Source organism: Balaenoptera borealis (assembly GCF_965194805.1).
Source record: "Balaenoptera borealis genome assembly, chromosome: 4".
In the NCBI taxonomy this organism is placed as follows: Eukaryota; Metazoa; Chordata; class Mammalia; order Artiodactyla; family Balaenopteridae; genus Balaenoptera; species Balaenoptera borealis.
This window is the reverse complement of record NC_138861.1, coordinates 98,160,660-98,221,607: the sequence shown is the minus strand read 5'-3', so window position 1 is coordinate 98,221,607 and position 60,948 is coordinate 98,160,660. Positions and strand designations below refer to the sequence as shown.

General features: G+C 45.5%; 1 pseudogene across 1 annotated transcript; it reads right to left on the bottom strand.

The window, feature by feature from the left end:
- Positions 1-912: 912 nt before the first annotated feature.
- On the bottom strand, positions 913-12,678 carry LOC309627765 (large ribosomal subunit protein eL21 pseudogene; annotated as a pseudogene). Its single transcript has one exon. The product of its transcript is annotated as a large ribosomal subunit protein eL21 pseudogene (transcript).
- Positions 12,679-60,948: the final 48,270 nt, after the last annotated feature.

Sequence of the window (60,948 nt, the reverse complement as noted above, 5' to 3'; positions counted from 1 at the left end):
TCACCAGTGTCGACCTTCTTCTGCATCTCGCCCCCAGCTCCCTCTCTGTCCACGGAAGCTCAGACTGGAGATTCTCCCCGCAATCTCCCAGCCCATCCCCGCGGGGCACTCCGGCTTCCCAGCCCCGCGGTGGGCCATTTTCCACCCTCTGGGCGTGGGGCAAAGACCCTGGCCCAGCTTTGGGTCCTCTCACGGACATCGAGTCTGCACTTCTCATCTTCCTAAGGCTCCTTCCTGCATCTTACTTCCCTTCTGTTTTCTTCTCCTTATTAGCGCCCACTACTGCATAGCTCCCTCCTCCCCTCCCGCGGGGCCAGCCCCAGTCCTGGTTCCCACCTTATGAAGCAGAGACCCCACCTCTTGCTTGGGCCACTCTCCACCAGGCCCTGCTGTTCTGTGTGCTGTGAGCCAGGTGGCCTGCAGCTGTGCCAGGAAGGCCCATGCAGAGCCCACCATGTAAGAGGGGCCTGGGCTGGTCCTCAAGGCTCGCTGGCTACTCGCCAGGCCTGGGAGCCCAGACTAGCCCTGACGTCCTGAGACTCAGAGTAGCCAGTTGCACAAATATAACTCACCACATATCGGATGTGAAGGGAAAACAGAGTAGCATTATTTTGCTTAGAACTAATCTGGTCTTTTTCCTCTGAGCCACACCCACTAGTTAGTGGGATGGGGAGGAAAAACTAAATGTCAATCCAGTTAAACTTTGAGCTGATATTTTAAACCCTTCGGATAATGTTTGGCCTTTAGGAAAAACACTCTGTGTCTTTGATAGCCCCTGCTCCCTCTGTCTCCCCACACTAGAGGCCCCAGAGTATGGAGGGAGGGGGGCTTTCTCCCCTCATGGCACCAGGGGCAGTGAGTTCTTTGTTCTCATGAAGGCCCCTGGATGTGTGCTGTCCATTGGTCTTTGCGGAGACTTTTTTTTTTTTTGGGGGGGGGTTGGGTCCTATTTGACCTCCTGGCCCCCAGTACTCAAGGTGTGACCCGTTCTTCCAGCCCAGGTAGCGCTCCCAATGATGATTTGGTGTCTCGGTCTCAGTTGGGCTGCAGGCCCAGCTCTTTCCATGGGCTCTCCACTCTGTTAGCTGAGAGGTCACCTTGTCTCCAAACAGAAGGCCCCCTCGGTGGGCCCATTGGCTTCCAGCTCTGCATCTGCCCCCCATGAGACTGAGGGTGGTCCAGGGAAGCTGAACTTCAGGCCTCACTCATGCTGACCATGCAGAGCTCCTTTTCAGTGACTGTTCCCTGGGTTCTAATGGGGGGGCATATGCAGTGGCTTCCTCCCAAAGTCCCAAGGGTGACACTCACTTCTCTAACACCCTCCCTCTGCAGGCCCAGAGGTGGGGACGGGCAGGATGGCCTGGCTCTTCTCGGTCTGTTTACCTCTTCCTCTTTTTTTAAGATTTTCAGGTAGAGAAAAAGGGTGGGCTCTTCTAATACTTCTGTCTCCTCCTTTCTGACTCCCACGAGGCCTAAATGACTGGCGTTGGCATCTCACTGTGTATATGGGAGAACGCCAAGCTTCAGGCTTTCTTTTTTCTTTTTTTTTTTTTCTTTCAGCTATACATATACATATATTCATTCTTTTTTAGATCATTTTCTCATGTAGGTTATCACAGAATACTGAATAGAATCCCCTGTGCTATACAGTAGGTCCTTGGTGGTTATCTATCTTATATATAATAGGCTTTCTCCTGATGTACTAAGAGAGGAGGAAGAAGAATCTAGAAAATCCCTTCTTGAGATAATGGTCTGGTTCCTAAGGCTGGAACTTTCTGCATAATCCTATTCTAAATGACCAAAGACCCAGTACCTGGGTATCTCTCTGGAATCCCTTCTGTAATCAGTAAGAGTCTGCACACAGATTTCCCTCCCCACCCCTATGTCCTCTCCCCCCCTCCTCCTCCCCCCTCCTTACTGCACACACAGTCCTCCCTCCTCCTATAAGCAAATGGATATCTAGGGTGAACCCGGGAGAGTGGGAAACAGAAGAGAAACGCCGTGTTAGTGCCTTAAAATGGTATCCCTCTTCCCCTCTCTTGTAGCCTAAAGAACTCTGCTCTCATTGGGTCCCAGTTACTTAGCTTTTTTCTTGCTCTTACTGTCCTGTTAAACCCCCAGGTCTCTGTCCCTTCTGCTCACTTCCCCCAAGGGGCTTGTCAGCAGCAGCTCTCCTCCCAGATACCAGCTGGAGATGCTTTAGTTTCCTATCTGCCCTCATCACCCAGAAGCATGCCCCAGTTCCCCCCGCAGCCTCACCTACCATCCTGCACCTGTAGGTAAAGCCCAGAGCTTGGCAGACTTACCATTTGCATGTTACCATTCCTCGGATACACAGGATGCACTTTCCCACCTCCGTGCTATTGCACGTGCTGGGCCCCCGGCCCTAGCTGTCCATCATCTAGCCTTTTGCCAAGGCTCATCTCAATATCATTTCCTGTGTGAAGTCTTTCCTGACTCTGCGAAGTCAGCGCGAGAGTTCTGCCTCCTTTGAGGGCCTGAACTGCTTCGAACCCCTCGCGTCCTGCCCTGTATTTATAGCTAAGTTTATATTTCTCTCCCAACTACACTGAAATCTCTCTGAAGGCAGGAACTGTCTGTCACTCAGTCATGTATCTTCCTCGGGGCTCTGGGTTAAATTAAAAGAAGCATGATTATTGATAAGAATAGCCCTAGACCAAATTTTAAAGTAGGTCCAAAGCACATCAACTCACACAAATAATTTAATTTCTTTAATCTCAGTTTCCTCGTTTGTTAAATAATTGAGTTGGTTTCCATGATGTCTTAAATCATTTTCATCTCCGACAAGCTGTAATTCTGCCCATGCTCTCCTGTGACCTCTGTGTGCGTGTAAGGGTGCTCGTGTGTGTGTGTGTGTGTGTGTGTGTGTGTGTGTGTGTGTGTGTGTGTGTGTGGTGGTGGGCGGGCATCACTACCTGGGGAGGCCAGGTGGAGCACTGGAAGAGCACAGGTTTTAGATTAGGACAAACCTGGGTCTAAATCCAGGCTCAGGCGCTCGGCTGCTGGGTGACCTCGGGTGGGCCGGCTTCTCCGAGTTCAATGGAAAATGAGAAGGATCACTCATCCCCTCAGTGCTGAGCGCTGCGTTGGGTTGGCAGCTGGGAATATGGAGTAAATACAGCATATCCCCTCTCTGCAGGAGGCATGAGTCCATTAGAAGGAGCAAATCCTGAAAACAAGTAAACATAATCAAGTGTGGAAGTTCTCTACAGGAAAATGTCCAGGACACAGCAGGGGCACAAAGGAGGGAGAGATAGATAAGCAGATTCCAGGGATGATCGGGCTGGGAGTGGGACAAGGAAGGCTTCCCTGAGGACGTGAGACAGAAGGGAACGCTCCTGGAACTTTTGGGTGGAGAGAGAGAGAAGCAAGGGGTGCCAGATCCATTACTGTCATCGTGAGCCTTCTCTGACCCAGATTGGTGAGGCCTAGGAAGCTTGGATCCCGAGTGCATTTCCCGAGAGGTGGTCACAGCTGACATTTAAACCACTAGGCTGGGCCCGGATCCTACTGGTCTCACTCCAAGCCCCAGTCCCTTTCTCTGTGGTCGATGAGTCATTCCCAGTACCTGAGGTGGCCTCTGAGCCACGACTTCTCCTCAGTGACCTTTGCCCAGCTAATCTCTTTCAGGGAAGAGCAGTGCCTGAGAAAAGGCAACTAGTTCCATAAGAAGTGACCCCTCCTTAAACTGCCCCCTTTACTGGGTCCAGGGCAGATGCTTTCTGCACAGAACCCACAGGAGTTTCTACCAAGGGACAGTCTGATAAACAGCATTAGCCTGAAGAAGCTGTTCAAACGCCATGCATTTTGACACTTGGCAGGATTAGCAAAGCACCTCTGCCCTCGGAGGGTGGGAAAGTTTCCAGAATTAGTCTGCCTGCAGAAAGGGAGGTCGAGCAAACAGGCATATTGTTTTCTCATAGCTGTCTCTCTTGGTAATGTTGGGTTCGGCCAGCCGTGCATTTTTGGAGTGTTACACAGGCTTACGTTTAGCCTTCATCAGAGAACAATTAGGATGAGTGTGGGGAGAAGCCAAAGGGTCAGGGACAGCAGATGGGCCTCCACTTAAGCAGTTTAGAAGTTCGGTTGCCCCAAGGGAAGAAGACCCATTTTGGCTGGAGGAGCTAGGAGTTGGGTAGAAAGAAGCAGAATGGAAAGAAGGCAGAGGGCCTCTCCTTTCTGAAATATCCCTTTGGGACAAGTCTCTGTATCTTAGGCAGTTGATTTAGTTTTCCACAAAGAAGCATCGGCAGCCCTGGCAGAATCAAGAAGCCAGAGGCCTGGTGCCATACTAAAATAGCAGCATTGCTGCGTTTTCCAGCTGAGGGATTACTCCTTGGTGAGCCAGAGACATTTGGAACATCATTTGGAAGCAAAACCACATTTTTTTTCCAAAAAGAAAAAATTTAAAGGAAACTTTGCATGCAGTGAAGTCAGAGCTTAACTCTTAAGGGGAAGCAGTACAGGGGCAGCCATTGGATCTTTGCTGATGGAACCCATGCTTCTGGGTGCAGGATGAGTTTCCCTTTGGTGAAAGGTCAGCTGAGGTGCCTGTGAGGGGCAGAGGGCACTGTCTTCCAGAAGGAGTGGTTGACAGAATGAAAGTGCTAGTAAGTTGGTAGAAAAGTAGAAAAGGTAGAAAGAAAATTGTGTGACTTAGCCTTTGCTGAGTAACATTCCATCCCCAAACTCAGTGGTTGAAAACAACCACCATTTTATTTGTGCATGGCTCTGGGGGTCAGCAGTTTGATTAGGCTCAGCAGCGTGGTTCTTCTAGTCATCTCACCTGGGGTCATCTCGCTGCTACCATTTGGCAGCTCATAATGGGGTTGGGTAGTCTAAGATGGCCTTCCTCACTTTTCTAGGCATGGATGCTGGCTCTTAGCTGGGCTGTGTGTCTCCAGAAACCAACCTTGGCTTCTTCGCACGGTGGCTAGGTTCCAAAAGCAGCAGGAGAGAAGGGAAGACTCAACTCACAATCATTTTCCAGTCTCCGCTTGTGTTACATTTGCTGTCCCATTAGCAAAAGCGAGTCACATGGCCAAGCCCTGAGTCCATGTGGGAGGAGACGACACCAGGGTGTGGATACAGGGCGGGAGCCCTGGCTCCACTGGGAGCCGTTAATGTGACTGTCTACCCGCAAGAAGGAAGTAGATCCGAAACGGAATCGAACACCCTAACCTCAGCGGGATGCAAACCACGCGAGTCAGAGTCCAGATGAGCTCAAGCTGAGGGAAGAAAGACCAGAGAATGGTCTTGTTGGGTTTTTGGAGCAAGACTGCTATTTCCTGGGGATGTTGGAGTAGGGAGACGCTTGTCTTAGTAAGAATCGAGTAACTCAAGTGAGGGTCATTTTTAGCATCTCATAACATTTTATAACATCCTCTTCCTCCATATTTACATATATATCCAAATAGATACAACTTGAGATTCCAGCCTATGGGAAAGATGACGGTGTAGCTATAGACTCTAAGCAGGAAAACAGACACTCCACTCTTGGTTTCCACAGCGAATGGAATTGGTTATACTCATGATGAAGGAGGAGAGAGCCAAACAAGGGTCAGTGAGGCACCCTGGGGATGATCAATAGCAGGGGGGCTTAGAATCTCATAAAAATAACTCAGCTGGTGTCTTCCGGAAGCCCCTCCTCAAACTCACATCTCTGGGACCAGGTCAGGCAACAATGTCCAAGGCTGACTCTCCCATCCCCACTTAGGAACACCTGACAAAACTGTCCCCTTATTCTCCTTCTACCCAAATATCTTCCCACAAGCCCACTCCTGGAAGTTCACCCACTTCTTTACCAGACACAGCCAGTCTTACATGGATGAATCCAGATAGGTTCAGGCCAGGACCACACCCGCACACACACACCTGCACACACAAGCACAAGTACTGCTCACTCTGTACTACCCCAGCCTCTGCAAGAGTGCTCAAGGAATAATAAAAGTATCTTTTATTAAGCACCCTTAATGTGTCATATACCCTATACTTCATTTCTTTACTCATGTGACAACCCTGCAAGCAGGCCCTGTTTTCATTTCCAAGTAAGAAAATTGCCGTATGCAGAGCTTTTGTCTCTGGCCGCAGCTTGCACAGAAAATAAGCAATAAGGTCAGGATGTCAATATTATGACATAGTATGAGTGTGTTTCATGTTTGGTAATTGCAATCATTGTTGCTTTTGTTGTGGTCATCCATGTACAATGCTTGGTGTCAGTCTATTTATCTCTTGTAAAAATAAAATACAGTGTGTGTGTGTGTAAAAAAAAAAAATAATAAGGTCAGGATGGTAAGTCAGGTCCATCTAACACCAAAGCCCATGCCCTTCTCCTACCATGTTGCCTCTCAACATATATAAATGACATTTTATTCTTGTCTTGGCACCATGTTTTATTTTCCCTAAGAGACTTGAACAAGTGGTTATTTACTTCCAAGGTTCCTAGTACCTTTGAGGACCAAAGAGTGCCACCTCATGTTGAGTGGTCCCAAGATTGAGTTTATCTAAAAATCATCACAACCAGTGTGCTATTTTATGCTCCTGTATGGTCTCCCAAGGACTGCTGTTGTTGTAAGATGAGTGTACTGGAGGATTGACCCTGGAGGTGATATAGCCCAGGATCTGGAGGCCATTTAGCATTGTGGTTGAGAACACAAACTTTGGCACTGGGCACAGCCTTGGGAAAGGAATTTTCCATGGGCACGCACAGCTGCGTCGTAGCTGGGAGTTTGGGTGATGTCAACACGAAACTCAGCCCAGGCAGGCCAACCCTGTAGAATCTTAGCAGCAATATGGATCTGAAGAGCGGGGGTGGGGGGCAGGCTGGGGTGGACACAAATGTTCAAACTATAGCACATACCATCACAACGCAGAATAAAAACCAAAGTCTTCACCATAACCCTCAGCCCTCCACATCTGGCCCCGCACCTGGACCTTGTCTCCTGCTTTCCTCCCAGCTTACTCTATGCTTACATTGGCCTTGCTGTCGACTAGCCCTAAAATGCTATGCTTCTACCCCAGGACCTTTGAACTTGCTAATTTCTCTGCTTGGAATGTTCTTTCCAGAGATATCTGCCCTTTCAACTCTTTCTGGTGTTTGTTCAAATACGAGGCCTTCCCTGACTACCCCGGTGAAAAGTGCAGCCCGGTCGCCTGCACTGCCTGTTTCTCTTGCTTGCCTTATGTTTCTCTGCAAAATCTACTCTATCATTTACCTAATTACTTTTGTACTGTGGGCCTCACCCCATGAGACTCCTGAGGACAGAGATTTTTTTTATCCTTTTTTGTCCACTGCTATCTACCCAGTGCCAAGAACAGTGTCCGACACATAATATTTGTTGAATGAATTCATCTGGGATCTAGCATCTGAGAAACAGTCTCGCCCACGCGCCATGAGAAAGCAGAGCATGATGGTGAAGTGCACAGGCCACCTCTGTGCTTCCATTGTTTGTTCATCACACAGTAATCCAGCTGTTCCCAGCTGTCACAGGGCACAACGGTGAGCTACTTGAGGGTGAAGGCTGTGTTTTATCATTCTCACACTGTTTTTTCCAGCTTTACCCAGATATGATTGACAAATAAAATTGTAATAGATTTAAAGTGTACAATGTGATGACTTTCAACATATACCGCTTCTTACCTCACAGCACAGGGCCTGGAGCCTAGGAGTTGCTCATTAAATATTTGTTCAATTTATTAAAAAGCAAAAAAAAAGAGCTGAACATAGAATCTGGAAGCACCCATGATCAGCTTTATCTGTTTCCCAGTTTCGCCTTGGGACAGCTGTATACGAAATTTGTTCACTTATTTACTTACTCAGTCAACAAATGCAGCTTTGCAAAATCATGGGATTGCTATTATTATAAACAGTGTTCTTGAGAAATGCAAAGGCCGATTCCACTCATGCTTTCCCTAGAAGTGTTTTTCTTCCAAATAGAAACCTCAGTGCCCCCATCCAATCAGCACAGATCTCAAAGGCTCTATGTCTGGCCAAGCACAGGGCATTTTTTTGCTCCCCAGTCCCTGCTCCAGAATTTTGGAGAGCATTTCCCTGCCGAAAGCCCTTCCCGCCCCTTAAGTGCATTGACGGCCGCTCACCACCATAGCAGATGTGTGGTCACAGGCAATTAAGCGGGTACAGGCTGTTAGCGGACAGACAGCATAAAGTATGCACGAGCGAGCCAACAAGCAAACAGTGGAAACCAGAGTGGTGAGATGGCTGTGCCCGCCCAGCCACTCGGAGAAGAGGGAACTTGCTTGCTTTCTTCACTTCCCAGCACTTCCTCATTGCAGCACTAACCGTCCTACTGGCCATAATCCTTGTTTGATACGTGACATTCCAAGAGATGGAGAGATTTGCTCATCCTGCCCGTGGGTCAGGGCACCGCCCCTCACAGTCACTCCTGCCTTCTTTTCAGTTGTCGACTCCTGAGTGTGGCTACGTTCTGGGAAGTTCAGTAACCGTAGATATTTTCGGTGAAACCTCCCATTTGGATTGAGAGCAGTTGACTACCATATTTCAAGTCTCTGTCTGGAAGAAAAAAATGCTTTCAGAGGAAAATGAAACTTCTATCTCCATGCCAGCTCATTCCTCAACCCAGAGAGGCCTATTCCAACTGTGGTTTGGGTCTGTGTTCGGTTCTTTCCAGTTCCTTCTGCATGGTCCTATTTTGCACAGACAGTATGTGGTAGTAGTTACGATTATCTAAGTAAAAAGGATGGAAACTTACATACAACAGCACACATGATCTCAAATGCATTATTCTAGGTCAGAGGTCCTCAACCAGGGGTGATTTTGACCCCCAGGGGACATCTGGCAATATCTGAAGACATTTTTGATGGTGACAGTCTAGGAGGGAGATGCTGTTGGCATCTAGTGGGTGGAGGCCAGGGATACTACTAAACATCCTACAGTGCGCAGGACAGCCCCACAGCAAAGTGTGATCTGCCCCCAGTGTCAACAGTGCTGAGGTGGAGAAAGCCTGTGCAAAGTGACAGAAGTAGACTCCAAGGGCTCCATACTGTATAATTCCATTTATATGACATTTTGGAAAAGGCAAAACTGTAGGGAAAAAGAATACATCAGAGGCTGCCAGGAGCTGGGGCTGAGGAAAGGGGATTGACTTCTAAGGGGCACAAGGGAACCTGGGGGAGGATGGAAATGCTTTCTATCTTTTTTTTTTTTAACAGTCCAGGTCTTTTAATTTTCTTTACACCCATCATGCCATGAATTCATAGGGAATCGGCTCCAACAGTTCAGGCTCCTTTCCATTGGTTCTCAAGAGGTGTGCTTCTCTGGGTGGAGCAGGCTGGAGCTTCAGGTGAACCCAAGTACCTTTATCTTTGGCTTCCTTCTTTTTCTGATCATTTTCCTTCACCCGTTTCAGGAAGCTATCTCAGCTGTCAGAGTGCTTAATATGCTCGATACGCACATTAATTCTCTTGGCAAGAATCTTGCCCTTACCTTGTTTGTTTACAATGATGCCAACAGCATGCTGGGTAACATTGTAGACTCTCCCAGTTTTGCCATGGTAACATTTGTGGGGCATTCCTTTATGAACAGTGCCCATTCTCTTGATATCTACAATATCACCTTTCTTGTAGATTCACATGTATGTGGCCAAAGGAACAACTCCACGTTTTCTAAAAGGGCTAGAGAACGTGTAGCGGGTGCCCCTCCTCTTTCCCTTTGTGTTGGTCATTTTGGTGAATTACGGGAAGATGGTGGTTACCGCCGAAAGGCTGCTTTCTATCTTGATTGTGGTGGTGGTTACACACATGTATGTGTTTGTCAAAACACACAGGACTGTACACTAAAAAGGGTAAATTTGACCTCTGTAAATTACACCTGAAACAAACAAACAAAAAACTCAGCTTTATTTGAACCAAAGCCATTCTGGAGAAGAAAGTACAGGGGGAAAAGTGGCCACCAAAAAAATGAGAAACAGAGGTCTAAGGGGTAGAAACACAGAGGGACAGGTTTTTTGTTTGTCATATATAACTAAATTATTGACTTCTCAGCAAATGACACCTTATCAAAAGTTACTTTGTAGTTATTGACCAAAAATTCTATAAAACAGCTTTATTGTGGTATAATTATCATGCAATGAGCTTTACAAATTTAAAGTGTATAATTTGGTGTTTTGACTTGTATATATATCTATATACCAGTTAAACAATTATTACAATCACAATGAAAATATCCATCATCCCCCATATCTCCTGTTGTCCCTTTATAATTTTTCCCTCCCTGAAAAATCATAACAGTACTTATCTCATAGGGTTATTGGGAAAATTTAAATGAGATCTGATCATAGAGAGGGCCTGTTGTACACCTTGCTTGCTTGCTTTAGTAAGAGGAAGCTATTGTACAGTGGAAACAACCTAATAGCAGAATAACTGTATTCCATGCCCGGATTTACTGCTTATTCTTGGTATTGGGCTGGAACAGAGGTGAAGGTTGAATAAATGAATAATCAATGCAAATGTGCTCAATAAATGCTTCTTGAATGAATGAATGAGCAAATGAATGAATGAATGAATGCACCAGATCTGTGTGCTTAAAAATCTAGCTTTAGAGACGAGAACAGCACAGTGAAAGAAATGGAGACCAAAGACATTACATAATCACATGGCACTAAATACAAGTGTATTTTAAACTTATACAGGTCTTAAATCAAATGTGTATTCTTCCCCACAAAACACACTCTTCTTCCTGAAATCCTTAAGTTAGTGGCTCTTCCCACTGTCCACTCGGTCCCCCAAGCCAGAAGGCTCGGATGCATCCTCAGCTTCCCATGATCCCTCAGCTTCACGCTTAATTCTATGGACATATGTTCCTGTCGATTCAGCTTCATCTCGTGATGCTCCCACCTCCTCTTCATCTCCATGGCAAATTCCAGCTCTCATCAAACCTGATACAGAGGCTACTGTAGGAGCCTCTTCCTTAGCCTTTCACCTCTTCAGAGCCTTTTCAGCTTCTGAAAGCTAAAACTTTCCTAAAATACCTTGGTTCTTGCCTGCTTCAAACCTCTGCTAACTTTCCATTACACCTGATGTAAAGTCCCACCTCCTTAGGTACAAAACTTCATTAACTGGATTAAATTTAGCCGGTCAGTCTCTAACCCACACCTAAAGTTTTGGTCATACCTATGCGTTCACCATTCTCCAAAAGCATCTCAATTATCTCTCTCCCCACATCCTTCTTCTTGTTAATTTTTTTAAATTGTGGTAAAATAGACATATCATGACATTTACCATTTTAGCCTTTTTTAGGTGTACAGTTTAGTAACATTACGTACATTCATATTGTTGTGCAACCATCACCACCATCCATCTCCAGAACTTTTCCATCATCACAAACTGAAACTCTGAACCTCTTAAACATTCTCCCTTCCTGCAGCCCCTGGCAACCACCATTCTACGTTCTGACTCTATGAATTTGACTACTCTAGGTACTTTATATAAATAGAATTCTACAGTATTTGTCTGTTTATGTCTGGCTTTTTTCACTTAGCATAGTGGCTTCAAGTTTCATCCATGCTGTAACATGTGTCAGAATTTCGTTCCTTCTTAAGGCTGAAAAATATTCCGTTGTATGTATATACCACATTCTGTTTATTCATTCATCGTCAGTGGACATTGGGTTGTGTCCATCTTTTAGCAATTTTGAGTAATGCTGCTCTGAGTATTGGTGTACAAGTATCTGTTCAAGTCCCTGCTTTCAGTCCTTGTTCTCCCCATGTCTTTTAATATTACATGTTCCTTTGGTCTAGAGAGTCAGCCCAGAGGCATCTTCTGCACCTCTTTCTGGAGAACTCATATTCATCCATCAACAGCCATTTCAAAAGTTCCTTTCCTGGTTTAATCAAGAAGAGGTGGCCATGCACTCCTCGGCACTCCTTCAGCCACAGAGACTATGCTCTCTTATAGTTCTTCCTTCATTGAATCACAATATTTTTGTGTCATTGTCTTCCTTGCCTTACTAAACTATACTTCAGTAAAAAGGGAGCTTACCTTGCTCAACTTTCTCCTCCATATATCATGCTTAGCCCACTGTCAGAGATACATAAATATTAAGAACAAATATTTTAAGGACTGCCTCTGGGTTCTTCAGGCCCAGCTTCTGTGGATACTCAAGAAATATTAGTCACTGTTGACTTTTATTGTCCATTTGCTCCAGGAAAAGATCCAACATAAAGATCTGACCTTAGAAGGACTTTCTGGCTGCCACAGGGTCCTTACATCCTTGGGGTCTCTGAGGAGGTGACACACCATGCTTAAACACTCTGAAATGCAACCTCCTTTGACCCTATAACTCATCTACCTACGTAGCCCTGATGGGAAGGCTCAAATCAGCTGAACTTTCCTCTACACCTTCAACATTGCAACTCATACCATTTCACTTGTGCTCAAGGCTGAGGACCTGGGAAGAGTTGAAGGGAGCTCTCAACTTCAGAATTAAAAAACATTTTCTCGGCTCTTTGAAGAACTACTCTTCTCCCATAAGCAAAGAATATAGTAGTCATAGGAGAGCCATGGGAAACCTAAACGACAGCTCTTAGCTCCCTAGCCACCCTCCACTTCCCCTTTTCCTGGCTCTACCCCCTCCCCGTCAGCTCTACCTTTCCTTCCCAAATATCCTAGTGTGCACTCTTGGCCTTTTCCTTGCCTATGATCTTGACTCTCAGAAAGGAGACAGCATCACACCTGTGTTGAGTGATGATGTGTCCAACACATCACAGTGCATGGCATTCACTTCTTCATCCATTCGTTCATTTCCTTAGCCTTTTGCCTCCATGCTGGAGGAATCCACACATCCGCTCACCTGTGAGAAGGGGAGCGTAAGGACACGCTGCCTCCCTAACCAGGGAAGCACATGCAAACATGTGTGTATCCACCTTTGAAGAAAGTTCATTCACTTCCGAATAAAGTTCAAGGGCTATAGTCCAGCCCACTTCTGGTCCAGAGTGTGTTGAGGAGTTTTGAGTGGGCTCCTTGGATAACTTAACTCCTCTCCATGTCATATTAACGTTTAAAATATAGGGGCAACCCCACAGTCACACTCCAGCCCTCAAAGAGTACCTAAGAAGTTCTTCCTTGGGTCCTATCTCAACTCCTTTCGAGCCCCTTTGCTTTTAGTTTCCTCTTCCCGCCCTTCCCACTCCACTCCACTATGTGCCCCTCCTTAGGTGTCAGCCACTATCCACTTCACCAGCCCAACGTCTTGTCAGGGGACAGAAGGGACTTGAGGTCTCACAGGTGGAGGAGGAGGAATAAAATTTTAAGATGGAAGTCTGTTCTGACATTGGGATGCCTTAAAGAACATTCCAGGTGTGTCTCGTGGTATACAAGTAAATTGGCTAGCAGAGTCTCAGCACCTATGTGTGGCATAGAGGGTCTCCTTGAGTTGCATTACAGCAATGTTCAATTCCCTTAGCCGTGGATGCAGCAACTCCAGAAAGTAGGCAGGAAGAGGAGCAAGGGGTGAAGAAAAACCCATACCCTCCACCGTGAAGATAAAGTAGAGGGAGACAGGTCACCTAGGAGACCACTGCAGTAACTGTGAGACTCTGAATTAAGGCAGCGGCTCTTGGCTTCAAGCCTAGATAATGGGGTGGTTGGATAAGAAAAACTAGTGCAAGTCTTAAGAAAAGATAATGACCAGTTTGGGCTATGCTGAGCTTGGGATGGCACCATCAACCCTTACCTGTTCCCTACCTACATGTGCATGCCCATCTGCTTTTGTTCCCTCAGGCCTGTTTTCTGCATTGTAGTCAGAGTGACTGTCTTGAGGGCAAACTGAAGAGATCTGATCAGGGACTTCTCTGTCCTCTTAGCTATAGTCCAAAGTCCTCAATGTGACCTTCCGTACCTCGCATGCATTGCCCCTGCCTACTCTCCAGTCTATTTCTTTACAGTCTATATCTCCCCTCATAGATTGTGAGCTCCATGAGGGCAGGGAGTACATGTGCCTTGTTCTTAACTTCATCCGCAATGCCTGTCACACAGTTGGTTCTAGAGAGACAGCTTAGGAGAGAGAAAGAGAGTGGAAGAATGAATACCATCCAACTGGAGATCCTAACAGATAGTTTGAGCCATAAATTTGGGACCATTAGTATATAGAGAGTAGATGGAGAAATGTAAGTAAACGAATTTACACATAATGAGAATAATGGTGGCTGGGAACAAAACCTTGGGGAAACATTGACATTTCAGATGGCCATATGAATGAGGAAGGATAAGTAACTTGAAAGGAGGCTGGCTGAGAAGGAGCTGCCAATGACATAGGCAGGGAACCAGCAGAGAGCTCAAGGCAACAGGAAGGAATGTCAGATGCTATCAAGAGAAATAGCGCTAGAAGGACAGAAAAGAGGCCATGTTTCCAGGCAATACAGGGGATAGAAGAACAAGTTAAATGACATGAAGTGGAGATGGCCAGGCCCTTGCAGACCATGGGACACTCAATAAGATGGTCGAGATGGTTTCTTTAAAAAAATCAATATCATTATTTTTAATTGTTGAGGAAGTTCTAGATTAAAAGAGGCTAAAGAGACTCAACAACAACCATGCATTTGATTGGATCGTGGTTCAGAAAAACATTTTTTAAAACTCTAAAGTTAGCTGTGTGAATATCTGGAATTAGAGTCTTCCAAAGAGAGGAAACAGTCAATGCAACGGCCCCAGAGCGGAGCCCTGCCTGGCTTTTTTTTTTTTTTTTTTTTTTTTTAACAGTTGTACACTTTATTGAATACTTGTTATGTACTAACTACTTTCATGCCTTTTCTTTTTTTGGCTGCGTTGGGTCTTAGTAGCGGCACGCAGGGTCTTCGTTGAGGCCTGAGGGATCTTTCGTTGTGGCGCGGCTGTTCGTTGTGGTGCACGGGCTTCTCTCTAGTTGTGGCGCGCGGGCTCCAGGGCACGTGGGCTCTGTAGTTTGCGGCACACAGGCTCCCTCGCTGAGGCGTGCAAGCTCAGTAGTTGTGGCACGCGGGCTTAGTTGCCCCGTGGCCTGTGGGATCTTAGTTCCCCGAGCAGGGATCAAACCCACGTCCCCTGCATTGGAAGGCAGAGTCTTTACCAATGGACTGCCAGAGAAGTCCCCTGCTTGGCCTTTTCGAGGAACAGCAAGGAGCCCAGTGTTGCTAGAGGAAGGTGAAAAAGTCGTAAGAGTGGTAGAATGTGTAGGCTCGTTGTAAAGATTTTGGACTTGAATCGATTTTCTGCATATTAAGTTTAAAATGTCTATTTGATATCCAAGTGGAGATGTTGAGTAGCCAGTTGGGTACACAAGTCTGAAATTCAGGAGGGAAGCTGGGAAAAGGAGATTAAAATGCAGGAGTCATCAGCATATTAGATAATTTCAAAACTAGGAGACTGAATGAGGTCACCAAGGGAATGAGCCTAAAGAGAAGGTGCAAAGAGTGTGCACCGGGGTGCCCGGATGTAAGAGGGCAGGGAAAAAGGAGGGGCCAGCCAAGGCGGCTCTGAAGCACTTGCCAGCGTGGAGGAAAACCCAGAGAAAGTAGTGGGGTGAAGCCAAGCGAGGACAGTGTCTTCTCCAGCAGGAGGTGCTGGACCCCTACGACTTGTGGGTCAAAGACGAGGGCTGAGACCTGGGTTTATCACATACAGACAGAGGGACCACTGACCTTGACCAGTTTGGGCAGAGTGACATAGGCAAACAGCAGACCTGCCGGGGGCTCAGGAGAGACTGGGAAGGGAGTGATTGGACACAGCGAGTACAGACAGCTGAACAGAAGATGGGGTCACAGCCAAAGGGGAAGGGGTCAAAGACATTTTTGGCTTTGGGGTTTTTTTTCTGTTTTTGCTTTAAGATTGGCGACAAAGCTGTATGCTGACGGGACTGAAGGAGTGAATGAGCAAGTAAGTGAGCTGGTGCAGATGCAGGGCCAAGCGAGGGTTCTTGCCATAGGGGAGAGGTCTGAGCAGGCTTAGAAACTGAGTCCCAGGTGATGGGTGACGCCCCCGGGAGAGGAGAACAGAGAGAGGCTGGGCTGCTGGGGAACAGCCTCTCTGCCTCTACTGGTCGTGTCCTCCCCTCCTGCTGACACCAGAATCTGGCTTTTCTAACAGCCGCTTTGCCTGGAGCCCAATTAAGGCAAAGATACAAATTCGCTGGCCATGGCCCCATGAAGTCTGGCCTCAGGGCTGCAGCCCATTTGGAAAACGTTTTAATTTCATTTGTGTGTTTTTTCAATTTGATTATTAAGTGCTGTTTGCACATGGACGGGGGGGAAGGCCTGTTTTTATTCCCTGATTCCCCTTCCTCCCTGGCCTGCGTGCTTCCCTCGTGAGTAATGGGGAGGCTGCTTTTCTGGAACGCAAGGGAAAACTTCCAGCAAATTGCAAAAGCATGTTCCTTTCTTGAAAAATCCTTTCACACTTGTTTTTTACTCCGTTTGTAAAGTTCATGAAAAGCCTCCATAAATGTACTTTAAAAGGCCTTAACTTTCTTTGTTCTCCTTGTGGAACTTTCTCTCTCTCTCTTAAGGGGGTATGTAATTTAAAGGGATAATAAACAAGACATAAAGCCAGAGGGGTGAGTGGTGTGATGAAGGGAATGAAACAAACTTTAGAAATGTCAGGGGTTTGCAGGGAGGGGGAAATTCCATCTGCATATTCAGGAGGTAACAGCCTAGCGCTTCCCCACGACTCCTTAGATGTGTTTCTAAAGTTAATAACATTTAACACAGGACTAGGGCAGCAGGGTAGACAGAAAGAGCAAAGTAATAAAGGCTCAGGAAGAACGACAAATCCTTTTAGACACATTTCAGTGGGCTGAAATATAAGGGGAGAAGGAGGTGTAAAAATTAAAAAAACAGTGTTGTCAAGAATTTGCAAAGAAGGTTCTCGCCTGGACACTAGAGCAGTGTGGCGTCCAGACAGAGAAATACAGACGGTTCTTAAAGGGGATCGAGGCCATATAAGGAGTTCCCTCTGCAGAGAGAGACATCATTCTGGTTTGGGTCCTTGTCAGCCTGGGAAGCTTTCTGAATATGGGCAGGAGGAGGAAGCGGCAGAGAGGTGGGGCTTCGCAAGCCTCAGTGCCCGCCCTGGTGGCCACCCAGGGGCCGGGCAGCGGAAGTGCTGTGGACGGTTTGGTGGGCGGCTTGGCGGGCAGGACTCAGGGACCGGGGCCTGTGCCTTAGCCAGCTACTGTGCTGTTGGTCTGTTCCCAGTATCTGAGTTCATCTAGGGCGCCATGTCTGATGTATCTGCCATTAGCCTCTTGGCTCCAAAGTTGGCAAAGTGAAGATGGAGGCTCGCCCCTCCCCACTCCCATTTCTCTCTCTGTAGCACCTGCTTTCCTCCTGGATGCCCTTCACCTCATTTCCCTCTCTCACCCACCAGCTGGGCTCCTGAGAAGAGATCAAGAATAAGCAGGAAGCTGCCTCGTGACAAAGGCCTGAGATAGAAAAATTCCAGCTCCGGGACAGCGACCCAGCCTCAATTAGTGGTGTCTGCCTGGGGTTCTGGGAGGTTCCAGTGGGGCTGGTGGCCACGGCCATGTAAGTGACAGGCAGCAAGAGCCTTAAAGCTCCCCGAGCCTCGGGAGAACCAGCAGTGGCCCTCGTCGCCATCCCTTCCCTCGGTGGCTGGGTGGGACCCACAGGCCCGTAGCTCCTGCTCCTGGGGAAGCTTCGCAGACCCTGCTGCCCGCCTGGCCGCTGGCCTCCTCTTCTCCCCAGCTGGCCAGCTGCCTCCTCTCTGTTCCGCCTTGTGCTCGCCCCCTCTCTTTCTCTTCCTCTTTCTGCTCCTCTGACCTTCGAAGTCCCCCTCTCCTTCCCACTCCCTTTGGCAGAGAACCAGGGAGTAGTGGGGACTTGACGTCGGTGGCCTCAGGCTCAGAACTGGTTGCCTGCTAAGCCATGGTTTCCCCAAAGGCCCCTCACCACTCTACACTGGGGGCATTTTCCCCCTGAAACACCCTCATGGGCACTCGGGGGAGGGAGGAACAATGACTTTGTCTTTCTTTGTGCCGGCCCCATGTGTAACCCCAGCCTGGCACCCTGCTGTCTCCAAGACCTGCTTTTGTATCCCTATTTCCATTTTGCAAATGGGAAACTAAGGCTCAGAGAGAGCTCTAGAGCTTCTGAGGCCGTCGTTGTACCTAACTAAGGAAACACTTGCTAAATGTATCTAATTCCACCTTCTTCTTAGGAAAGGTCTGGTCCACAGGGTTGCATCGGGGCTATTAACCTTCAGTTCTCTGATGCGCTCGCCTTCTGCCTCCTTTCATGGAGACACCCAGCTTCCTCCTGCTTCCACTGTCCCTTCCTCCACCCCAATTTAGCATAAGCTTCATGCACGCTGTGGCTCTTTTCATAGTCCAGGCTCCACCAGAACCCAGAACCTATTGAGAGTGAACAAGATCGTGTTTTGACACAGCTCCCGGCTTCCCACGTTTTTCGCCTCCACCACTTGGACGTGCACAGAGCGTTTGTATGTGCCTGCAACAGAATCGGTTCAGCTTGACAAACCCAAGACCGTCAGCCCCTTTGCAGCGAATCTGCTCCCTTAATTAACCTGGGGGATGGGGAAACTCATAAAGAAGTTTTATTAAATGCAGAGAAAATCGTCCCTTTCAAACACCCCCATGGAGAAGTCTGAGCCAGATCCCTGTGATGATTCATCCGCACTAACTGGTCCTTTACCGGGAGATGAGTTAAGAGCAGAGTTTGTTCAAGCAGCCAGGAGAAGCCGCCCCCGCTTGGCCCCTAGAAGGCTCTCTTTAGGGCACGCTGGTCTGTACACACGCTGATAGCTGTTTCATATCTGCACTGATGGGCTTAACCGAGCAGTTGCCACACAGCCAGCACGCGCGCACAGCGTGGCCGGGAGGGGGTGTTTATGGGGCTTGCCGCTAATGACTCCCATTTACGGAGCATGTGTGGAGCAGCTGAGCGGGCCGGCTAAGACAGGACATCAGTAAGGCCTGGGTTTTGCAGGCCGGCTGCATGCACAGGCTTTCCTAAACAGCTGTGGGGATGGTTCTAGTACGAGCTTCTGGGGAAATCCAAGGCTCCTCGGAATTCAGGCTTTTCAGTGTGAACAATGCCCTGACGAAGATAGTTTTGCTAAGGAAGCTGCTGGCCAGACTGATTGGACAAGGCCAGTAGTAAAAATTATTGCAGTTAGAAGAATAAAAGCTAACATTTATTGTTCACTCGCCTCGTGCCAGACATAGTGGAAAGCACACGTGTATTTTTTTTTCTTTCATGTAATCCTCAAACAAACCTATGAGGTTGGTACTACTTTTTTGTTTGTTTGCTTAATTTTCGTGATACAGAGGAAGGAACGGGACTAGAGAGATGAAGCGTCTCGCCCAGAGCTGCAGAGCTGGGATTTTAACCCTGGTGTTCTAACTCCAGAGCCTGGTTACGTAAGTGCAGAAAAGTGAATTCTAGAAGTTGAATCATCATTTTCAATCACAGTTACGGCAGGATGGCATAGCAGTTAAAAATATGCATTTTGGTATTAGAAAGACCTAGATTTGAGCTTCAGCTTTTTCCAGTTACAAGTTACATAAACTATTTAAGCCTCGGTTTCCCCTATAAAAGTGGGAATAGTTGTAACACCTACCAGTAGGATATGGAAAGCCTCAGTGCCCCCGCATAGAATAAGCCTCCAGTGAATATGTAACAACACACACCCCTCAACGCTCACTAAGGTCAGTGGCACCATGAATCTGAGTGTGGACCCAGAGAGGCTAGAGCATGGCTTCTGTGACGTGCCAGCTGTGAGCCCTTAGGGAAGTCACAGCCACCTGAGCCTTCGTTCACTGCAGTGGAATGGGGCAGTGATAGGATTGCTAACAACAGACCTGATTCAATCAGGGTGTCGGGACCACACAGAGTGGGTGTGAGGAACCTATTCTGCATCTTCCAAGGCACTGGAAATGCTGCTTGTTGTCTTTGGAAACCCTGGTTGGATTTCTCCCTTTTGAGCACAGCGGCCCGCACATCGCACATGGTTATGAGCAGCGAAGGAAACAGAAACCCGACCTTCAAAGTTCTTATGTGCTCCAGGGGGAAGATGGGACCAACAAAAATAAAGCATTCATTAAAAACAAAATGACATGTCCATATACACACATACTTGTAGATAATGACTTGCAGCCGTGCGGAGACCCAGGCAGGGGCTGCGGGATTTTGCTGGAGTGCTTGGGAAGACATCTGGGAAGCTTTCTGGGAGGAGGGGGATTTGGGGAAGAGGAGGGAGGTCCACCCTAGATTGGGAGCTCAGGTTCATTTCCTTCTCATCTCGTGTTTCCTGCACCCAGCACGCAGTAGGTGCTCAATGCATGCTTGCTAAGTGAGAACAGGAAGTGGAGAGAGTGGGTTCCAAGCAGGGGAAGTGAGCAAACAGTGCAGTGGTGAGTCAGAGGGAGGGCAGGCGCTCCACTAACTGCTGAAGGCATGAGTTTATTTTTCTTTAGTGTTTTCTGCCAGGGCTTGGTCCATGATAAGCCTGGAATCAGAGAGAGGAGGAGAGAGAGAGAGAGAGAAAGGAGGCATCCTTCTATTTATGTGGTGTTGTTATAGCCCACATTCACGTGTACTTGACACTCACACCACTCCTGACATTGGATCCCAGCATGAAGCAGCTGAAAAATGCCCCTTGGAGCACAGACACTTTTGGTTGCCTCCCCCAGAGTTGTTCCCTCTTCTTCTCTGCTTATAACACCTCAATTTTGTTCAAGATCCATTCCTCGGTGGCAGTTACTCTGGTGATTTGTACTGTGTCAGCTGGGCTAGCCTGAAATTGGCTTCCCCCGAGTCCCGCTTCCAGGTGGGCCAGGAGAGAGATCTTTGCCTGAGATCTGGAGGCAGATGTCAAGCCCAAATGGTTGGCGGGTGGAAGTGGGGGTCATCAGACTCACTTCATTGTCAAAGAGTGGTGGCCAAGCCTGCAGCTGCTCCACCTTTGCCTCATTCCTTCTTTGGCTTCTCCGGTGCCTTGGCCAGATCTCAGCGACAAAGGGCACCAGCTTCTCCTGCAGGGCCTCCAGGTCGGGGGCCATGAGAACCCATGACATGGGTTCCAGTACATCCTTGCGGGGTCCCGCTTGTCCTTGCCCTCTCCCACAATACATCCGTCTTCCCTCCCCCACTTCCTGCCCTGTGGGCTTTGAAGCTGCACGTCAGATGCAGACTACAGCCCATAGAGATGGGCTGGAGCTCTCACAACTGCAGAAGTTCCAATCCCTGCAGCAAATTCAATTCCATGTTTACATGGAACCCCTGAAAGGTGGTTCTAGTGCTTCTAGATTGAACCCTGACTGATAAAGATACCGTATCCCCAGCTCCAGAGTGAACTCTAGTTGGTCTGAGCCAATCATAGTGTCCCTAGTCCCCTTGCTGGTAATAAGTTTAGGTGTGGGCAGGTGACCCAGTTCTAGCCTGTGGCAGGAACTCCAGTCAGAGGCTTCTGGCAAAGGCTCCCTTGATCTGAAAACGAGACACACAAAAAAGATGGTGCTCTTCTTCTGCTGGACGTTATCTGGATATCATGGTTGGAATTGAGGCAGCCGTTGTAACCATGTTGGGGCGTTATCCAAAGAACCAAGCTGAGGATCAAGATAGAAAAGATAAAAAGAACCTGTGTCCTTAATGATATAGTTGAGCTGATGAATTAACCTTCTTCGAAGCTGCCTACACCTGGAGTTCCAGATATGTGAGATGATATATTTTCTTATGGTTAAGTCACTTGAGGCAGGGTTTCTGTTTCTTGCAGGCAAAAACACCCTAGTCCAATTCCCACCCCCAAAAGAAGCCCCAGATTTTCTTCTTGCAATGGATCCCAAAGTTTCCATCCACCAGGAGCTTTTCCAAAAGGGAGGAGGGAAGCTTGGAGTGAACCTGGTATCTGACCTTCTCATGCTGGGTCTTCTCATCAGAGAAAATGAACAGGAACACGTCAGCAATCCACAGAGGATTTAAAAGTAAACAATAGAATTCAGGATTACCAAAATGATTTCCAGATTATAGGACAAGGAAGAATAGGTTAAGGTTAGAATTATGGTAATCATGATAATCAGGTCTACCAGTAGGATGCAAGTAACAGAAAGCCCAGTTCGAATTGGCTGTACCATCATGCCTGCTTTTTACCTTTCTTCTCTCATCCCTCAGCTCACCCTTTTGCTTTGTGATGCTGGAGTGGTACCCTGCAATCCACTTTTCACAGACTCTGGTGAGGTTCTGCCAATAGGATGCACTAGAGGAATATTGGGAGGTGAGAGAAAAGAAGGACTTTATTTCTGTCTTTCAGTTCCTGGTAGTGTCTCTCCAGCAAGAGTAGACAGTGGGCTCCACTTCCCAGCTCCTTTTGACACTCCCAGAGCTCCCTCACCATGTCCCTGTAGAGGGACCAGAGCCTACCATCAGCCATGGCCTGAGGAGGGGCTTCCTCATCCACGGGGCCATGTGCTCTGGGGCATCAGAGCAACCCCTCGTACCTCCTTGGGGATGTGAGCACCTATGCAATCTTTCCCTCTCCCCAGTGGTCTGAGAACTTCAAGGGACTGAGCGTGAGCAATGCAGCTTCCCCCCAGGAGCCCAGCACCAGTTTCATGAGACCCCCTTCCAAGGTCCTAAGCTCTGGTAACCAGCCTCCCCCCCTTTTTTCCACTGACCTCAGGCGTTATTAATCTCTGGGTTACCTCAGCATCCTCTCTTTAATGTCCCACTTGGGTAACAAATTCTTTTACTAAGTCCCTGTGTTTTGAAATATCTGGTGTGGTTTCTCTTTTCCTGATTAGACCCCAGCTGATAGAGTAAATTTATTGGCTCCTGTAACCCCAAAGTCCAGATTGAGGGCAGTCAGCAGGCACAATTTGTTCCAGAGGATCTGAATCTTATTAGGGCTCCTTTCTGTTTTCTAACATTTTCTCAGCGCTGATCTCTTCTGTGTGTGGAATGTTTTGAGGATGGCTACCTTCCAGGTAGCAAAAATGGCTGTAGCCCCTTCATTCCTCATAGAGATAAGCCATACTGCCTGTGAGGAAAAGAGAATGCCTTTGTCCCCAGTTTCTAAATTAGAGCCCTGAACTTCACTTTGCTTGCACTGGCTTTGGCCATCTGCCCAACACTGAACCAATCACTGTGGCCAAGGCCTGGGCCCACTGATTAGCTAGATCACATGTTCTCTTCCTAAAGCCAGGTAGTGTCAACTTCTGTGGAGATACAGGGCCCACCAATGGAAATCCGGGCTCCTGGGAAGTGATGGACTGATGCTGGTGACATCATCTGACGCCTGTCCCCGGCACCTCATCTCTGATCGTCCAGGACAGCCCCAATTTCATATTTCTCCTGCTGCTTTTGTAAATAAGATACCTTTTAAAATATTAAAACAAATATATAGATATAGATATGATACCAAAGGGATGCTCCATGAAAGAAATAATTGATAAGCTGAAATCCATTAAATTTAAAAACTACACTATGAAAGACACTGAATGAGAAGACGAGTCACAGGCTGCAAGAAAATACTTGCAAGGGCACATGTGAAAAATACTACTATGCAAAATTTATAAAGAACCCCTAAAACTCAACAATAAGAAAACAAACAACCCAATCAAAAAAATGGATTAAAGACCTTAACAGACACTTCACCAAAGAAGATATGCAGATGGCAAACAAGCATACGAAAAGATGCTCCGAATCATATCATGTCACTATCAGAGAAATGCAAATTAAAACAACAATGAATACCCCTACACACCAATGAGAATGATCAAAATCCAGAACACTGACACCAAATGCTGGTGAGGATGTGGAGTATCAGGAATTCGCATTCTTTGCAAGTGGGAATGCAAAATGGTACAGCCACTTTGGAAGATAATTTGGCAGTTTCTTACAAAACTAAACATACTCTTACCATAAAATCCAGCAGCTGTGCTCACTGATATTCACCCAAAGGAGTTGAAAACTTACGTTCACACAAAAACCTGCACACGAGTGTTTATAGCAGCTTTATTCATAATTGCCAAAACTTAGAAGACACCAAGATGCCCTTCAGTAGGTGAATGAATAAACTGTGGTACATCCAGGCAATGGAATATTATTTAGCACTAAAAAGAAATAAGCTATCAAGCCATGAAAAGTCATGGAGGAACCTTCAATGCATATTACTAAGTGAAGAAGCCAACCTAAAAAGACTCCACACTGTGTGATTCCAACTTTATGACATTCTGAAAAAGACAAAACTATGGGGACAGTAAAAAGATGAGTGGTTGCCAGGGATAGGAGGGGAGGGATGAAAGGATAGAGCACAGAGGATTTTCAGGGCACTGAAAATACTCCTATGATAGTATAATGGTGGGTACATGTCTTCAAACATTTGTCCAAACCCGTAGAATGTACAACAGCAAGAGTTAGCCCTAAGGTAAAGCATGGATTTTGGACTTTGGACTTTGGGTGATAATTCACCAGTGTAGGTTCGTCAGCTGTAACAAGTGTACCATTCTGGTGGGGCATGTTGATAATGGGGAGGCCATGCAGGTGTGGGAGCAGGGGGTATACAGAAAATCTCTACCTCCCTCTCAAATTTGCTGTGAACCTAAAACTGCTCTGAAAAATTAGTCTTTAATATAAATAAAATAAAATATGTATATCCACACATAACTGATCTCTATTCCTTTTTCAAATATCTTCACAAATGAGAAATAACCCTTTGGTTAGCCTGTGTCCCAGTTTAGGTTTCAAAAGTGAGGTTCCGAAGGGCCATGAGGCAAACATGGACCAAGGAGTTCTGAGCCCCAGATAAGTTGTCTCCACTCCTTTGTGGTCAGAGAAGTGATAAGAAAGATGATGATCAACCAGAGTTTCCAGGAAACACTTCTCTATTTTTAACTTACACGAATTCACGTTCATTGGAAACATAACCTGAAAGGGCTCATTTCTACCTCATCTACAACAAGCTTACCCCAGGCACTCAGGAGTTTTAAAGATAACAAATGAACCACCATCCTCCAGGGTCAGCTTAAAACATCCCCTAACATTGCTTAGACTCTCCGGTCCTCCTTAGGGACCAAGTTGTTCTGTGAAATAAGACTTTATTGTGTTCTTTTCTTTGTTTTCCTTCTCTCTCTCTCTTTTATTTCTGATAAAAGAATTAAGGCCCAGGGAGATCAATTGGTTTACCCAAGATCACACAGCAAGGTCACGACTCTGCCTAACTTCAAACATAACGTCATTGGCTCCTAATGTCCCAACACAAGGCCATCTTGTTTCCAGATGACCTTCATTCTCTCTGCAGATCCCCAGGAGCTTGGGTATCCTTTCAAGGACAGCATTTAATCATCACAAAACGCCCTACCAGGGAGTGACATTAACAAACACTTATACAACGCTTAACATGTGCAGTTTTCTGAGCCTTTTACAGTTGTTACTTCATTCAATCCTCAAACGGCCCTGTAAAGTGGATGCTATCAGTATCATTATCCAAAGTGTGATGGATGAGGACACCCCGGCGCAGAGAGGCTCAGTAACTGGCCCACGATTTCTCCGCCAACAAGAGTGACACCTCTGGGATGGGAACCCTGGCAGCAGGCTGTGCTCCTGCAAAGCTACATCGTCTCTGAGACATAAAGGGGAGAAAACCACAGTTGTCAGAGGAAAAACAAAGTAAGCTAAGGGAAGGATGGAGGCAGGCAGGGGAGAGGGGGAGAGGGGGGAGGGGGAGAGGAAACCCCCCATCATAGTATTCTTGTCCTTACTGCCTCAGAAGTACATTTTCCACCCAAAAGTTATGCTCCAATATTCTCATTCCCTCTTCAGTCCTAGACTACTCCTGGCCACTCCTAGGGTAGCCAGTCAGAAGGCCCAGGTCGCAGGGAAGGGCACAAAGGCAGCGTCCCTGTTTCTCAGGAGAAGATGACAACGTTAGGGAAAATCAGTCACTGAGAGTGGGCCCTCCAGACTCTCATGACCAGCTGGAGTTGTAGCACCTACGCCGAGCAAGACGAATCCTTCTGGGGTCACAGCCGCAGTGAATCTACTGCAGGTGCCGCTGTCACGTCCAGGTAACAATAAGAGCCCCAGAGCCACAACGTCTACCCCAGGGACACATTCACTGTGCGTCACCAGTAGGTCCAACTCATCTGTGATGACTGAAGTAAAGAACAACCTTTTCCCTTCCCCTGATCCAATCTCACTCTCAGGGAAGATGCTGGAACACAGAATGCTTCCTTCTACATTCTGTGCCACACCATCGATTGAGCTCCTGCTGTGTGCTGCACTGTGGTGAGTAGCAGACCTTCTAAAATGCGTGAAACATGGTCCCTGGCCTGCAGGAACCTGTGCCCTGGAGACAGCCCCCCACCAGTTATAACACAGGTGATACGAGCTGTGATAGAGCAGTGGCTTCCAAACTCCTGGATCTTGCGTTTCTATCATTTAACATTTTCCAGCACATGAGCCAGCCAGGAACACCGCACACCCACCTGGCCATCACTCCTGTTCTTGGATGGACCCCCTGACCTGGTGAAAGGGCCCCCATCTCACCAGGTTGCGTGTTCCCCGAGGAGGCTGGGTCCTGAACACAGCTTCCAGTGTCCTGCCATTGTCGACAGCCGCGGGCACTCCCCGTGACTTCCAGCTGCCCCAGGACAAAGCCCTGCTCAGCGTGGGTGCCGGGAAGGCCGGGCTTTGGGCCCCAGAAACCAGATGAGTGTGCCCATTCATTGCTTCTTTCTTCTCGCTTTACCGTGGCTGGGAGGGAGAGCGTGGGGTCACAAGCTTGATCACTGACGCACATTTATTCCACTCGGCTCAGCTGGGCCCGAGCCCTGCTCTCAGGGACATGTTCCTGGCCTCTGTGCACATGCACAGGCCGGTCCCTGAGCCCCAAAACCTTCCGCCTGCTGGACCCACGTCCTCATCCTGCAGGGTCCTGGCCCAAATATTAGCTTCCCCAAAAGCCTCGGCGGCAGCCGCCTTCAGCAGAGCACCCTTCAAGAGATGATCAGCTGGGACATCCCTGGCGGCACAGTGGTTAAGAATCCGCCTGACAATGCAGGGGACACGGGTTCGAGCCCTGGTCTGGGAAGATCCCACATGCCGCAGAGCAACTAAGCCCATGCGCCCCAACTACTGAGCCTTCGCTCTACAGCCCGGGAGCCACAACTACTGAGCCCACGTGCCACAACTACTGAAGCCCATGTGCCTAGAGCCCGCGCTCTGCAACAAGAGAAGGCACTGCAATCAGAAGCCCACACACTGCAACGAAGAGTAGACCCTGAGAAAGCCCGTGTGCAGCAATGAAGACCCAACGCAGCCATAAATAAATAAATAAATAAATAAAAGAGATGATCAGCTTTCGTAAGAACGTTATCAACAATTTTCAGTGACAATTTAATTCTTGGTAAGGTAAAAACAAGTCAAAGTAGCACATTTGTGGGATAGCCTTGATGAATATTTACAGTTATATTCCAAACATGAAATTTGTTTTTTTTAATCACAACAATTTTTTTAAAATTAATTAATTTATTTATTTATGGCTGTGTTGGGTCTTCGTTTCTGTGCGACGGCTTTCTCTAGTTGTGGCAAGCGGGGGACACTCTTCATCGCGGTGCGCAGGCCTCTCACTGTCGCGGACTCTCTTGTTGCTGAACGCAGGCTCAGTAGTTGTGGTGCACGGGCCCAGTTGCTCTGCGGCATGCGGGATCCTCCCAGACCAGCGCTCGAACCCGTGTTCCCTGCATCGGCAGGCAGATTCTCAACCACTGCACCACCAGGGAAGCCTCACAACAATGTTTTAAATGTTGTTCAGAAAGAACAGTTGTTTAAATGCTCATGCTCATGACCCGATACCAGGCTTCCCTTTGCTGTGAATCCTGGGACGTTCAGAGCGCTCTGTGCTTTTGGCTCCAGAGCTTTCTTCAGCCTGAGCTGGAAGACGAAGTGTGCCCTCTTGGTCTCAGCTTTTTTGGTGAGAGCTTCTGAGGGCAGCGGAGCAGAGGGGTGGAGAGAGCCAGCTCCGGGTCAGGCTCCCGCTCCTTCACTCACTAGGGATGTGACTTTGACTAGGGCTGGAAAGACCTTGAGACAAAGATGTGAGGGCACGTAATTCATCTGCTTTGGGATGGCACGAAGCACCAGGAGGGGAGGAGAGATGTGAGAAAGGGAAAGGAAGGAAGCCACCCGCGGATGCCGCAAGGAGCAGAGTACCTCAGAGACCACCTGGATTAATCCCAGCTGGGTCGCTGGGGAGACTGTGTAGCACTGGCCCGAGAGGTGTCCTACCCAAGGCGTGTGGAGCCACCAGCTCCCGTCAGACACAGGTCCCATCAGGCTGCGACCAGGGCCACAACTCCTCAACCTTCCTGGCAAGGCTGCGCTAGCGCCTGTGGCCAACGAAAGCCCTCAGGAAGGGCCCTCCCCAGCGTTTATAATAAGAAGCCATGAGGATGGCAGTGCCCAGGGCCTAAGGGAGGAGCTAGGACAGTGCCTGCGACAGGCCATTAAAGGAGACAGTAAGAGCAGTCATAAAAACGTGAATGCTGACTTCATTGTTTGCTGGAGAACTCAATGAACTAAGATGTGTGAATGGAAAAGCATCACACAAATGTTCCATTGGATGCTTTTGACAGCGATGATGATGACGAAAACAGTGACTCAGGGCTCGTTCACTTGCTCCATCTCCCCCATAGGAACCTCTGAACAGACTGGGTCCCTGCACAGAGTTTAAGTCTTTCCTTGGTACCTTTCCAAGGTATCTGGAAGTGACATTTCCTCAGTGTGGTGGGTGTTCTCTTGGAGTGAAAAATGAAACCCACCCCAAATCTCACAACTTTCAACAAATAGACAGGGGTGTCTTTTATTTTACTGCTAACGTTTTAAAATTCAATCTTTGAACAGGTCCTATATTTGCATGGGGCAAAATTTTGAAAGATAGATCAAGAGGTATACAGTGAAACCATCCCTGGCTCCCATTCACTTTGTTTCCTCCCTCCCATAGACCACCATATAGTTTCCTGTGTGTTTCCTTGCACTCATTTGTCCCTTTTCAGGTAAAGTCACACTAAATGACTGAAAGTGGAAGAAGAATGGTTCTCTAAAGAATTTTTGCTAGAATTTCGGGGGGAGGAAAAAGTCCTTTCCTCTGTAGTTGCTTAGTGTCAGAATGTAAACCTAGAGATGAGGAAGCCTCTGCACTGGAAGAGCAACTGAGGGTGAAACCAACACAGGGGAAAACAGAACACAGAGAGCAATTCCAATTGAAACTTTTTGAGCACCTGGATCCAGCTGTGCCTGAAGCAGTTTACACCTGGAGTTTTACAGTGCAAGAGGCATTAAATTATTATTATTATCTTTTTTGTGGGATATACATAGTGATTGAGAATCAGGTTGCCTAGATTTGAATCTTGGAACTGCCACTTACTAGCTATATAACCTTGGGCAAGACACTTAACCTCTCTGGGCCTCAACATCCTCATCTATAAAATGGGATAATAATAGCATCTATCTCATAGGGTTGTTATGAAGATTAAATGAGTTAACATATGAGAAGAATTTAGAACAGTACCTGGCATATTAGTTGCAATTAAAAAAAATTATTTGTATCAGTCAGTATGTTTCAGTAACAAACAGCCCCAAAGTCTTAATGGCTTAAAACAACAATTTTTCTTTTTTGCACATACTAGTATCCACTGTGGATCAGCAAGCACTGTACTTATTGTACTTAGTCAGGAATCCGAGCTAAAAGAGCAGCTGCCATCTCTAATGCTGCTGGTCACCATGCCAGAGGGAAACAACTTAAAAAAGGATACCCTGGCTTTTGCCCAGGAGGGGTATATAATGTTCCACTAACGTTTCACTGGCCAAACCAAGTCAAGGGGCCGCACCTAGCTTCAAAGGGGAGGGAAAGGCAGTCCTGCCATGTTCCCAGAAGGGACAGCCCTATTGACCACCACATGACTATTGTTATGTCATAACTGGTTGAGTACTGGACACCTGCAACTGAAAGATTCACAAGTAAATAAGAAATCATAAGTTTTCCTGGTTTTATACTCAGCAGGGGCCAGGTGCCACAACGAAGCCATGCTCTTATTAACCCCCTTCTCCCTAATTCACTCCAACCATTTTGAAGTCTATCAGTCCTGGCCATCCATCTTCCAGGTGTCAGGACCATGTCACTGATATTTTCAGCAATCACTTGCTGGTTAAATCCCAGAAAAGTGAAAAGAAGTTGTATGATTGGCCCAGAGTCACAGGTCAACCAAAGAAAGTACTGAGGGAAAAAGGAGGGAAAGGTCTCCCTGGGAGAGGTGGTGTCTTCGGTCAGGTTCACTGGAAGCACAGTTGAGACGAGGTTTCAGGTGATGTGATTAACTGAGGGAGCCTCTCAGGAGAGAAGGGGAGTGAGGAAAGCTGGACAGGGCAGGGGCAGGAGCTAAATAAGGATGTGGAGTCAGCCTGATCTCATGGGCAGCTGTGGAGTGTGAGTTCCCCCATAGAGGCGGTCCTGCCTTGAGGCAAGGGACTGGTCTTTTTTAGCCAATTGCCATCAGTCCCTGGCAGCAGGCTATCCCAAAAGGGGAGAGTCAACCTTCTGGGCTGGGCAGCTCCTGTTGGGTTTGTCAAGGGTGATTTCTAGAGAAGGGGGCAGCTGTGAGCTGCCAGGATGCAACACTCATGGCAGCTGGGGGATGGGTGCAGCAGCCCACTCGAGGCGATTTGGATGGGGCACCAACAGCATCTACTACAGGCCGTCAGGAAAGCACTAATAGGAACCATCTGCCCCTTTCCTCCTACTAGTAAAACTACACTTCGGAAGCATGGGGAATATTGACATCAGTGGGATAAGAAGTGGAATTCAGTGGTTCCCCATTTATCTCCTAGATTAAGTGTAAATTTTACCATCAACTCTTATTTCCAGGCTTATGTCCCAAGACTCTCACAAACCTAGCCTATATGAAAAGTCGCCTGGAAACTGCTATTTTATGAATAACCTCCATGTCTTTGCTCCGACTCTTTTCCTCTTCTGCCCAGAGTGCCCTCTCCACCCCCAGACCTGTGAAATTCTATCCACAATTCAAGGCCCTCTTGAATACTGACTACTTCATAAAGCCTTTCCTAATCACTCAACAGGATGTGAGCTTTTCCTTCTTTGAAACCTCAAAGCCCTTACTTTCAGCAGTGGGTTTCATTCTAAGAACTTGAGTCATTTGATAAGTGTTATTCCCCAAATCTTTTATGAACTCTTTAGGAAGAGTTCAGTCTTTTTCTCTTTTGCAGTATCTGGCAAACACCCTGAATAATAAAGGCACTTAATTAATATGCATGTAATTGAATATCTACTTCGATGAGATTAAATGTCCATGCATGATCAAAGTCTTTGTCTTCTGTGCATCACCCAGAGCTGACATTTGCTGAGCACTTGCTATGTGCTGTGCATAAAGTATTTTCTTTGCATTAATTATCTTCACCCCATAGATAAGAAACTGAAGCTCAGAGAGGTCAAGCAACTAACCCAAAGCTACACCAGTGGCAGGTGGTAGATTGGATGGGGTCCTAGGTTTGTCTGAATTCAGAGCCCACATTCCTTTTTTATAATTGGGGTATAGTTGTTTTACAATGTTGTGTTAGTTTCTACTGTACAGCGAAGTAGAGTTCCCTGTGCTACACAGCAGGTTCTCATTAGTTATCCATTTTATACATATTAGTGTATATATGTCAATCCCAATCTCCCAATTCAGCCCACCCCCCTTTGCCCCCCCTTGGCATCCATATGTTTGTTCTCTACATCTGTGTCTCTATTTCTGCCTTGCAAACCGGTTCATCTGTACCATTTTTCTAGATTCCACATATATGCGTTAATACACGATATTTGTTTTTCTCTGACTTACTTCACTCTGTATGACAGTCTCTAGGTCCATCCACATCTCTACAAATGACCCAATTTTTTTATGGCTGAGTAATATTCCATTGTATATATGTACCGCATCTTCTTCATCCATTCGTCTATCGATGGGCATTTAGGTTGCTTCCATGACCTGGCTATTGTAAATAGTGCTGCAGTGAACAATGGGGTGCACGTGTCTTTTTGAATTATGGTTTACTCTGGGTATATGCCCAGTAGCAGAGCTCACACTCTTAACCTCTGTGAGGCAGCTGCCGTAGGGACAAACACAGACTTGCTATCAGAAGGCATGACTTCATGTGCAGGCTCTGTCACTCACCTTGGGCACAACACTGAACAAACCTGGAAAAGACTAGGAAGTTGCTCACCCAACTCCTCCCCTTTTCTTCCTGGGCAAAGAGCTAGACTGGTGCTTCTCTGGTTTCAATGTGCATGTGACTCACCTGGGGCTCACTGAGAAGGGAGAGATCAGCAGAAAACACACACACACACCCCATGTAACACAATGTGAGAACTTCTATGATAGAAACGTGACCTCACTGGGAAGAAGAAGGTGAGAACCCAGCAGGGGTGGAGATGAAAGTAAGGAAAAATACCCCAGAAAAGCTTACCCCAGAGTTGAGTCTTAAGGATGAGAGGGCTGGCCAGCTAAAGAAAAGAAAGGGAAGAAAGAGCATTTCAGGTGGTGGGTTCAGCACGTGCGAAGTTAAGGAGGTGAGAGGGTCCCAGGGGCATTTGGGGAACTGCCAGTGTCTGGACAGAGCCAGAGAGCAGAGTGAAGGGCCACTGGCAAGAGCTTGGGCTGAAGGTGAAGAGGACAGATCCAAGAGGCATTGTCATTACATACCAAGGATAAGGGAAACCACGGAGGACCTCAAGGTGAGTGACAGTGTCACCCTACCTCCAGAAGGTTCCCTCCTGCTGCTCTTAGGGAGACTGTATCAAAGGGGGTGGACTCAGGGGCTGTCAGGTCATTTTAGGTGAGGAGGCTTCTAGGTCCCAACAAGCCTCACTGCCTGGGACCCCAGAGCAGACGGTTGTCCCTAGGATTCAGATTGTGTATCCAGGGCATTTCCAGAGTCAGGGAGGCACAGAGACACACAGATGTACCAAGCCAGCGCCCGTGGGGAACAACCCCAGGATAAGGAGTAGAAGAGAGGGAGTACAAATCAAAGGGAAGTGTGCCAAGACAGTCTCACCCCAACATTGCTCCCCTGGGATCAGTCTTAGTATCTCTTTATTAGACCATCAGTTCTCAATCTTTTTTCCTGATGAGACATATACAAGGCACTTGACCTTCACCAGCCAGACCCATGTGCTTGATATACCCAGGGTTCTACACACTTCCTGGAGCCACCGGACCTGCGATTGAAAGTGACATTCACAGAAGGAGAACCATGAACTCACTCTAATTTACGAAGGAGGTAAATCTCACAGAATCCTTGATACCTTTCCCATGGCTGGGAGTAGGTTACGAGCTTGGATGTCAAGCAATCTCAGGTTCCTATTCTGACTCCCTCACTTACAGGATGTGTGGCCTTGGGTAAGGTACTTAAACTCTTTGAGCCTTAGTTTTCTCATCTGCAGAATGGGTATAATAATAAAATCCTACCACGGAGGGTTTGTCATCAGGACTGGATCTACCTATGCAATCTAAATGCTTGGCTATGTGCCTGATACATGGTGAATACTCAATAGATAATAACTAGCTTACTATTAATATTTTCTTATTCTTTTAACAATATGCCAGATTGGTATACACCAATGTGTAATGATTCTGTGTTGCAAATTAATGTATTAGAGAAAGAAAACCCATTTTGTACATATGTATGACGTCTAATTGACTTAACTTTATTCTTGAAAGTCATCACACTTTTTCTTTCGAAACATACTGTAATTCAAAATTTGAACTAATTCACCACCCTTCCCCTCTGCTCCCAATCAGCAAGACTTTTAAGAATTGGGTTGTTTGACATACATACACTAATATGTATAAAAGAGATAACTAATAAGAACCTGCTGTATAAAAAAATAAATAAAATAAAATTCAAAAAATAAAAACAAAACAAAAGAAATGGGTTGTGGGGACTTCCCTGGTGGCACAGTGGTTAAGAATCCGCCTGCCAATGCAAGGACACGGGTTCGAGCCCTGGTCCAGGAAGATCCCACATGCTGCAGAGCAACTAAGCCCGTGCGCCACAACCACTGGGCCTGTGCTCTAGAGCCCGTGAGCCACAACTACTGAGCCTGCATGGGACAACTACTGAAGCCCACACACCTAGACCCATGCTCCGCAACAAGAGAAGCCACCACAATGAGAAGCACGTGCACCGCAGTGAAGAGGAGCCCCCGCTTGCCGCAACTAGAGAAAACCCTGCGTGCAGCAACGAAGACCCAACGCAGCCAAAAATAAATAAATAAATAATAAACTTATTTAAAAAATTTGTTTTAAGTTAAAAAAAAATACTGAGTTGTTCATAGATTCTCCACTGAAACTCAGTCTTAATTTCCTATTATAGACCTATCATTCTCAAGATCTGCTGAGTGAAAACCAAGTCAGTGGTGAGGCAGAAGGAGCTAGAAATGACTTCTTGAGCATTGCCAAAGGGAGTGTTCAGTCCTGAAACAATCTCTCAGCAGCCCACACACCTGGTCTCCATGTGGCCTGTAGTCTCTGCCTTCCCAAGAATTTGTTTCTCTACACTACCAGTGTAGTGGAGAGAAATACCCGGATTAAGATCTCTTCTAAAGGTCTCCCCATCTGAAAAATGGGAATGCTGCCCGCTCATCCCTCAGAGGATTTAATTAGTTCAGTTGTTGGCAGGTCCTCCAAAGATGAAAAGATCAAGAGATTCCACTGCCCGATCAGAGCCAGTGTCACCTCCAACCAGGACTGAGGCAATAGGCTTCTAACTCATCCCGCTGAGCCCACTCTGATCCTCCAGCTTGTTCTCTCTACAACAGAGAGATTGCCACGACAACACAGTCTGGCCCATCACTCCTCAGGTCAAGAATTCTCAATATTGAGTCTTGTGGCTCTAAGGCCAGAATCCTCACCAATCCACAAGGCCAATGTGTCTGGCTCCTTCCTGCTGATCATGGCTCTGCACAGGACTCTTTTCCGCCCTCTGGGCTCAGTCACGCCAGCCTGCTGGTGGTCCTTCCAATGTGTGGCTCCCCCCACAACCTTTGCATGTGTTGGTGTCTCTGTTGGGGTCTTTCTGTCCCCCTGTCCCACCGCTACTCACCCTCAGCTCTCACTGCTAAAGTCACTTCCTCAAGGAGGTCATCTTTGACCCCCAAATAGCTCAGGGCTATTTAAATAATATAATCTCAGGGCTCCTTGTTTTAATCCTCTGTCAGCCTTATCACTGCCTCCCCAGTGGAATATCAGCTTCATGAGGGCAGGGACTCTGTTTGGCTTCCCTCCCTTTCCCCAGCACCTACTGACTATAGTCCCTGAGTGACATCTAATAGAGAACCAATAAGCACTTCTTTAAAATACCATTCTTATATTAACATTGGAGATCTCAGATGAAGAGCTCTGTTTTTACCAAGAGAAATAGGGTAGAAGAGTTAGTTATTTCATTGATTCGATTGTTGTAGACTGAATTATTCTAACGACAAATGCAGATCTCCTTATTCCTTTAAAATATTATGCTGTTAAGAGTGACTCCCCTTAATCCTAATGTCCCCTTCATGTCTCTCACTCTTCCTTAGGAGCAGCTGTTCATTGTTTCTTCACCCATGAAGTCTCAGGTCTTTCTGGTGGTAATTATGTCACAAAGAGGAATCTTGGTCGAAATCAAATGGAATGGAGGCAATCGAGGGAAAGGATTTTATCTCTCACCTAATTACCATCATACACCTCTCCTGGGTCTAGGAGTAGGGCTGGGTGTGGGGAAGAGAAGGAGATGCCCTAAGTCGTGCTACTCAAAATATTACCAGCCCATGTCAAATACAGAAATGTTAAGTACAAAACATTACCAGCTTATATTAAGTCTAGAAACTTTTAGGGTAATTTGATGTTGCCATGACATTCAAGAACATGATCAATGGGCCTGTCTCAGTGAACAGGGCAGTAGGGACCACTTTGGGTGCTGTTGAACTTGGATGGTGGGTCACACACAGTAGGACAACAGGTTCTTCCTCAATATTTTGGAAATTTTCAAAAACTGGCCCTTCACGACAGATAGTTTGAAAAACATGTTATAAAAGATGATGTAGCTCTAGTCATGTTGTAAGGAAAAGTCAAGGCTTCAAGAAATACCTAAAAACTAAGAAACATCTAAAGGCGGGAATGGAAGAGAAAGCAAGAGAATGGTCACTATAGGTTGCAGTGAATCACAGAAAAAGTCCTTGGAGATGAACCTTGAGTTGGGTCTTGAAAGAAATTATTGACAAATATTGAGGGACAAGGGGTAGGAGTGCATTTCAGGAAAGAAGTACACTAGCTAAGGCATGGAGGCTATGCAGGATATGAGAAGGACATGTAAGCTAAGGCATGGGGGCTATGCAGGACATGAGAAGCACACAAAAACTAAAGCATAGAGCAGGGGTCCCGAACCCCTTAGCTGGGGACGGGTACTGATCTGCAGCCTGTTAGGAACTGGGCTGCACAGTAAGAGGTGAGCAGCAAGTGAGTGAAGCTCCATCTGCTGCTCCCCATCACTCCCCATCACTGGCATTACTGCCTGAACCATCCCCACCCCCGCCACCACCCCATCCCCAGTTAGTGGAAAAATTGTCTTCCATGAAACCGGTCCCTGGTGCCAAAAAGGTTGGGGACCGCTGACCTAGAGGCTACGCAGGACATGAGAAGGACATGTAGACGAAGGCATGGAGGCTATGTAGGGCATGAGAAGGACATGTAAGCTAAGACATGGAGGTTACGCAGGACATGAGAAAAATATGTAAGTTATGGCATGGAGGCAACACAGGACGTGTCCTCATGCATTAAACTGAAATAGTTAAGTCAAGAGACTGGATTCTGCCATTTGGCAATCATCACAATGATCATCGATTTCTGTGAAAACACCAGGATGGTAAGAATAGTGGGCAAGTTTGAGAAACAACAGAATATTTATATAGTCTTATATTGACTGCCCTCCAGATTCTTAGTAATGACAAAGCAAACATTTCAACCCTACAGTGGAGAAACCTAACAGGCACCACCTCAACTAAATGAGCAAGGTTAACATTATAAGTTATGAGAAAAATCTACCTCATGTGCCTCCTGATATGATGCACTGGGAAGAACACAGCATCACATTTGTGTTATTCCCACCAAAAATGTATAACTGAATCTGCTCAGGAGGAAACAGCAGACAAACCCCCATTGAAATCATTCTATAAAGTAGCTGAACTGTATTCTTCAAAATATCAATAACATGAAAGACAAAGACTAAGGAACTGTTGCAAATTCAAGGAGGCTGAAGAGATGTGAACACTGAATGCAATGTATGATCTGGAATTTTCTTTTGCTTTAAAGGATATTATTGAGACAACTGGTAAAATCTGGATAAGGTCTGTACATTAGATAATGATATTGTATGAATGTTAACTTCCTGAATTTGATGATCATACTATGGTTAATAAAGAAAAAGTTCTTATTTTTAGGAAATACACACTGATATATGTAAAGGGGCGTTGCATTTCAAACAGTTTGAAAAATGTATAGTAGGTATGAGGATACAGAGATAAATAGAGATAGAAATAGAGGATAAAGCAAAGTGGTAAAATGTTAACATTTAGGAAATACTGGTGAAAGGTATATGGACATTCTTTGTACTATTCTTGTAACTTTTCTGTGAGTCTGAAATTATATTAAAAAAAACAAAACAAAACAGTGAAAAGGAGAGAAGAGAGCCATTAGGCTTTAGCCTCCACTTGGTCCTGAGTGAGCTGTCTCCCCACCCCTCTGGATTTCTTCCTGCCTCATTCAGCCCTTCCAGTTGGAGGCCTCATGGCTTGGCCTTGGTGGTTCCAGATCCTCCCAGCTAATTTCTGGATTTACGCCTTCTCTCCTTTTTCCTGTCTAATGTTTCTTGCAGACTGCACCCTGAGAGCTGATCTCTTTGGCTGAACGTCCCTTGAGATCTGGGGCAGCATTGCAAGGTTCTGCCCGTGTCCTGTACTTGCTCACTTTGCCAATCCCTGCTTATGCCCCAGACAGATCAAGATAATTAACATTTATCAAAGGCCTACTATGTGCCTGGCACTGTCATCATCCTAATAACCTGAAAGGTAACTTCTCCACTGAGTGTAGTTCAGTCTCACCATCATCTCCACCTAAATTTCAATGGCTCCAAAGCCCTGCTTTTTTGACCATAGGAAGTGCAATATTTAAAGGGTTTTCCTACCCATATAATTCTGGGAAGACTCAGGGCCATTTAGGTGTCCCATGGATCCCACTTGGTTGTCTACCAGAGCTAGAATTTGCGGCCTCAGGTCCTCACTGTTCCATGGAGGAGCCACTCCAAGCTGGCAGTCCCATCTCTGTCTCTACTGCCTGGGTACCATCAGCGCTGCAAATACCTGTACCTCAATGCCAGAGATGCTGCACCCCTGAAATAAATAGGAGAAGGTTCCTTTCGTATTACATTCAGTTGTAGTGGGAGTCAGGAGTTCCCACAATCAGCTACTCAAGCTCTAGTGCTATGGCATGTATGCTAAAGATTTTTAATCTCTGGTGGGGTTGAATTCTAATAACACCTGCAATACAGTAGTGAGGCCACATCTCTTTACCAATTCCCAGGCCTGGTTCCTGGACCCATCTCGCTGCATGAGATCACTGCCCTTAGTGTGAGTTCTTTCCTAGCTCTTGTTGACCCTTCCTACAAACTGAATTTTGTAAATATCTGAGATACAGATCATGCATATAAATGGATATGGGAAGGGTATTGCCTATGGCCACTGGTTGAAACACCTGAGGGCCAGATCCTGCCCCATCAAGACACCCTATTTACGCCTGCAGCTCAGAGAAGTTATTCAGGGTCTAGCACAGGTTCCCACAAGTAGGTGTCAAGATTTGCACCCAGATCTGCAGGACTCTTTCTAGTCCATCCCCTTGTCTTCTCTGCAAAGTGGAGCTTGGCCAACAATCTGGTAAATGGAGGTCCTCCTACTGGAAGGATTGTTAGCTAAATGTAGCTTCCCTGGATCAGCCTGGGGTTCCAGAAATATTTGGGGCAACTGTTCAATATGCTGTTGGTGCTGCCACTGATCCCATGCTTGGCTTATCCAGGCCACTTATTTTTCTTTCTTCCTAGTATCTCTTTCCTCGCAAGCACTTTATTTACCCAAAAGAAGGTAACATCAAGCATGGCCCATTTTTATGTAGTTCTGGAAAATGCTTGAGGGAGGTGGGAGGAAAGGTCGAGACTACTGGCAATGTGGTTTTACAGAAAAAGCGTGGGTCTCAGAATCAGACAGGCCTGGGTTCAAATCTGCGTTTGTTACTTATCATTTGAGTAAATGTTCAGAAGTTCAAGGCCCTCGTCTGTAAAACAGAGATAATGCCATCTAACTCACAAGGATAAATGAGAAAATTTATTTTAAATTGTCAGTCCCAAAGAGGGGCTCAATGAACCTTAGTTTCCCTCTCCTTGACTGACCTTTTTTGGATCATATGAGAATTTTAGCTATCTCTATTTTTCTGTTCATTCCTCTTATGGGCAACCCTAAAGTCAGTTCAGAAGTAGGTCTTGTTTCCATGGAGATGTGTGTAAGGTAAACAAATTTGAAAAGGGGAAGCACAGACGCCCATCCCCTACGCCTACTCACAACCAATGCACAGCCTCAGCAGAAATGTTTCCAAAAAAGTGTTTCACAAAACTTTCGGGGAAGGCACCAAGTCCTCTTTCAAAGTTTACATGCTTTTACATTGTGTGGCTCTTGAACAATAATTTGAAACAGATAGTAATGAACTTTACACAGCAATGGATCAAAAGTGGAATTATTGAGCTCATCATTGTCTAATATAATTAGGCTGACATGCTTTTGACTCTAAATGGATGGGGTTTTTTTCTCTTTTTTATGTGCACATTTATTTATTAAATATGACAAGATTTCTGGACCCCACATGGCTTCAGTTCTAATCCAAACAACTTACTTTCTTCTGAAACTCTGATTTTCCTTTCTTTTTTTCTTTTTTGGCAACGTTATTTTGTAACTTTCAAAGGCGAATTGCTTCCCTGAGTGTGCATGGAAATATAAGCACATAAATCACACACCAAATTTACTTAACATGGAGGACTAATTCCACTGTCACTTCCCACTGAACAATGCCTTCTTAGGGAAAAACGCTGCAAATCCTTTAGAAGGCCAAAGTGCATCCAATCAAATGACTTTTAAAAATTCCGCAAAATAATTTCTCTGTCTGAAATAATAAGTTTAAATAGCTTAGGAAACATAGCAGCTACTAGATAATAGATATTTCTTAATTAGATCTAACTTTAGATCTCTCTTCAATCATGGCAGAAATCAGACTAGCTTTATAGGGATGTAAACATTCATTTGAAAACCTAATAACAGAGTGGTTTCCTCTACTCTCCCTTTAACACAAGGGCCAGCTTCTGATGAGTGAAAATCAACTCATGTCTTACCCAAAACATCTGTCCTCAAGATGTGACACCTTAAAATGATATGGCAGAAACATGTCACCAAAGGCAACAACTCATAAAATTATGGCTAACAGTGGTAGACAGTCTTGTTGCCATCAACCACATAAAAGAAAGAGAAAAGGCATCTAATAAAGCCTTTAGTAGTTGCTAGCACTTGTCTTGAATTTTCCAAAGGCTCTAACAGAAGACTTGATGTGGCCCATGGTGTAAAACCACAGGCAGAAGATTCTGCACTATGGAGAATAAACACAGTGGGAGGGAGAGAGATGAGCAGAACAATTTTCCCCAAACCAGAACGTCTAGATGTCCTAGTGGACAAGTTAAACCACTATCTTCCAGGTGGGCTCTGAGTCTTAAGATAGTGCGCTCTAAGGCACTACAGTCACTATGGAGGGGAGAGCCGGCCAGGCCACTGATTATTAGCTTCACTACCTCCATCCTTCAACATGAGACCCAGAGCAGAGAATGAAGAGGAAACTTAGGGAGTCCTTCCCTTCCTCATATAAACAAATCTGTTGAATGAGATGTGAGAAGAGTTGAGCAGCCACAAAGCCATACAATCGCTGAACATTGGAGCTGGAAAACTTGTAGAAGAGGAAACTGCAGCTGACGGTGTTGAAATGACTTGCCCAAGGTCACAGAGAAACCACCACCACCCTTTACCACTTGTGACTTGAATGGAAATAGTCTTTTTCTGACATGAAAAAAAAGAAAGAAGAGTGAGCACGCTATGTGTCAGCAAAAGTTATGCCACACACAGCTAGATCATTGCCCAACAAAGGAAATGTGGATTCACAGAACTAGCTTCCTACTTCGAACACTATTTTTCCTGTAATTGGGTGAGGCTGGGGGCGAACATTGGTCAAACACCACAAAGATAAAGAGAACCTCCATGGTCTTAGATGCATAAACTGTAGGCCCAATTAAGACTTCTCAACCATTTATCAATGCAGTTTTGCTTGAGTCATGCACAATGTGGGCTAGGCATTCTGGAAAATACAGAAAAAAATCATACAACAATGGTCTTTTCCCTCAAGAAAAAAATTGAACAACTGTAGGAGATCATCAGAGACCAAGTGCAATGATTCTCAACAGGAGTTCAGACATGGGAGAAATCACAGGGTATCGGGCAAATAGTCAAGGATGGCTTGATTGACCTGACTTCCATGGTACCTTGAAGGTTGGGTTGGGTAGGGGAGGGGGAGACAAGTTGGGAGTATCTAAGTGGGAACAAAGTTTCTGAAGTAGGAATTAATGTGGTTCCAGAAAGTCTGGTGAAGAGACCCAGCTAAGTGGCCTAGAAGTTGGGTTTAAGGACACAATGGAAAATAACGCTGAATCCAGAGGGAAAAGCATGATAAACAACTCAACAGATCATCTGACTGAAGCAACACAAAACAAAGCACCAGAGTCTAGACCCATTTCCTTGGAGACCCTTGTCTCACTGGTGTGTTAAGAAAAATCAAATTTGCAATTTTTAGATTTACATATGCCAGAATCATCAAAAGGTTATATTCTTCATATTGTGATCAACATCTTGACCTCTGTATTCAACAGAATACAAAGTTGGTGTGAGCCATACGAGGGATCGTTGCTCCTTCACACCACCACTCTCCAAGAGGAAATAGACCAGATAGTTTTAGAAGCCATTTCTAGACCCACAAGGTTCTGACTCAACAAAATAAGGTTTCGCCAACACTATTAAATATCCAAGAAGCTATCCAAATGGCTTTCTGTGACTTTGAACATTCCTTCTCTTTGACCTTAAAGGCTTTCTTAAACTTATCAAGTCCTCCATCTGAAGGCCTGCCCGTAGCCTTTCTATTATTACCTCCAACCTCTGGGGTAGGGAGGTAAACTGAGATGCGGAGGAATTATGGAGTCATCTAAATAAGAGACTATTTCAATGTTAAAACATGGCACACCCAAACGCCTGCTGTACACAAAGGCTATTTATAATAAGTCTGATTTTCAACTTGGATTTACAATGAAATTTGAAACAGAAAGAGCAGAATTCCAGATTGAAGAAAAATTACAGCTGGAAAAATAATTTTAGAATAAAAAAACCAAGAGAGCCTTCCAAGTAGTTACTCAATTTAAGGAAGGTGGAGGTTTGCGTCCAAGAGGAAACTGCTTTGGGGACATAGAGGAATGGAAATTCCTGCCTTAGCCTATTTTTGTAGCCCTGTCTTCAGCCCATACACACATCTGAATTAGAGAAGGCATTCCTCTCCACTGCTTCCAATAAGGCACACGCCAGCAGAGGCCTCTGGTCAAACTCTGCAAGAGCGCATTCAAAAGCTTCCAGCGGTGAGAGTCTGTGGGAGGAGGGTTATTAATTTGCCCCTGGCTGTTGGCCCCAAGCAAATATGTGCCCTTCCTGCCTGCCTGCTTATGCCTCCGATGTACACAAAGCGTGTGGCTCCAGGTCACTCAGGAGTTAAATGTTTGGACGGGGTCTGTGATACAAACGATGGACAGAAATTCTCTCCCTCTTCCCTTCTTCCCTTATCTTAAGCGGGAAGAAGCTTTGGGTTCATGGTTAATAGCCGCTCAGCATAGTCATTTGCTGTCTGGAGGTTGCAGAGTTTAACTACAGGATGGCAGACACATGGGATCAATGCTGCCACCCCTTATTCACCTACCTGTGGCAGACGTCACTGATCAAGCAGAGCACCCTTCTGTTTTCAGCAAAGACTCAACTTCAGAATCCTTCTCAACCCAACAGCCCGGGATGCCATCACCAATTAGAGTTGGCAAGTGGTTCGAAACTTATTTGCTAGCCCCAGAGTAGAGAGAAAGAAAGAGAAATGGAGAGAAGGAAGAAAGAGGAAAGTAACATTTACTAAGCACCAACTACGTATCAAGTAGGGGCATGTTGGAGGGCGGGGAAATCTGCCCCGAGGAGAGGGGTATTTTATCACTGGCATTGTAGAGTGATAAATAAAATCCAGACTTTCATTGGCTTTATATTGTGCTTAAGTTCTCCACAATCACCCCTATTGTCTACACCTTAGTGCTCCCACTGTTTCCCCTTGCCCTCCTCTCTGCACTTCTGGGACCAAGAACTGCCAGTGGCCTTTGCACACAGCTCGCCTCTGAGAACGACCTGGTGAGGCTGCAAGGAATTGGAGTCAGGAGAGCCATCCTTTCATCCCTGCTCCATGCATAGCTGTGGGCAAACTGCATTTCAGTTTCCTCATTTGTAATGTGCAGACGGCAACGCTGTCCCTTTCTTAGAGCATTGTAATGAGGGTTAGTGCTTATGCAATTGTGAAGGAACACAGAGCCAGCATATAGGAAGAGGTTTTAAATATCAGGTTTTTTTCCTGAAGTTATCAGCTGAACTGAACTGCCCTTACCTGAGTTTTAGGTCATTACAGTAATAATTAGAACAATTCATAATATACCAAATAAAGCTGTCAGATTTAGAAAAAAAATACAGGATGCCCAGTTAAATTTGAATTTCAGATAAAAAATGAATATTTTCAGTATAAGTATTTCCCAAATATTGCATAGGACATGCTAACACTAAAAAAATTATTCCCTTTCTAAAATCTGAAATTCAAATTTAACTTGCCGTCCTACATTTTATCTGTCAACGCTAACATCAAATCTGGAGCTGGGGAATGAGTAGAGGAATAACTTTTCCGAGATAAAAAATGTCATACTGGCAGGCGTGTTTCTCAAAATGGATGATTTTCAAACTTTCTTCAGCTACATTCCACAGTAAGAAATACATTTTGCATCACAATTCAATGCACACGTACATATGTCAATTAACAGAAATAAACATTTCATGAAACTTGTTCTGTGTACAGTACAGGTTGGCATTTTCTATCTTCTTCATTCTACCAGATTCCATTTCTTTTTCTAAAAAAAGTCCTGGGACTTCCCTGGTGGCACAGTGGTTAAGAATCCACCTGCCAATGCAGGGAACATGGGTTCGAGCCCTGGTCTGGGAAGATCCCACATGCCGCAGAGCAACTAAGCCCGTGCACCACAACTACTGAGCCTGCGCTCTAGAACCCGCGAGCCACAACTACTGAAGCCCGCGTGCATAGAGCCCGCGAGCCACAACTACTGAAGCCCGCGTGCCTAGAGCCCGTGCTCTGCAACAAGAGAAGCCACCACAATGAGAAGCCCACACACCTCAACGAAGAGTAGCCCCTGCTCACTGCAACTAGAGAAAGCCCGCAAGCAGCAACAAAGAACCAACACAGCCAAAGATAAATAAGTAAGTAAATAAATTTATTTTAAAAGTCCTGATCCAACCTCACTTAATTGATTTCCTGACCCCCTAATATGAAGGTCATCGAACTACAGCCTAAGGGCCACATCCACCCAGCCACCTGTTCTGTATATGGCCAGTGAGCAAAGAATGGTTTTTACATTTTTAAATGGCTGGAAAAGATCAAAGAAGAATGATATTTTATGACATGCAAAAATTATACGAAATTAAAATTTCAGCATCCATAAGTAAAGTTTTATTGGAACCCAGCCATGCTCATTCATTTATACATTGCCTATGATCGCTTTCACACTATTATAGCAAAGTCAAGAGCTGCATGTTGAGTATGACCCACAAAGCCTAAAATACTATTTGTCCCTTTACAAAAAGGTTTGCCAGCTCCTGTGCTAACATCCTAATGGTTTGCAACCTGTAGTTTGAAATGCTCTGCTGTAAACAGTTTTGCCTTGAAAGCATCTATTTCTTGTGTGTGAATCTCAGGTCAACCTTATTCTTCTCGGTTCCTCATAAGATAAACCCAGATGAACAGACTCTGGCCAGGAAATTTATTTTTGGCTGACCTTAGAGTATGGGTTGGACTCGGTCAAGGCCCAGACATAGGAGGAGTTGAGAGGACATTGTTTACCATTATGTCCAGTCACTTGAGGTATCGATAGCTCCCAGAGAAAGGAAGGATTATGAAGAGCATGGAAAACAGAACAAGTTCTTGATCTGAAGCCACATAGCCTCTTGACTCTTATTACAGAGTTTAGAGCTTCCAGTGCAAAGGTTTGTGATTTGCAGAGCTAAATGTGATGGAATCTAAAGGCTAACCCCCTAGAAAGCATGACATAAAGTTTATACTACACACAAGAGAATGGAAAGAGAGGAGAGGATAGTTGCTCTGGCTAGGGAGAGAGGCGAAGGGAGCCTAGAGGCTGACGAATCCCTGAGGGGCCCTTTCCCTTGACTCCTCTCCCACCTTGTGATTTTGGGGGTGGTGAATAATAAATCCCTGAGATAGATTTAGGGGAGCACCAAGACCTGAGAGGGTTTGTGCCTTGCTCTCTGGGAGATGCCTGCAGTTAGGGGGGGATAACCTCAAAAAAGTTTTATTGACACAGAGCCATGCTCACTCATTCACAAAGTGTCTATGGCTGCTTTCGTGTGACAACGGCAGAGTTGAGTGAGGACTTGCCTAAAATGTTTACCACCTGGTCTTTACAGGACATAGTTTGCCAACCCATGTTCTATATGCTACGAAATAATAGAGAAGACAGAGCAACAGGGCCACACAGGCAGAGGGGCCCTGAGAAAGCCCTCTGATTGTCCCACAACCAGAAACATGTAGGAGCATCTAAAAGTTTTCCTTGCTCCCCACCCTCCCCCAAATGGGCACAAAATGGCTAACAGGATCAGCAGACTTGAACAGGGCTTGGAGTTGGATGAGGAGGATACATCTGACATGGAAGACTTTTTAACAACCGAACCCAGGATGCCAAGGATGGCCGTTGGGTGCCAGTATGAATAGATGCCAATGGCCAAAGACCAGGCCTGCATCAGACTAAAGATGCCCATGGACTGACAACCCCCATCCCTTCCTCACCCACCCCAGCACCAAGTTTCTACACCTGAACAATCCTAAGCTTCCAGGATCTTAGCTGCAACCCCAAGAAGAGGGAAAGGGAATGAAATGTTGAATTAAGCCACTGAAACCAGGAAAAAAATGAGTAAACACCAAAGTGAGAGATTTTACTCTGGAATTCCCTAGATATTAAGTTTCTGCCACTAGCAGAACCGGGCTTAAACTAGAGATTAGGTTACAGCAAAATGAAGAAAGTCACCCTCTGTATACACAATCGGAAGAACAGGAAACTGACTTTGCCGCTGCAGGAAACTGGAACTTCATTCACAGCAATTCAGGAGACCGCAGCAGTTCAAGTCCGATGGCTCATGACTCAGTGACTCCATACTGAATTCTTTTTCTTTCTACTTCTTCCTAGAATAAAACAATTTAAAACGGTCCAATTCTCCCAGTGATTTCCCTCATTCTACCTTCAACTTTAGAGAACACTCCTGTGCAAGCTTATATTTTCACCAGTAGGTGGCGCTGACATAGAGAGTGCTGGTCTTCATTTTCTGGTGATGAATTAGCCAGACACTAATTAACGTTCCCTTCACTGACTCTTTCCTCTACCACACATTCGCTCTGGTCTAACTGAACCTTGTTATTAAGTAGGTCCTGAGTGGTTTCACATCAGGCTAACTCTCCCTCTCTGGAGTGCTATTATGGGAAGAATTCCAGAGTCAGGAAACACCGGACATGAATTTTGGCTGTCCCACTAATTAGATGAATTGACCAAGTCACTTAATCTTTCTAAATCTTAGTATCTTCATCTTTAAAATACATGAGTTGGACTTGAGTTGAATCCTTGTTTTCCAGGTCTGAAAATCAATTCGACAACCACAGTGAGACAGAAGTGTTTTTCACCCATCAAATTAATAGATTTTAAGAAAAACTCAAGACTTCAAGAAAAAGGCACTTTGACACAGTGCTGTGGGGAATGTAAACTGGTACAGGCTTTCTGGAGGGCAATTCAGGAGCGTTTAAAGGCCCTAAAAATGTACATACGCTTTGTCCACCAGATCCACATCTAGGAATTAATCTTAAATAATCACTGACAGGTGCAAAGACATACCTAAAAGGATGTTCAATAAAGCAGGGCATTTTTTGCTTTTCCTGGGGCTTAGTGTATCTTTGTTAACTAGTTTTATTAGTTTTTTTTTTTTTTTTTTTTGGTCCATGTGGCATGCGGGATCTTAGTTCCCCAACCAGGGATGGAACCCCTGCCCTCTGCACTGGAAGTGTGAAGTCTTAACCACTGGACCACCAGGGAATTCCCTTGTTAACTAGTTTCTGAAACTTTATATCATCCTTAGCACTATATTACAATACACATATAAGACAAAAAAGCAAACCATTACTTAACCATATAAAGAGAGGGAGAAGTAGAGCCTAGGGTTTCTTGAATATTTTTTCATGTGCCGGCAACCATGCTAAAAAGTTTTCTTAAGTTCTTTCTTTAAGTCTTCTTAATAACCCTGTGCAAAAGGTATTATTAATCCTATTTTACAGATAGAGAGTCTGAGGCTCAGACAAGTTAATCTTCTTCCAAGCCACGCAATGCTGGTACATGGAAGAAGAAATGTCCCTTCCACTTCAAAAAGACCAAGTTCCCTGTGGGCTGGAGGAAAAGGAAGGGGAATTCAGTACATATGTGGACTTTGATTCTGTCTGAGAATTTGATCTAGGCTCTGAAGAGCCTTTAAGGAAGGATTGTAATTTCGAAGCTTCTGCCAGTTCTTTGTGCTGCTAAAAATGGAAACCCAAATTGGTCTGTGAGGGCCAAGGCTTTCTTGTAGGGAAAAAGCCCTTAATTGGGCTTTTATCTGTACAACAGGAAATTCCATTCTGGACCGGGAAAGCCTAGACAAGGAGACTCAAGTTCTGTGTATACCAAAGGAAAAGAGTGGAGAGTTGTTCTGATATGAATGGATTTGGGGCTTCCTCTTGTGGGATGGAGGGAAGAGGATATTGGGGCTCACCACTGGGGATGAAAGACACAGTCAAAGTGAACCCCTGTGTGGAGGTGAGGCAGGAACAGGGCTGTACTCAGCAATATGTTGGGAGCCTAAAGGTCAGGGAAAGCCAGTAGGGATTGCGTGGCATAGGATATGGCCCAGAATCTTGGGTGTAGTGATGGCCAGCTCTGAGCTTAAATGTCCCTTCTGTGCACTGAAATTCCTTCAAACTTTAAGTCAAGCCAGAAAGCAATGCCTTGGGGATAAAGGAAGGCACTGCGTATATTTTGGGGTCAGGGACACCATTCAGATGGAGAATAAGTAACCACTAAGACTATGTCTACAGTCCTTGGAAGAGCCCTGGATTTCCTGGAGTCTTACGGTTTGGAAGCTGGAGTTATTTTACTTGCATATTTTTTTTAAAGGATGACCCTGGAGGTTGTAATAACCTCAGGGACACATGAGTTCTATGTAGTTATTATGTTTCAGGGAATGAGACTTAAGCTGGTCTACAGGACAGCTGAAACCATGTAGCAGGATGCCTTTTAACAGGGTTCACCTGTTGTGAGGCCTCAGCCTGACCACAAGCAGTTGGCTGCCGGCTGCAGACTAGGTGATTACAGCATTAGGTCATGCTCATAATGGGAAAAAGGCTTCTCCTCTCTGGCTGACTAATCAGCTTGCCATTTTTATTGCATGATCAGTATATAGAGACAGCAATTCTGAACTCTGTCAGGGTCTCGGGTGTACACTGGCGTGACAGAAAGAAGAGCTATATTAGCAAAGAGAACAGGTGGAGGGATTTGCAAACTTGCTAAGAAGGTCAAGACAGCTTGGTCTCTGGAGGTACAGGAAAAGCCTGCTGGCTCCCATTTAAACAAGAATAGCTACTAGAAGAGAGTTCCCATATGCCAAGTCCTCTACAGGCGCTGTGCATTTGCCTTTTTCATCTTATTTTAACGTCAAAAGTACTTCATGCTCACTATCAATCTGTATTATTTTCCTAGGGCTGCCATACAAATTATTCCAAACTTGGTGGCTCAGAACAGCAGAATATTATTCCCTCACTGTTCTGGGGGTCAAACGACCAAAATCAAGGTGTCAGCAGGGCTGTGCGCCCTCTGGAGACTCTCGGGAAGAATTCTTCCTTACCTCTTCCAGCTCCTGTGACTCCAAGGAAATCCTTGGTGTTCCTTGGCTTGTAGTTGCATCACTCCAATCACTGTCTCCATCTTCACATGGCCTTCCGCTCTTCTTCCTCTGTGCGTCTCATATAAGGACACCTGTCATTGGATTTAGGGCTCACCTGCCCAATCCAAGATGATCACATCTTGAGATCCTTTACTTAATTACATCCGCGATTACCCTTTTACAGATAAGGTCACATTCAAAGGTACCAGGGATTAGGGTGCAGACATATCTTTTGGGGGGCCACCATTCAATCCACTACAATTATTAACAAAAGAATTCAAAATGGATATAAAGAAGGGATACTGTTTAGGAAAATCTTGCCAATGTATTTTCCACTTTCGATGGTCTTCTGTCTCTTCCTGCAGCCCTTCCGCATTTTTTGCGTCAGGAAAAGGAGGGCAAATAACATAAAGCAGAATAAAAGGAGGATAAAGGGGTAACGGGATAAAAGCAGGACAGAAGGACAGAAAGGCAAGAGAGAGAGCTCTCCCACTCCCAGGAGAGGTAAGAAGGAATGAAAGGAGGAAGAAGGCCAGAGGACAGATGGGGGGCTCTGTCTGGATCCCCATCTTAAGGTAGGTGGAGAGGAAGTGAGAGGAGTTAGAAAACCCAGACCTACTGGGAACCCCAAGTGCAAGGGGTCTGCTGCTCATCCCTCAGGCTACAGCTCGAGACAACTGGAAATCCCGTGAAGAAGCCCCGTGTTTTTCATGGTGCCCAAGCGAAAGGTGCTGCCCAGGTGATGGTTTAAAGAAGGCTGACAGAAGTGGATACAAGCACAGAGGGAGGAAGCACCCAGTTCCCGCAGCCTGCTGCACTGCAGTTTCTGTGTGACTTCATGGAGGGGATGTGGATATACAGACAGACCAGAAGAGCCCGGAGATATCGGCATCAGGAGGCCTCTGAGTGCAGGAATCTCAATAATGAGGGAAGACAGAGGTCCGTGGACGTCTGCAGTGGGAAGTCCCCAAATCAAGAAACGAGATGATTGAGCTACATCCCAACAAGCATTTGTGCCAGATGCCCAGGGATGGGATAGGACCAGGAAAGATCACCTCCATTCTGTCCCACCTGGAGGTCACCGGGGGAAGGAGTGAGGGCAGAGGAAGCTCCTGAGAGGGGAGAAAAAGAACAATAATGAACTTACACTCTGGACTGACGGAGTTTTAAGAAAAGGCTTCTTTTAAATAAAAGAAGCTGTTACATTTGACTGTCAAGATATGGGACTGTAGACTGGAAAGCAAAGTGGCATGAAAAAGCAATGGGTTGATTAAGATAATGAACAAAACTAGCTTTGAGTGTATATGTGTGTGGAGGTTGGAGGAGTGGTATATGCGCCCCACTACGGGTGTTCTCTTTTTAAAAGTTCATCACCTTCCCTTGAGGGAACAACCTTTATTGGTTGGCTGTGTGTCTTTTCACTGCTTTCTCCATGCTCACAGAAACATACATACACCCACAAGCACGGATATATGTTTATTTTTTTTAATGGGAGTAGATTATGCCCAGCTACTTTTCTTCTTACTACACTATGGACTGTACATTATAGTGAATGTGTAGGTATAGGTGCGTACACACACACACACACACACACACACACACACACACACACACGCACACACACACACACTTAGCCTCCTTTAATTCCAATCTATAGTATGCAGTATCCACAAATCACCCCCACAATTTACTGTTTCTCACCACCACCACCCTGCCCGGTTTTTTAACCATCCTACAGTGTTTCAATAGACATCTACACTTGTCTTCTCATCTAATCCTCACAAGATTCCTCCGAGGTGAAAGTCTTTCTGAGACTCATGGCGCAGTGACAGGTCTGGTTATGACCTAATGCCAAGGTCCATGTGCTTTTCTCTGCACCACATCGAAGCTCCCAGAAACATCATTCCCCATGACTGTCCACCTGTCTGGAAATCCCACCTTCTGGGATGTATCAGTTTCCTAGGGCTGCCATAACAAATTTCCACAAACTGGGTGGCTTAAGACAGCAGAAATTCATTCTCTCCCCATTCTGGAGGTCAGAAGTATAAAATCAAGATGTCAGCAGGACCACACCCCCTCTGAAGGCCCTAGGGGAGAATCCTTCCTTGCCTCCTGCTAGCTTATGCTGGTTGCCAGCAATTTTTGACCAGCTTTGGCTTGTAGACTCATCACTCCAATCTCGGCCTCTGTCATCACACGGTGTTCTCCCTGTGTACCTGTGTCCAAATTTTCCTCTTCTTAGACGTACACCAGTCATGGGATTAGGGCTCACACTAATTCAGTATGACCGAACCTGATTACATCTGCAAAGACCCTTCTTCAAATAAGGTCGCATATGCTGGTTCTGGGTGGACATAAATTTGGGGGGTGGGGCTACCATTCAACCCAGTACAGTGGGATGGTCTTTTGAGTCAAAGTGCAATTTCTGAAAAATGCATGTTCAAGTTCTAAAGTGCAAATGGCCGTGTGTACAGAGCCCTGCTAATATGTCCGGTGTCATGTGAATGTGGATGACAGGGTAGGTGCAGTGCCGGGGCTGGAATGTTGACAGAAACCTCAGGATCAGTCCAGATTCTTCCTTCCTCCCCGCTCAGCTCATACTAGTCACCAATCGCTGTGTTTGGGTCCCCTCTCCTCAGCGTCACGAGATCACTTCCTCTTCTCCAAAGATCAGGCCACCGAATTCCTCACCCAAGAAGCAGCAGCAATATCCTCTGAGAGGAATTTCTTCACCTCTGATCTGTTCTCTAAACTTCAGCCCAAGTGATCTTTCTAAGTTAAAATTAAGTCCATGCAAAGCCTACTCATGGCCTGCAGGGCATAGTCCAAGGCTGCTGGCCAGCACACCAGGTCCTCTGTGACCAGCTCCTTGCTTCCCAGCCCAGCTTCAGCTCTCATCACCTGCCCCCAACCCTGTATCCTGTCGTCCTTGCCATTCTCAGAACCCAGAATGCCCTGCAACACCTCCTTGCCTTACATACTCTGCTCCTTCTGTCTGAAAACTCCTTCCTTCCCTTCTTTACGTGGTATAGCAGGTTGAATAGCGAACCCCAGAAAGATATGTCCATGTCCTAACTTCCAGGACCTAAGAATGTGACCTTTTTTGGAAATAGGGTCTTTCAGCTATAATTAACTTCAGGATCTCAAGATGAGATCATCCTGGATTACCTGGGTGGGCCTGAATCCAATGGCAGTTGTCCTTAGAAGAGAAAGGCAGAGGAAGATTTGACACAAAGACACAGAGGAGAAGGCCATTTGAAGACAGAGGCAGAGACTAGAGTGATGTAGCCACAAGCCAAGGAATGTGTGGCGCCACCAGGAGCTGGAAGAGGCAGGGAAGGATTCTCTCCTAGGGCCTCTAGAGGGAGGGTGGCCCTGGCAACACCTTAATTTTGGGCACCTGGCCTCCAGAACCGTGAGAGAACACATTTCTACTTATTTCAAGCCACCCAGTTTGTGGCAATTTGTTACAGCAGCCCTAGGAAACTGATACACACGGGTTCCCCTCAAGGGCTCCTGGAAGGCTGCACAGGTTGCTGACATCACAAGGGAACCTAGCTGAGAGGGTGAGTAGGTATCAAATCCAGCTCACACTTGGCCCGCCAAGCTGTGTGCCCTGCAAGAGATACCTCTTGGCAGAAGAGGTGCTGTTCTCTTGTTCACCCAGAGGTGCTTGCTGAGCCAGCAGCAGCCCTAATTCCTGGATATTCTTCAGGGTTCTGCCCCCAGGTTGTTCCTCCAGAAAGCCTTCCCTGGCCCACACGCCCTCCCTCAGACCAGCTTGGACCCTTCACCTGATCCAACAGCACCTGATCGTACGTTTATCCTGCCGTAAGACAACTGTTCACATTTTTGTGCCCTCCTCTACATCTTGGAAGTGAAGCTGTTCTTATTCTTCTCTTTCCCCTAAACCTAGGGCATAATAGGTGCTCAAAAGAGATGTATGGCAGAAGTGAGCTGGAGTACTCAGTGGGGCTTTAGTGAGCTTGAGGCAGCAAAAAGGCACACTCAGCAGGGGCAGGGGTGGGATGCTGTCCCCAAAGGGTGCTGAATAAAGGCAGTTCCATGCACACCACAACTTTGCCTAAACTAGCCATCAAACAGCACCGAAAAATAGACTTAAAAAGAGAGCATCACCAGGACATTAACGTTTTACAGATGCCATATCTGATCTTGTGCCTTTATCTTTTCCCTAATTGAGGCATCAGTGCCTAAGGATGTTTCCATCTGGGCCAAAAACATGCTCCACACGTCCAATGGGACCCAGTACTTCATTCCATGCAGACACACGCATGAGCTCATGCAAGTCCCAGGGTGCTCATCTGGTCCAGATTTGAAGGAAACTATTTAGCTGATGGAGAAAAACACATCATGTATCAACTTAATACCAAACAGATTTTGTGACATACTGAAACTGCTTTTGACAATCTACTAATATATCAGAAGGGCTAATGAACTAAAAACGAACCAGCTAATCATAGTATCTTTGCGGCCTGTACAATGTTTGTGTGGGCTGCAGGGATGACAGAAAGACAAAAAGATGCAGGGAAATTTAGGGGAAGTTATCCAAAAGGCCCCCCCGAGAAGCAATCTTGTCCCCTGTAGCAAGAGGTGTATTTTGCCAATTTATGAGCATAGGCAATTTTTTTTTTTTTTTCTGGCTCACAATCAGGGTGGACTTTTCCAGAGATGAAGAAGAAGGACCATGGTTTGGCTGTTCTCATCCCTGCTAAGCATGTCAGCCATGGATGCTGCTGAGGGAGGGGTCAGTGCTTGGTCATCTCACTTGGGGAGATCTCAACCCGCTGGTGGTTTCCTCATCAGCGTGAGTACCTTCCTCAACAACCACTTAATCACAACAGGAAAATGGGGAAAATGGGGATTAAAGTGATAAATTAGCTAAGAATTTTTGGCTGCTAGCAAAAACCAGTTATGGTTGGCGTAAGAAAAAGGATAATTGCAGGGAAGGATATTGGAGAGATTAATCCAATGAAATGGAGAGTCAACACACCTTGGGAAAGGCAAGGACTATGACAATTCAGTGTCCTCAGCAGGAGGAGCCACCATTCACGGACAGCTTCAAGTTCTGAGTGATCAGTTCTGGGAGGAGAGACGCTGATTGGTCAAGCTTGGATTGGACTGGGATGGATTACTCAGTGAAGGGCAAGGGCAAGTGGTCCTCAGGAAGGGTGATCTCTGCAAGCCAGTGACCAGTAGAATTGGTGTCTACCATAATTCTTCTTCATACATGGTGAGAAGGTTTAAAGCATATGGAAATTTAATAGAAAGTTTTTGTTTGCTTGCATTCTTTAGTGCAGAATGTTCAGATGAGTGTTTGGGGGGAATGTGGTACTGTCCCTGGGATGGAGGATGGCATTTGGAAATTTGTGGAATTCTGTTGGGCTGTCTCAATATCTGGGGAAGGGAAAGGAGGAGAGAGGAGGGCTCTTAGAAGGCGAGGACTCAGCAAGCTCAACCCACTGAGAAGCACTGCATTAAAGTAATCCCAGGCTGTTCCTGGCTGAATCTGTATGAAGCTCAGTCCTTCTACATAATAAGGAGAAGGGATGTTACTATTTGTATTTGCTTTTGTTTTGAGATAGGTTGTTGCTGTTCGGGAGTGTTTTTATTTTATCATTTTTTTTTTTTACATAACCAAATCTTTTCGTTGGCATTGTATAAATAGACATGTTTTCTAAAGGGCCAAGAAAAGATTGGAGGACATTTTTCAGAGTAAAACCAGGCTTTCAGATGCCATACTCACCTCAGGAACTCCAAGAGAACAGGAGGTCTTCTCTATTTGGCATCCTACAGAAGATATTATGTAGGGATTCTCAGCTACCAGCCAAGCCCAAAGGCTACACTGCATCAGTACTTCACGCACATAGACAGTAAGGAGGAATTTGGGACAAAAGACCAAGGCAGAGCCTTTTCCTCTCTATTACTGGACAAAAGCAGTAACCCTTTGTAACAAAGGGATCATGTGAGCCTTTTAAAAATAAGAATCAATTCAGGAGTCAAGACTGCCTCAGCAGGAAACTCCAGGGAAACGCAAGGAATTAAAAAGGAGAAGGAGAAGGAGAAAAAGGCAACTGGGGCAGACACATTGGCGGGGATTAAGGTGCAAACGTGATTAACCTCCTTTTATTTTTATACAGGAAACCAGAGGGATAGCTAAGAAACAAGCTCATTATTTCTGGTTCTTGGCTGGTTCTAGCTCTTAGGGGACACTCCCTTCCTCAATCAGAGAGCTGTTTTTACGACAAGGGACTCACGTGCATTCTCATTGCTACATTTTCTTTGAATCACGGTGAGCAATTAGGCATTCAAATTTGACTATTTACCTCTGGGACTCCTCTGGATATATGAAAGAATTCCCCCATCTGTTTTGCTCAGGATGTGGGCAGAGGAAGAAGTAGTAACTGATAGATATTGCCTCTACTTGGCTGGAGCTGGGAAAGAACCATTGCAATCAGCCAAGGAAACATTCACCAGTGCTGATACAGCAAATAGAAGCGTATCCTTGGATCTTTGACCATCTCCAGGTCAGAGGGAGTGCGAGTGGGAAATCCCACCTTTCAAAGGTTAAAGATAACCTGTGACTTAGAGAACTGTAGAACTTGGCAAAAGAATGGAAGGTTGTGACATAAAGTAAAAAAAGAAAGAAGAAGGAATTCGAGTCAACAAATATTTATTAAGCATTAGATGCTGTACTCGATGACTCATCATCATCATAACAATAATAAGAATAGTTCATGTTTGCTATCTTTCTTTCAGGTGCTAGGCACTGTTTTAAGTATATTATGTGTATTAACTCACTTAATCTTCATAACGGACCTGTAGTGTTTCTACCTGTTTTTACCATCCCCACTTAAAGGATGCAGAAACAAGACAGCAAAAGGCTAAGTGCCTCCCCAGAATTATCCAGGTAGTAAGTGGTAGAGCTGGGATGTAAACTCAGACAATAAGTCCTCAGAGTCTGGGCTTTAAATCACTATATTATAGTGTCTCTTAAGACACAATTCTTTTTTTTCTCAAGAAGGTTACAGGGAGATGGACTCACAAACAGATAATATCAATATTGTTTGCACAGAAGATAATAGATATGTGCAGGGTGTTTGGGAAGCCCTTAGTCCAGTCCAGGGTCGAGGACTGCCTGGAGGAGGTGGTTTCTAACCAGAACCTTGAGGAGTGGGTAGGAAAAAGTTAGGTAGGCAAAAAAGCAGAGGAAGACCAACCGAGACAGCAGGAATGAAAAGGGTGTATGCCCAAGGAGCCGTAGCAGTTTGGGAGTAGGAATGATATAAAGCATGAGGAGGAGGGAGGGGAGAGGTATAGCTGAAAACCTAACATGTTAAAGGCATGTCATATACATCTGTTGAATGAACACATGAGAGTCCAGCCAAGCATGGCTTTGTGGGCCAATTTAAGGATTTGGTGTCCATGGGGGCCGGGGGGCGGTTAAGCAAAGGAGTACTATAATATTAGTAAGATCACTTTAGCAATACTGTTGAAGGTTTGTTGTTCTTGTTGTTGGGAAGAGGGTGAGTTTATCTGTCTTCTCTAGTAGCTCTTTATAGGGAGGCCTTATGTCAGAAACTGGTTGGACAGTGGACCACAAGGTTTATCTCTGTGTGAGAGTTTTCTTTTTGCTAAGTCAGTCTATGAGTTCAAACATAGTATTTTCAGTTTTTTCCTTCCACAAATTAAACTATGACATCATCAACCTAAGGAGTTTTAATATATGACTGACTAGGTTTCTTTTATTTCTTTTTCTTTCTTCCTTAATTCCTTTCTTCCTCCTCCTTCTTCTCTTCTCTTACCTATTTCATCAAGTGGCTAAATTGTCCCTAAACCAAACCTTGACTTTACCAGAGGAGTTAAAATGATAACATGGAGACCATGTAGGAAGATACTGCAATGCGCCGGACAAGAGGATCTTGCCTGATAAAGACCTAAACTGGAGTAATATTAGAAACGGAGAAGAAGGGGGCATATTTGAAAAAGAACTAAGGATTAAAACTGGTCAGCTCTGTGTTCATGGGGAGCTGGGGTGGTAACAGTATTAGAGGAACCAGGATGAATTCTGGTTTCTGGCTTGGTTGGTGGTCATTTACTGAATTATAGAGAATAAGATGAGAAATACATCTAGGAAGGAAGGTGATGAGTTTAGTTTTAAGGCATATGTATTTGAGGTGCATGTGGAAACATCCAACAGGAAATAATGGGTCTGAAACCAAGGGAGTGATGACAGAGTTGGAAATATAAGTTTAGCATTTATTTGGCTAGAGGCTGTGACAGCTAGGTTCAAAGATGATCACCATCAATATCTTCCCTCCCTGTATGCATGCCACTGCCCCATCCACCGGAGGAGTTTGCTTTCCCCTCCCCTTGAATCTCATCTAGACTTATAAATGCTTTGAGCAGTAGAATGTTGTGGAGGAGGCATTCTGGAACTTCTGAGCTCAAGCTATAAGAGGACAGGCAACTTTTTAGTTACTTCCCCTTGGAATACTCTTAGACCATAGCATGGGATGTAGTTGCCATGCTATGAGGAAGCCCAAGCTATAAACCCACAGAATCACGATGATAAATGGTTGTCGTTGTTGTTTTAAGCCACTAGTGTTAAATGGCTTAATACATAGTAATAGAAACAGAAATTTGTACCCAAAAGCGGAGTGCTGCTATAACAAAAACCTAATATATGTGACACTGGCTTTGGAATCTGGCAGCAGGCAGAAGCTGGGAAGGCTTTCAAAAGATATAAAGGCTGGAAAGGAAGTGGGGAAATTTCTATTGAAGATTTGAGAATAAGGGACATGAGTATGGATTGGTAGAATAATTAGTGAAATGTTGCCTATAGTAACATGAAAAATAGAAAGAGTACCTAATAAATGCATGGATCTTGCTAAAAAGATTTCCAGGTAAAGTGGCAGCTTCTTTTAGCTGCCAATGATAAAGTGCAAGATGAGCAGAAGAAAGAACTCTTCACTTTTCAAGCAGAATAGAGAGACAGTATATCCAATGCAAGCCTTACTTGATGGGAAATTTAAAAATGATTTCATATTTGCAGCTTCTCTGGCAAACAAGAGATTCTCAAAGTAAGAAATGGGCACAGAGAAAAAAATCAAATCCAGTGGCTTCTAATAAAATATAGCCTCCCAGTAAAGATCAGATCAAAGGTGTGGTGGTAGGACCCTTTTCTGACATTTCAGAAAGATTGAAGTTTATGCCTCATAAACTTCTCAACTAGATAAAAGGGCTTCCTGATGGGGAGCTTCCTTAGACCCTCTCAGCCAGACAATAGAACATCTGAGAACCTTAAAGCTTTTGCCTCATTAGCACACTGACTTTGAGAGTCCTACCTCACAGAGATTTGTGGGATTGTTTTTGTCCTTGACATGGATTATAATTTGACACATAGGGGGCCCACAACTTTTTTAAAAGGAATTGTATCAGCTTAAACTCAGAGAGCTATTAATCAGAGGAGAAATATTTCTTTGGAGAAGGGAAATGCACAAAGTTTAAACTACAGATATAAAATGTACCTTAAGGGATGGGTAGTGGAAAATGAAAGGAGGTCCCTGGGCCCTAAACTTCCTATGAACAGGAAGCAGGCTAAGAAAGATACCCAGAGGTAAACATAGGGTATTCTTCTAAGAAATGAGGACAACTCAGAAGATGAAGCCAAGATTCCAGAGGGAGGAGCCAAGAGCCATGGAAAACCATTCACGAGGAGCAGAAATGAACTGTTAATCAGGGAATATTCTCTCCCACTGGAGTCAGAGAAAAAGGCCACATGTGTCCTATTGTATTTCAGAATTGCTAAGGATAGGAGTGACTATGTGCCTCCTTTTCTGTCCATTTTTTGAGTGGGAACATTTATTGCTTTATTCTGTCTCTTTTTCACAATTGTATGTTAGCTTGTAAGATAGCTTGCTTTTGTTTCATAAATCTCCACACCCAAGAAACCACAGCTGAAAAGCAAAATTCAAGGAGTAGATCAGAGGTGCTTTGTCTTCATTTATACCTGCTTTAAACGACGATATGCCAGACTTTGAGGCGATGCCATAATGGGATGAGAATTTTGAGGAACAGGTGAGTGCATTTTGCACACAGGAGTATTGTGAATTGTTGTGGCCAGAGAGTTAACCATAGCAAATAATCTCTAAATATGTCCACCATCCATTCCTTTCCTCCTTGAATGTACATGCCACTTGTCAAAGGAAAACTGGACAGTAGTTAGAGCAGTGAAAGCATTTTGTTCAGGACTACTGCCTTAGGGGGTATGGGACTCAGTGTAGAATCAGGCTCAGTTCTGAATATGGCATGGGCAAGTGGGAAGTCATAGCTGAGGAGCAGGGTGGGGTTGGTGGATTAAAAAATTGTGAAAAGGAAACATCAGGAGTGAGGGAGGATTCTGGCTAAACTGACCTAGCAGGAGTCTTGCTGAAGATAAGCCAGGATGACCAGACATCACCTGGGAGATGGTGGGAGATGAGGAACCGGATTAGGCATCGAGGGTGGTCAGATATAGAGGATGGGGGATTCTGGCTAAACTGACCTAGCAACATTATTGCTAAACTTGAACAATGCAGATGTACGCAGAAGTCTGCAAGTCACGTCTAGTTGAAGAAGAGTTCAGGGAAGCCTGAGTAGAGTTTGGCCAATGAGACAATCTTTGTCATACTCTCCCATCAAGAGATGGAGCTTATTTCCCCTGGGTTGGCCTTGTGGCTGCTTTGGCTAATAAACGATGCAGCAGAATAGACATCTGGGACTTTTGAATCTCTGTTAGAAGAGAGCAGGCAGCTTCCAGCTCCTTCCTTTTGGAACACAGCCACCATCTGTAAGGAAGCTCAACCTCCATGAGGCAAGGACTATACAGAAGAACACTCAGGCCCTCAATGGTCAGCCCTAGTCAGTGGCCAGCACTCACTGTCAGCCATGTGAGTGAAACCACTGGGGGACTATCAGCCCCCTCAGCACCCTAGCCAACACTACAAAGAGCAGAGGAATCACTCAGTTAACCCACAGAATCATGGAGATAATAATTTGTTGTTGTTTTAAACCACTAAGTTTCAGGTGGTTTGTTGTAGCAACACGTAACCAAAACAGATAAAGATTAAGACATTGAAGCTGGAGGAGCTATCTCCAAGAGACCATGTGAAATGATAAAACAAGAACAACTCTGGGAAGAACAAAGAAGTTGAGGTGGCCCCAAAAGGAGACTAAGAGGAAATGTTCAAAGAGACAGGAGGAGAGAAAGAAGAAGTGACATCACAGAAAACAAGGCAGAACTTCAAGATGTAGGAGAAGGCCAACAGTGTCAAATGTCACAGAAAGTTTTAGAAAGAAAAGGTGTGGAAATCTGCCATCAGCTTTGGTGGTGTGAAGTCATTAGTGACCTTT